The 72,089-nt window shown below is 40.3% G+C and overlaps 4 long non-coding RNA genes across 5 annotated transcripts; all 4 read left to right on the forward strand.

The window, feature by feature from the left end:
* The first annotated feature begins 12,316 nt into the window (after window positions 1-12,316).
* Window positions 12,317-13,186, forward strand: LOC150039900 (uncharacterized). Its single transcript, XR_016534183.1, has 3 exons — window positions 12,317-12,418; window positions 12,617-12,712; window positions 12,999-13,186. It is a non-coding gene; the product is annotated as an uncharacterized LOC150039900 (long non-coding RNA).
* A 152-nt stretch (window positions 13,187-13,338) lies between these two features.
* LOC150039901 (uncharacterized) lies at window positions 13,339-17,620 on the forward strand. Its single transcript, XR_016534178.1, has 3 exons — window positions 13,339-13,538; window positions 14,402-14,603; window positions 16,723-17,620. It is a non-coding gene; the product is annotated as an uncharacterized LOC150039901 (long non-coding RNA).
* Window positions 17,621-31,570: 13,950 nt separating this feature from the next.
* LOC150039902 (uncharacterized) lies at window positions 31,571-35,686 on the forward strand. 2 transcript variants are annotated; one of them, XR_016534186.1, is made up of 3 exons: window positions 31,571-31,727; window positions 33,718-33,771; window positions 34,991-35,686. It is a non-coding gene; the product is annotated as an uncharacterized LOC150039902 (long non-coding RNA). The 2 variants fall into 2 exon arrangements; XR_016534185.1 differs by lacking the exon at window positions 34,991-35,686 and adding an exon at window positions 34,524-34,556.
* A 3,434-nt stretch (window positions 35,687-39,120) lies between these two features.
* On the forward strand, window positions 39,121-47,762 carry LOC150039903 (uncharacterized). The gene is made up of 4 exons (XR_016534177.1): window positions 39,121-39,177; window positions 40,268-40,321; window positions 46,258-46,311; window positions 47,728-47,762. It is a non-coding gene; the product is annotated as an uncharacterized LOC150039903 (long non-coding RNA).
* The last annotated feature ends 24,327 nt before the right edge of the window (window positions 47,763-72,089 follow it).

Raw genomic sequence — 72,089 nt, forward strand, 5'->3', positions numbered from 1 at the left:
GACACTTCTGGAGATGTTGTTACTGGACCCAACAGGTGACATGGGGAGGTTCAGGGCAGTGAGAGTCTGGGGAGCTGAACATATGGAAATTTCCTGGTCATTAACGGCTCTCCTCTCCGTGTGTGTGTGTGTGTGTGTGTATGTGTGTGTGTGTGTGTGTGTACTTGTGTGTATGTGTGGTTAATAATTCTTTAAGTAATTCACCTGACCCTATGTTTGCCTATTCCATGTGCCTTTTTTTTAGCATAGAGCTATTAAGTATGCTTTGTCAATAATCACGTGCATGCATACTAAATGAATGACAAACAAAAATCAGAGATGTGTACTCATATTCGTTGACTCTCTGGCTAATCCACACTCGTGTAAACATGTGATGACACACTAATCAGGAGGAAACATAAGGAGTATGCTTGGTCTCAAAAGGGAAGGCCAGGGGAAAGTCATCCTAAGGGAACACAAACATTGCCAGGGGTAAGTTCTTTTGGCTAGAGTCCCCTCAGCTTTCCTGTCTCAGGTTAGTACTATACTGCATGAGACACACGTTCCTATGGCACTTGGTGGATACTTGGACATGTAACTCTCACAGAATTTCCACCTCAGGCTGCCTTTGAATCTCCTTGAGATCTCAGACTCCATAGTAGCTAGAGTGCAGGCATAAGCCGCTGTCACTGAGCCTGTTTCTTTCTTTTTTTTAAAATTAATTTATTTATTATACATTCATTCATTTACTTACTTATCCTGACACCCAAAGTATGTATTTTTTATATTTTTATTGTAATTAATAAAAGGGTTACAAGATATTTGCCAGATAGAAGGTGCATTAATTTACATACATTGATACCCTTTCACATGTCTAAGTACCCACTACCCTCCCCCCCGCCCCGTCTTGGTTTTCTCCCTTTCTCTATCAAATTTCAAATAACCAAATACAAATAAATTCAATATGTCAGAAAACAAAGTGAGATACTGTAACAATATGAGATGCCCAAGGGACAGCAAAGGAGATGAGAGACAACATAGTACATTAAGGACAACAATCATTCATTATATGAGCCTCTTTCTTTCATCTTAGAAAAGGAATGAATCAAAGCAGGGCAGGACAGATGACTTTTGGATTGTTTGTTTGCTTGTTTTTGTTATGCATTGAACCCGAGACCTTATTCTTAAGATAGACAACCCCATGAGCCTGTAAACCTTAATCACTGTTCTTTTTTCAATAACTGGACTCCTCATTAGTACATTGTTGAGTATGGAGGATATTCAATGGGATAGGGGTACCTTGCTCCAATCCTCCTTATGAATGGTGGTTATCCCATAGGCATGTGGTTCAAGAGACCCGAGGTCACCCACCCACACAGGACTGCAGCCTCTCAGAAAATGTCACTGGAATTGCAGAGAATATACACTGGACCTACAACACATGGTATTCCATTTAAATGCACAGGGTGGGGAATGTGGCCTAGGGGTAGAATGCTTGCCAGGCATGCACAAATCCTTAGGTTCAACTCCACAGTACAACAGAAACAGGAAAACCTGCAAAGAGGTGCTGAGAAACAAGAGGTAGAGCCTTGGCCAGAATCTCTAGGAAACACTAAACCCCAAATAACTACTCCAGAAAAGCAGGCAGTGACCCTGTGGCTCAAACGCTAGAGCTCTAAACATAGGAAAAAATAAAGTTTAAGGACAGCTCCCAAGCATGTATTTAAAGATATCCAGACTGATAAAAGAAAAAAATTATATTTGGCAATTCAGTCTAGGCTTCTGACACTTACATATATCCATAGAAGAGAGAGATGCACAAATATATAAGTATATATAAGTGTGTGTGTGTGTGTGTGTGTGTGTGAGTGTGTGTGTGCTCAAGAAACTCAAGGGTATGATGTAACATAGTGGAGATAGAAAGCAGCTGCTCTATGTAGTCGAGAGTTCCAGTATCCCTAGATCTAATGACTCTCCTCAGTGTGTAGGCCCTTCCACTGTTAAAGAAGCTTCATTCTTGTACAGATGTTCCATGTCTTATGATGTCCTGTAATTCTGACTTCTATGCAGTCCAATAATTGCTAGAAAAGTGATTTCACTGCAGAAAATGGACAAACATATTTCTGAATTCAAATAATGCCAATGGGGCTAATAGGCCTCAAAGGAGTATGTCACCAGATGACCATGAAACTCACATTCAAGAAGCTGCACACAGAACATTCTCCAACAATGATCCACTGCCAGGATACACAAATAGCCTAAAAGAATACCAAACATGCACATCATTGCTCATATCTGGCTGAATGTGGGGTTTGTATGAGGTTACACCATAAAATAGACTTCTGATTCAAACCAGTGGAAAGAGACAATGAAGGACACTGCATATTAATGAAGGGAATGATCTAAGGGGAAAACACCCAAGAAGAGGTAAATAAACATTGATGCACAAACCAATGAATCAACTATGTACACTTTATTTTATTTTTATTTTTTTTGCCAGTCCTGGGCTTGAGCTCAGGGCCTGAGCACTGGTCCTTGGACTTTCTCAAGGCTGGAGTTCTGCCACTTGAGCCTCAGCACCACTTCTGGCTTTTTTTTCTATGTATGTGGTACCGAGTAATCGAACCCGGGTCCTCCTGCATGCTAGGCAAGCACTCAACCACTAGGCCAAACTCCCGGCCCATCAACTATGTACACTTTAAAACAGTGTCTTAAGGCTAACCAAAGATGATGGCTCCGTTCAACAATAGATGTTAACAATCTACTCTCAGCAAAATAAAGATAACCCAACTAAATCATCTGTGAAGACCAGGCTGAAACATATGAGAAAACAATTACCCAATATACTTATCAGTTTGCCATATATATATAAATACATAGCTATATACTGATGTATACATGGGTTAAACAATAGGTATATATATGTACTCAGAAACATATCTCTATGAAAGACACTATAGAAAAACATATTTTTCTTGTGGGGTTTTGCTGATTCTGTTTTCTTATTTCTTTCTGTACATTTGTTTTCATGTGTATCTTGGGTAGGAACATAGAACTCAGGACAGAAGTGTGAAAATGTCCATTAGTGATGTTCAATAGACATTGTATTGAAAGACATCTACACAAGTCACATGTAGAAACAGAAGCAGGAAACTGATAGTTTGCGGAAGGATTGACACTGGAGAAAAGGAAAAGAACTCAACACATGTCCTATGTAACTAACCATTCTACGCATCTGTGAAAATAATGTAACTTCTTTACATAGTGATAAAAAATACAGTGAGAGCCTGGTTGGTGCTGGTGGGAGGCTGAGATCAGAGGATCACGGTGCCTGTGCAGAAAAGTCCCCATGAAATGTTCCTGCCACATAGCCACTGAAAACTCCACAAGTAGACATGGGGCTTGAAGCTGCAGTACTCTAGCTTTGAGCAAAAAGAGCTCTAGAACAACGTCCAGGTCCTGAGTACAAATTCCTAAAGACAGGAAGGGAAAGGTTGGAGACCTTGATAATGCTCAGGTGCTCATGGGATCCAAGCTATGTGACCGCAGCTGGGAGAGACTGCAGGCTACATGGGTCCTCTGCAAGCTGGCTGCCTGCAGGAAGGAGGGGCCCAGTCCTCCACCTCACTCCTGAGGGCAGATGTCCATTCAGTCTCTCAGGCCCCTGCCAAACTCTCTAGGAATAAGTGGGAGAATGTGGGGGGAGCGATGAAGGCACCAGGAAGACAGCAGAAGCACACGTGTGTCCAGGAGCAGGTAGGAAAGAGGTCCCTGTGGCTGGAGAGACATGACAGAACACACTTCCCAGACCAGGAAATGGCCACACAGGTCCATACTGAAATACAGTGTTCCCCAAACCCACTCTTGACAGCCACAAAATGAGGACGTCAAACTTCCCTTGGCCCACACTCACGCATGCTCTACCCAGGTGTCAGTCCTCCAGTCCCAGTAAGGAAGGGGTTGTGCCCTGTGTAGACAACAACTGTGTATCAGGGACAGAGCACCTTGGCCTGAGCCTCAGTGATTTTCTACTTGAAGCATGGCAACTGGTGAGACTTGACCCTGAAGCCTGACCACTGGGGAGTCCATAGCATCTCTCAGAAATCTTCATCTTAAGGTTCCCCTTTCATGTCTTAGAAGACAAGTGAAGAGCAGAGTGGGACTTGAGAGAAAAGGGGTTTAAGTTTGGGTCCCATGAGGCTGAGAACCCAATTGTGTCTCCTCCAGGGTGGTGTCAACTCCACTCAGGTCTACCCCAGGACCATAGAATTGAGGTGCTGGGGCAACACTGGACAGCTGTATCCTGCTCAGAGCCAGCACATGGATAGAGAAGGGGACCTTTGGAGAGAGAGTGTCAGAAGGAAGAGGTCAATTGAAGGGACCTCCACAGATGACCTCACTGCCTCACAATGGAACTTAGGACCTTGGTATCCTGGCACCCACAGTCAACACAAGGCCCACACCACTCACTTGTGTGGCTAGCAGACGTTCAGGAGATGTTTGCCAGTTTTTCCTGAAATGGGAGAGGCTCAGGCCTCATGGAAGAGTGCAGAGGGTGCCTGGCACACGTGTGTCCAAACAAGGCCAGTCCTGGCAGTGAGAACTTCTGGATCATTGGACCCCACAGGTGACATGAGGAGCCCCAGGCCAGTAAGTGGCTGGAAAGCTCACCACATCTAAGTCTCCAGTCATTACCAGCTCACCATTTCCTCTGTCTATTTGTCTGTGTGTGTGTGTGTGAGAGAGAGAGAGAGAGAGAGAGAGAGAGAGAGAGAGAGAGCAAGAGAGAGAGACAGAGACAGAGACAGAGACAGAGACAGAGACAGAGACAGAGAGAGGCAGACAAACAGACAGACACAGACACAGAGAGAGGCATACAGACAGAAAGACATGGAGACAGAAGGACTGACAGAGTGACAAGAGAGTAAGACAGAGAGACAGGAAATGAGATACAGAGACAGAGACAGCAAGACATACATAGAGAGAATAGGAACTTATTTTAATGTAATTCCCTGGACTGTATGTCAGAGTCCTCTTTGGTTCCCTAGTTTCAGCTTAAACTATTCCCCTGGTCCCACTCCAGGATGAAGTTCCAAGCCAGGATGAGGGCTGTAGGGCAGGCACCCTGCCGCAGCTGGTGGAACACTTGGTGCCTGCCCAGCTGACCGGGGAACACTTCTTCATCCCCACCTTCCTCTCCACTTACCGAAAATTCACCAGCACCGAACACGTCCTGGACCTGCTCTTCCAAACGTGAGTACCAACTGCAAGGGCAGTGGACTCTTTTTCTCCACGGGACCCTGGGAATGACCTGCACAACTCTCAGGGCTACTGTGATCCTGTGGAGTGGGGGTGGGCAGAGAAGCATCTTAAGCTATGCCAGGGCCATGGGAAATGCCTTGTGTGCTCCCTAGTAGTGTAGGCTCAGCCCTGTGACCTTCTTCTTCAGGACACAGCTTTCTGATTCCAAGCTCTGAGCCCTCAGACAAAGCAGACTTTCCCTGTTTGGAGAATGGTTCCTCAACTACATGTAGACAGAGCAGGGATAGCTGAAGGCAGAGTGAGAGACCCTTGGCCCACAGGATTCTCAACGGAGAAAAGGCTTGTGCCTTTCCATTGCATAGAGGTTGAAGCCCCTACGAGTCTGGACATGTTTGTAGGGAGAAAGCACAAATAAGCCGCACTGTTGCAAGCTGGATAAAACACAGGAAGAGACAGCCAGTAACTGTCCAATTCCTCCACAGGTTCAGTAGAGATGAGGCCTTCAAGGACTCCTCTACACAGGATGAAATCCTGCCTTTCTCCAGCCAGGATGGCATGCCACAGGACAAACTCAGAAAGTGTGTGGACTTTGGTCGCAAAGGAGGGCATCTGTGTGCAGAGTGGAGCCAGGTTTGAGTGTAGCGTGGTGGGCAAGCTCAGGATCCCAGAGATCTTGACGTTCTCACCACAGGGTTGAAGTGTGGCATATGTATGCAGGAGGAGGCTGACCCATGACCGGGAGTGCTGTTGGGATCACTGATGGAGGCTTCAACTCAGAGCTGAGCCCTGTGCCAACCCATCCTCTCCAAAGCCCCTGATGCCCAACCTTGCCTGTCCTCACCATGGCCTCGCAAACAGGATTAGAGCATTGATGTCATGTTTTAGGACTTCTACTGACCCTAGGAAGGCTGGCAGAGTAGAAGGCCTGGCTGGGTCACCAAGAGAACAGTGAGGTGGGGAGATACCCATGTGTGGCTCTTGGAACGGAGTCAATAGAGTCCCCAGTGGATGTGAACCAGCAGCCAGTTCATGCCAGGCATACAACAGACCCCATGGAGACTCCATGCAGTGGGGAGGGATTGGAGAGCTGCAGGAGTATGGGGAACTCCCTGGAGAGGGCAGAGTTGCTCATCCCATGACTGGGTGCTGGCTCCCTGGAATTCCCTTCAATCCCTCCTTGGTTCCTGAGGACTGTCACTACCTCCACCACCAAAGAAGCTTGGCTTGGGGAGATACTGATGTCCATGTTACAAATGAGTGCTGAGAGTGTCTGGGGTAGCCGCTGGTCAGGTTTCTGACTCTGCTGCCCACCATCTTCCCCTAGTGCCATCTCTTCTATCCTGGACATGTGGCTGGACGAGTACGGGGAGGACTTTTGCCAGCCAGCACACTTTGCCTGCCTCAAGCAGTTGCTGGCTCACCTGAAGAGGCACATGACTGGATCACACGTGGAGAGCCGTGCACAACTGCTCCTGGCTCAGATGGAGGCCCAAGAGCCAAGCCAGACACAGCCTGATGGTGTGGAAACTGGGTGGGAAGACAGAAGAAAGAGGCGGGATGAATGTGGGCCATAACAGGGTGGAAAGGCTCCAATATAGGCCTTCTGCCATGAAGAAGAAAGACACTGGAACATAGAGATTGTGCAAAGAAGTTGAAAATGTGGATGTATAGAGGGATCCAGGTTGGGAAGTCAAAGGGAAGAGGGTCTTTATTCTCTTATCAAAGACTCAGGACAAATCCTCCATGGAGAGGGCCTTGTCTTCTCCTGTATCTCTAGCATTAGCCCAGTGTTTGTCTAAGTATAAGAAGACGGCAGCATTGAGCTCCAAGCTCTGGCATGCAGCCTAATTGCAGGAACATTACCAGGATTAGACCAACACCCAAAGTCAGCCTTGACTCTACTGTACCACGAGATGGGAGCAGCAGCATCAGATGTGGGTGGCAGCCATGTCTTCCCGGGACTCTGAGGCTATGTCACATGCAGTGCCAGCCTCCTTTGCTCTGCTGACTGGGAGCCAGTTTGAAACTTGGCCTCATGGCAGACTCCCAAGGAAGCCTGGAATCCATATCTTGGGGAGCAACAAGCTAGGACCTGGTCCACAGCTTGGGTGGGATCCCTTAATATATGGAGAATCGAAACAGGACCCGGCACGCTTTCCTCACAGGATCTTCCTGTCCTTCTTCAGGGAGCACAGGGGAGGGACTGAACAAGGAGAAGAATGAGGTCTTAGATTTCCCTCCCCTGTTGGTGGCTGAGCAGCTCACCAGGATGGACTCGGTGAGGCCCTGGGCAGGGAAGGGTGGACGAGGTTTCCTTCTGTGCATGGCTGTCTTCTCATCCTTCTCCTTCCCCTAGAGCCCAAGCTTTCATCCAGCCTGATCTTCACCTTGGATCACGCTTCCTAGCATCACTCTCTTAAGTGCAAACACTAAAGTGTACATGAGACCTCTGTGTCCCAGGAGCTATGCGTGGAGAGATGCAGCCAGAATCGCAGCTCCTCCGCATTTGGCAGGGACCACAGGAGCCCAAGCAATTATGAGGATTCTGGTGTGTGTGCCAGAGCCTAGTGCAGAAAACAGAAAGTTCTTCAGAAGCAGCCTCTGTGGATATGCACCATAGGACAGGCGTGGGGTGACTTGGGGAGAGCAGAAATTCAGCCTAGGCCAAGGAGGAAGAGTCACATTGCACAGCAGACCCTGACATTAGGTAGGGACACTCAGGTGCCCTCCAGGGTTGCGAAGCAGCATGATATCCCTACAAAGCCATGCCAAGCCTCAGAGACCCCTACACAGCCCGAGTTCTCAGCCCAACTACGGGACCCAATCTGGGGCTGGGCACTGTGCTGTGGGCCAGGCAATGAGACACTCCTTCCTTTGGCAGGAGCTGTTCCTGAAGGTGGTGCCCCACCACTGCCTGCATTCTGCCATTTCCCAGAAGGACAGACATGACATGGAGAACTTGGCCCCCACCATCCGGGCCACCTTCACACAGTTCGACCAGGTGTTCTCCTGCGTGCTCACCACCTGCTTAGGGGGCCACAGCATGCAGCCCTGCTCCAGGGCAAGGGTGCTAGAGCATTGGATCTCGGTGGCCATGGTAAGACACAGCTGCTGCCTAGAGACTCTCCCTTCAGGGTCTAATGTTCTAAGGTGTGCCAATGTGCTCAGAGCCCTGTGTGGACTTCAGGGCCTCCTGCCCAGGGCCATCTTGTCTGGACTCCCACATACCACACATGCAATGGTGCTCACTCCTTCCTCACACTCAGGACTCAGGGGCAACTTCACCCAGGCCTGGTCAGCCAACTCTCCCCCCAGAAACCCTGTAAGCAGCTCCCCAGTATCCTTGTACTAACCCTGGCTTAGCCCAGCCAGCAAGGCATCAGGTGGCAGCAGTAGCATGCAGTCTCACACCCCCTTCCCATGCAGGAATGCAGAGTCCTCAGGAACTTCTCCTCCCTCCATGCCATCCTCTCTGCTCTGCACAGCAGCGCCATCCAGCGCCTGGACAGCACATGGCAAGAGGTCTCCAGGTGGGTCCCTCTCTCCACAGAAGCTGTGCACACACAGGGACTAGCCAGCTTCAACACCAGCCCCACAGCCAAGCCGGTATGACCTGGGCTGCTAGCCAGGAAAACAGGGACAGTGCCTGCATTATGCCTGTTCATGCACCGGCAAATGTTCAGTTCAATGTCTCACTGAAGCTGGACAGAGACCCAGAGGAGCTGTCCAGGGTTCCTGTGGTAATTCTAAATTTCTGTCCAATTGAAATCTGAGCAAAGTTGTCTAATAGAACTGGGCTGGACTCCATTGGGACAGGAAGGAGAAATTTCTTCCAGCTCCTGGGTCCTTGGGAGCTTCATGCAATCATTTGAAAACCTCCTGTTCAGGCAACTTGCAGGCCTGGCTCTAAAACAAAACCAAGCCTGTCTCCCTTCTATCTCACTTTACCATTTGTCACTTCTCTCTGTCCCTCCTACAGAGACAGCATGCAGACATACCAGAAACTGTCAGAGATCGTTTCTCCTTCATGCTCTTTTTTTTTTTTGCCAGTCCTGGGCTTGAGCTCAGGGCTTGAGCACTGTCCTTGGACTTTCTCAAGGCTAGGGCTCTACCACTTGAGCCTCAGCACCACTTCTGGCTTTTTGCTATGTATGTGGGGTACCGAGGAATTGAACCCGGGTCTTCATGCATGCTAGGCAAGCACTTTAACCACTAGGCCAAACTCCCGGCCCCCTCCTTCATGCTCTTACTTCCAGACCAAAGTGCTACTCTTTCAGGTAGAGAGAAAGGGGTCAGAAAAAACAGGGCTAAGAAGGCAAAAGTGGGATCCAGTTGCAAAAAGAAATGCTTTCCCGTTTTTTTTTCTCTCCATTCTGGATCTTGAATTCAGGGCATGGCTGTTGTCCACAGTTTTTAATACTCAGTGCCCTTCATTTTCAGTCACAAGCCCACTCCATGTTTGGAGTTGATTGTAATTCACAGACTCAGTGACTGTGGTTTGAACTGGGATCCTCCGATCTCAGGCTCTTGAGTACCTGGTATGTAAGTCAGCTGCACTGCTCAGGAGTGAGTTGCTCTGCCAGGGGATATTTCACAGGTGTCCTTGGAGCCAAACAGACATAGCACACACTTGGTTTGAATCTTAACATTCAGACCGAGGATTTCTACCTGAAGGAACTGGGTCTCTCCGTGCTCTCCCTAGAGCAGATGCTGCTCACCGCCATACAAACACAGAGAAGGACTAGACAGGGGAACTGAAGGTGGCTGGGGGTTTTCTTGACAAGGGAGGCCAGGCACTGCTCACTCAGCCCTGAAATCTCAGCTGGACATGACTGCGAGCCCAAACCTTGAGACTCAACCATGAAACCTCCCAAGTGAACTAGTCGCTCAGATAGAGTCACCCACACAAATCAAGAAAGGAAAAGATCTATCGATCTCTACATTCCAACATACTGAGCTCCTTCACACACGATTCCAGAAGCCTCAGTGGGAAGGGATACAGATTGCACTCCTCAATGCCTTGACCCGCTTATCCACTACAGTATATCTGGGGAACTCCCCCACCCAGATGCATAGAGAAAGATTTCTGTCAGGGCACACACACATAGGGAAGAGCTTTGTGGGACAGAAGCTTTCTCATGATTCAGAGCCCCTCCCCTAGGTGAGGAAATCCAGAACTTTTTTTTAGGAAGGTAGCTGAAAGTCCATAATCCTCTCCCTCCTGGACTCTTCTACCCTCCGGCCCATGACAATTATGGGAGCACTCACTGACTGGACCCTGCTCACAGAGTTAGAGTGTCTCTTCTATGATTGCCTACAGTGAAGTGGACAGGCCACCATCCCTTCCTATTCCTCGGTCCCCTCCTGTCACCTATGAAGACTGAGGAATTTGGATGATTGATGAGACAATGAGGAGAAACAAATTTCCAGGAGTCCAGAGAAGGCATTGGCACAGAGACTCAGGGCAGCACCAACAGTGGGAGAAACTACTGGATCCCACAGCGCTAAGAGGAATGTCATTTATTTGCAGAGTTTGCAGATGAGGAAGCAGGCAGAGAGAGGCCAGTTCACAGCATGGCATCCCACAGATCTGCTGAGGCAGAGACTTAACCAGAACAAAGCAGCAGGTGGCACTAGCTTTGGCACCATCCATGCTCAGGTCAGGGACAAAGGTTGAGAGGACACATGTCTCAGGAGTTCTGCTCTCCATTGTGACAGGAGCCTGGTGACTTTGCCCCCAAGGAGAAGAAGGCCAAGAGAGGCCAGAGGCAGGCTGAGGACATGGTGAGTGACTGTGTCCTGAACGCACCAAGAGTGCCTGTAAGAGAAGAGAAGAGAGGTCTGCTTGCTCATGTTACCTCTTCTTCCCCTGCCTCAAATAACTCCATACACATGGGATTTGATTCTTATAATCCCTTGTCCTGAGTGGCTGCCAGAGACAAAGGAGGAGTAGAAGCCCGAGCATGGCAAAGCCTGTGTGGCAGGTGGCCTTCAGAGGCTCCCTAACTTGGGGAGGTGTCAATGCCACCCTTATACTGTTTATTATCCCAAGTGCAGAGAAGGGGCTCTAACACATTGGCCAGAAGGTCCTCAGGTGACTCTGATAAGAAAGGCCCTGTGAGGATGGAGGGTGTCTGGGGAAGCCTGCAATGGGGTCCTAGGCCATGGCACATCAACCCATCCAATTCCACAGGTTCACATCAAGGGCACTGTGCCCTACCTGAAAACTTTCCTGGGAGACTTCCGAATGATCGACACGGCCTTTAGGGACTTCCTGGATGTGAGTAGTCTGGGCATCACTGAGCTGCTGGGGTTGGGACAGAAAGTCTCCTGCTGTGTGCTGAGTTCTGGCACAGTGAAGGGTTTCTTAAGATATCACTGCATCCATCTTAAGAAGGGACATCCAGAGCTGCTGGGACAGGGAGCTAGGGCACATAGCACAGCTGGGACTCAAGTTCCTCTGGGCACAGTGGGCAGTTGGGATTAGTGGAAAACAAAGGACAGGCCAAGCAGGCACTTGTGAGTCCGGCTCAGCTGAGCCCTCAGTCTCCCCATGTCCTCAGAAGTTTTGGACAAGATGATTCCAGAACCTCTTTGGAGATGTGTCCAGGTCCCATCTAGGACTTGGTTCACAGGCACATGTAGATGCCCTCTGTCCCATGGAAGAGGACCAGCCCCTGACAGGGAGGACTGAAGGGAGGAAGGGTGGGGTTCTCCTCACATTGTTCTCTGCCTTCTAGGAGGGAGTCATCCATTTTGAGAAATTGAGAAAGGTGAGTTTCAGGTGCCCTCCTGGCTGGATGGGGACCAGCAGCAGAGTCAGCTTCAGTCACCATGACCGGTAGGGAAATTTGGTTCAGAGTGCAGATCTTTCATGATGACAGGGTGGGAATGTGAAGTGGGAGAGGAGAGCTTCCTGTGAATGAGTGTGGACACAGTTATGAGAGCCACAGCACCCTGATGCACTGAGGCTTCCCAGAGCAAAGCCTGGTGAATGGTCATCCTCTGGGCATCACAGCGCAGCCCTCCACTCTCCTCATGCTCTCCCTGGCCAGGAATATGCAATCATGGAGCAACTGAAGCAGCTACATGCAAGCTGCAGCTATGAACACATCACCCCAGAGGAGAAATTTCTAGGTTGGTTCAGGGGCCTGGAGCGGCTCAGCGAGGAGGCCAGGTGAGCTGGGAGGCACTAGGACAGGGAGAGTGGCCTGTCACTGGGATGTGGTGCCAGCCTGAGTGTCACATGTCTGGACTTGAGGACTTACACTCCCTAGGGCCAGTGACCAGGTGGGTGGTAGGCTTTGAATTCTAAGCAGACGCTGGGAGGTCCCAAGCTTCAATTTGGTCTACTCACCTCACACCCCTTGCCTAGCTATGACCTGTCATGTACACTGGAGCCCCCGGGACAGAATGACACTGCAAGCCCTCCGACCAAGAAGCGCTTCAGCATCTGGATGGCCTGGAAGCAGTAAGGACCTTGCCAGTGATGGGCAAGGGCCAGGGAAGATGATGGGATGCTTGTGGGAATGAGACATTTCCATTGAGAAGCCAGGTGTGGCACTCAGTTCTCTGGGGTGTCTGCCCCTCTGCTCATACTGAGTTCTGGCTCTGTGATTCATCCATCACATAAGGGAATGGGAAAATGTTAACTGACCCAGATCATGGAGTGGAGATTCAGGTCTCCAGTGTTTGAGGTCTAGGGTCTGTGTGTGTCCTGAGAGAAGTTCCTTCAGTAAGCTGACCCCTCTCTAAAGTCACCAGACCCAGAGTGCTGCAATTAGTACCAGTGGCAGCTCCCAGTTGAAGTGGATGGACCAGGACAAGGGTGGCCCTGAGATGAGCAGCACAAACAGCGCTGCAATGCAGTCAGACAGCAATGTGCAGTCAGCTCCCTCCTCCAGCTCCTACCCAGAGCTCATCAGGAGCATCTCACAAACATCCTCAGGAGACCCAAAAAAGGTGACTTCCTGTCTTGCCCATAGTCCTGCTTTCCAGTGCCTGAGAGGAAAGCCCTAGACCTGGTTGGAAACCTGGACTTCTCCTGATGTTGCTGGCATCCACAGGTCCAGGGATCCTCCTCCCGGTTCACTGGGGTGACCAGCTTGGCCTCTGCCAGCCAATCCTCACCCACAGACACCAGCACAATGGACACCAATTCAGCCAACACTCACAGCGGCACCTCAGGGCAGAGTAGTGACAGCTCATCTGTGCCTCCCCATCTCAGGCTGGGAGACTCGTGTGTTATCAGGGTGGTGCTGCCTGTGGAAAACAGACGTCTATGCAAAAGCATTGAGGTGAGTTGGGCGGCTGCATTTCCTTCTGCTCTTCTGACCTAAAAAAGAGGGAGGGAAAATTATGCCCAGTCTCCAGGCTAGAATAGATCCTCAGGCAGGGTCAGTGAGGAGGACTGAGAGGAAGAATGCGGACAAAGATTGGGGAAATCCTAGGCTCTGGAGGGCATAGTTTAGATACTTCACTTTCCCCAGGAAACAACCTAAAGGCTGGTGTTTGATCACAAGATTAGTAGTGAATGAACACGATTGCCAGTTGAGACTGTTTACTGTCTCACAGACAATCCTCGCACATTACTTAGTAGGCTCTTCTGACAATCACATCTGGGTTGGAGGACAGCGAGACATAGGGATCCTATGTTCTGGGAAGATGAGGAATATCAAAGGCAGGGTGCTGCAGATGATGGAGCTAAAAGATCTGCTCACAAGTAAACTCCTCACAGGAGAGAGAGATGTCTGCTCTTCTAGCTACTCAACTGGCAGGTGACATTCAGAGCCCCTCCTTCCTCATGCTGGGTCTGGTGTCTGCATCTGGTTCAGTCCTCTCACCAATAGGAATGAGAACAGGTGTCATGAGCACTCATCTGGGGAGGCAACGACTTCCTCTCTCCTGGACTCTCAGTGTTAGGGGAGTTGATCAAGGCTCCACGGGGTGTTGTCAATCACTGCATCTTCCAACTCACCCCAGACCTGGCTAGGAGCAGGCACTGGGCACTTGGCTGGCTCCTCCCTTGCCTGCGGTTTCTGGAGTTTATTGTGTATTCCACTAAATCTCAGGGGCCCAAACCTGGAAAGCAGATCCAGGAAGAGCTGGTAAACTCTAAGAATACTAAATAACCAACTTCAATGCATGGACTCCTCTTCAGGAAGGAAGATTTGAAACACACCCATGACACCAATGGCATTTCTCATGTTTAACACTGAGATGGTTCCACAGAAGCCCTGGATACTGACTTCACGGAGGGATCCCTGGGACCCAGTCCTCAGGGCCTGTTTCCTGATCCAACCCAGGTGACCAACCAGGAGAAGACCCGAGACGTCATCATGAAAGCTATCAAGAAATTCCAGGTGCGTGGATACAAGCCAGAAGACTTAGAGCTGGTGCAGATCATCACTCAGGATCAAAATGAGTCCTAAACCAATAGCTAGGACAGGCAAATAAGTAGGTGGGCAGGGACCCAGGAGTTTGGATTGGTGGTAGAGAGCTCGTCTAGAATGCAAGAACACCAGGGTTCGATTCCTTGGAAATATATACATAGGTAAAAAAAAAAGCCAGAAGTGGTTCTGTTAGAACTCTAGCCTTCAGAAAGCCCCAAGACAGTACTCAGGCCCTGACTTCAAGCCTCTAGGTCTAGCAAAAAAAAGAAGTATGGCAGGAGAGAGTGTCCTCACCCACCAACCCCTCCATCAGGGTATGGCAGCATAAGGGCAGCCTTAGACCCCAGGCCCAAGCCAGCCCTGGTTGCTGCACAGCTATTGCCCTCATGGACATGCTTGTTCTTGCCCTGGCTGAGGAGGAAGTAGCCAGTGCAGAGACCATCTGTGAGGACCAGAGAGAATACAGCTCATAGGACAGAATGGCTGGCTTGCTCACCAGAACGGACTTTGTCATTCTCCAATGTGAACACATGGCTTGAGAAAATACCTGACACTTGAGTGTCACTCAGTTGTAAAGTGTGTGCCGAGAGTTCCTGAGACCCTTGCATTGTTACCACACCATTAAAACTATGCCTTCAAACACCACTTACCCTATATCATGGACTAATGCAAGCCCTGAAAGAGCTATTGAGAACTCATGGGCAACTTCCCAATATTCTCTACTTATGTGTTTTTCTTCCAAATGGGTTAGAAGCCAGGTGCCTAGGACTCAGCCTACAAACCCAGTTCATTAGGAGGCTCAACTGAGGCACTAGGTTGGAGGCCAGCCTGGGTTAGAAGTCTGTGATTCTCTTTGTTCTTATCAACCACAGTAAAGCAGGAAAAATCATATGGCGCCAGTGGCACAACACTTATCTTGAACAAACAGGTGAGGGGGAGAACCGAGTCACTGAGTTAGATAAGTGAACCAAAAGTTGACTTACTCATAAAAGATATAAGTTGAAAAGCTAGACAAAAGTTTAGGTAGATGAGACAGAGACAGAGAGACAGGAATAGGGACAGAGACTGAAGTAGGAAAAGAGACAGGGACAGGCTGGGAATTTGGCTTAGTGTTAGAGTCCTTGCCTTGCATGCACTTGAAGTAGCAAAAGAGACAGGGACAGGCTGGGAATTTGGCTTAGTGTTAGAGTCCTTGCCTAGCATGCACTAAGACCCGAGTTTGATTCCTCAGTACCACATATACATACAAAAAAGCCAGAAATGGTGCTGAGGCTCAAGTGATAGAGCTCTAGCCTTCAGAAAGCACAAGGACAGTGGTCAGGCCCTGAGTTCAAGGGCCAGGACCGGCAAGAAAAATGAGACAGAGACAGACTCACAGATGGTAAGAGGAGTCAGACTCAGGTAAGACTCATGTATACCAGGAACACAAATGGTAATGAGCCACAGTGGTGTTGCTGTCTTGTCTTTGCAATGAGGTGCAGAATCTGTCCAGTTCTTTGTGGAGTTGACCAGCACTGATTACTGATTACAAGTTCAATGCAGGATGCGTTCTGAATTCCTTCCTACCTCTGTTACCATTCCCACTATGCTGGCAGCATGGGGTTTTCCCTCTCACAGCATGGGGTTTTCCTCTCACAAAGAGTGCAGGACAAAAGAGACTGGGGAGAAATTAAAGGCCAAAGGCAGGACTTGCAGTCTACTTGGGGCACATGGTCTTAGAGGACCCTGGAACTCACTGCAAGAAGCCTGAGTTAGGCCTTGCTTTTTGTGGTACTGAGGGTCCATGTTTGTAGGACAATCTTGGGAGAGCTGGTTTGCACATTGCAAAGCCTGTTGTATCTGTGATGCTGATATGGCAGCAGTGAGGTCAGAAGGGGATTAGCTTGTGCCTCCTTCACCCTGACCTGGCAGGACCTGAAGTCCAAAGTCCTCTGAGAAAGGAGTTTTCATCAGTTCTTTCGCATGCAGGAATCAGAGATTGGAGGCATTCGGGGTCCTAACCTACAATTGATCTCTAAGTGCATGGGAATGGTAGTGGTCTCAGCCCCAGTTTGGACAGCTAAGAAGGCTTGTGTCCCTCTTCCACTAGAGCTGAGGATTCCTGATGATGCCAACATTTTCTATGCCTTGAAGACTATGGACGTCTACCATGTGGTGCTGCGGAAGTACACCTTCCCCCGGAGGACACCTGCCAAGCAGAGATCTAGCTTCAGCCTCTTCCACAGGAAGAGGAGGGGAAGCAAGGCTTAAGGAGAGCTCCACGTGCGCATGCCTCCCTGGGTCCTACTGACCATGATGACTTGAGTGGCCCTGGCCACCCTGCACCTTCTTTTACTCCAGCCCAGGATACCCACACTCCACCTACAAAACCACCCTGCTGTGCCCAGGCTACTTGCATTAGCCAAACTCCCCTCCCCTCCTTGGACTCCCTGAGTGCCTAGGGCACCCTGTGCCATCACAGGACAACTGTACCCACCACACTATCACCTGACATTTTGGACTCTACTACAGGTCACCACCACTTGTGCACTTGGCTCTTCCACTCCCAAAATCGTAGTTCTGTTCTTCAAAGATTCACCAAAGGACAATTCCCCACCCTCAGCCTTTCTAATCTTTGTTAGGCTACACCAAAATCCAAGCCTCTGCCATAAGGCTTGATTGAGACTCACCAAGTGATGGAAACCACACACTGCAGAGCTGTGGTGTTGTGGAAAACACCTCTGCTAGAACTTATTCTTACATACACATGCAGACTCAGTGGCCCATTGTCCGTGTACATTTCACAGAGCAGTACCACAGACATTGGAGACCACTGAAGGTTGGAATTTCAGGAAGCATGGGCCCTTGCTCGGTACATGATTTATTTGCAATGAACATTTGTGTATATGCCAGAAAGTAAAATACTAATGGGACTGGAGGGGTTTTTCAGAAAGATAAGTTAGATTTGAATGTTCACATTTAATTAAAGTTCTTGTTTTTCTCTGCTCTGGTCCTTGTGCTTTTCTTCTTTTATCTCTATTTTACAGAGACAGTCTTCCATCTGACAGGATGCCTATGACTTTATGTATGAATAGGGAAGGCTGCCACCCTCAGTACTTGAGTGAAGGGAAGGGCCTGCCCCCCACCCCCTCCACTAAGGAAGAAGTCAACTCTGTTTCACTACAGTGGGGGCTGCCTTAACATGGTTCCCAATTAGTGGGACTGGAGTTTGCAGGTGATCTCATAGATGGTGGAATATACTCTGAAAACTGATTGTCTTTGAAAAGAATATTTGTAAGTCAAAGTAGCAGACTGGGAAGTTGCATGGCTGAGTGTTTACAAGGAAAACAGGCATTATCCTTGAGAGTGTTCTCTTGTCTTTCCCTTTCTCTCCCTCAGCATTATCTCTCCATCGTATGGTTTTGTATGGCTTTAATTGGAAGATGATGATGAGAAAAGTTGGTGGACATTAAGAAAGAGTTCACAGAAGGTCAAATAAAGAAAGATAAACTATTCAAGGAGCTATAATCTAATAGCTCCGGGTATCTCTATTACTCCCCACAGAATTGCAAGTGACTTTGATCTTCACAAATATTTGTCATTGCAGACCACTTTCTAAAAGAAAACAAAAGTATTCAAGGTTGTCCCCACTGTTGGGATTCTAAAATAGATCAAATGGAAAATTGTATTTCACTTTTATGTTTGACCTAAGCTCAGAAATGATGTTTAAGAGTAAGTCATGAGTACCAACTTGTCTGCTTCATGGAGTGAAAGAATTTCCATTTCTTGGAAGGCTAATCTTTATATTAGCTCCTTCTGCAGAAAGTATTAAAATAGATCAATTTCAAACGGTATCCTCAAGTACAACAGAGTGAAGTCTATGAGATAGAAGGTAATTGAACCAAACACCAATTTGGGAAGTTCTTTCCACATTAACCTGTGGCCCGCTGATTTCTCTTCTTTGTCCTAATCCTGGGGTTAGAACTCAGGACCTGGGAGATATCTGTGAGCTTTTTGGCTCAAGGTTACTATTCTCCCTCTTGAGCCATAGCTTCACTTCTGGCTATTTTTGCTGGTTAATTGGAAATGAGAGTCTCATGAAGTTTCCTTCCTGGGCTAGCTTCAAACTGCTATCCTTCTATCTCAACCTCTCAAGTAATTAGAATTGCCACTGCCCCCAGCCTAACTGGATGGATTGATTCTGGATGAAGACTGGTGTAAAAATAAATCATGAAAGGATGTGAGGGCAACTTCAGTGTGACCTGTCACTGCCTTGATTAGCAGGTCTGATTTGGCACATTTGGCTGGATAGGTATGTATCCCCTTCCCCCCTTATCACTCCAGGTGCTTCAGGTACATCCACAAATAAAGTACCTCATGGTAGGTCTGCTACAGTGTTTCCAAAGACAATTAGAGCCCCAGGAACTTGGCTAATCCATGGACTGATCACTTCTTTAATTTTTCGAATATGATGGCATTACTGTGAGGCCACGGTATATGTGAGAAGAGCCTTCCTGAGGGAGTGCGTCACCAGCCATCAATTTCTCCTGAGGTTGAGATCTGAGGATCATGATTCAAAGCCAACCCACATGAGAAAGTCCATAAGACTCATCTACCACCAGAAAACTGGAATCAGAGCTGTGGTTCAAAGTGATAGAGCACAAGTCTTGAGCAAAAGAGCTCAGGACAGTGCCCAGACCCTGAGTTCAAGCCCAACAACGAGACCCAAAACACACACAGACACAGACACACACACACACACGCAGGCAGGCATGCACACACACATGCACACAGAAAAACTTGCTTCTAGGGTAGGTTGAGGGAGGCTCTTCCTGTAAGATAGAGGTCTAAACTGTATAGCACATGCAGCTGAAGGAGCATGGGCTCTGCCCAGAGAAGGGCTCACTGACCTGTCCTTAATGATTCAAAGCCTCCCTGAATCCCCCCAATCGAATTCCTTGTATACTTGTACCACATTTGGAAGGTACTAGGTGTCCTATAAGCTCAGTAATTGTCTTAACTTTGATCTGTTCGTCTGGAGAGGTGGGAGGAGAAAGACAGATGTTCTCATCATTAAAGCTACCCAGTGATACTTTGTTCTTCAAAACAGATCTTCCTCTACCAGATCACTGAAGAGTCTTTGCACGTCATTAGATTGCTATCTTTGGTTGAGAAGAAATACTGTGGTGTGTGGATGTAGAAACTGCAGATGGGCTAACCAGGAAGCATGAAGCAGATGGGGCTAAGATCCAGCAGAGGCTCCTTGTTCTCTACAAGCTGGGTCGTGATGCATTGTGACAGGAACTCAGGCCCAGGTGCTGGTACCCCTAGGTAATAGTGCTGGCATTTCTTGAGGTGGCGGGGGCCATCTGTCTGTGGATGATTTGGGTGGCATATTTGGACAAGTAGCAAAGTGGGAGCTTGGATGATGAGAAATAGATGGTTGGTGAAATGAAGCTTTCACTTGGGAACCCAAAACCTTAATTTCTTAAACCTTGAGCCACATACACTGCTTGAACTGTATGCTTTTCTGGTAGATTTTTACTGAAGCTTATGGTACTGAAATTGAACTTAGTCACATTGCCTACTGTACTAGAAACCTGAAAATCTGCAGCTGACTTGAATTCTTTTTCCTATCATTTAGAAGACTTTTTCTTTTTTTTGCCAGGCCTGGGGCTTGAACTGAGATCTGAGGATTGCAGTTTGAAATTAATCTCTGCAAGCAAGTAAATGAGACTTTTTAGTTTTTGTGCTAGTGCAGGGGCTTGAACTCATGGCCTACTCTCTGCATCTGAGCTTCTTTTGCTCAAGGCTAACACTTTACCATTTGAACCACAGCACCACTTCTGGCTTCTTTTGAATATTGTATTGGAGAGAAGAGTGGCATAGACTTTTCTGCCCTAATTGGGTTTGAACTGTGAGCCTATAGATTAGTAAACTAATCAGGAAGCCTACAGAGTGGGAGAAGATCTTCACCAACCAAACAACGGACAAAGGCCTCATATCTAAAATATATCAACAACTCAAAAAATTCAATCACTCCAAAACTAACCTCCAAAGTAACAACCATCCCATTAAAAAATGGGCCAAAGACTTAAAGAGAGTCTTCTCTGAAGAAGAAACAAAAATGGCCTATAGACACATGAAGAAATGTTCAACATCTCTGGTCATAAAAGAAATGCAAATCAAAACAACTCTAAGATTCCACCTCACTCCAGCTAGAATGGCCAGGATCAGGAAAACGAATGACAACAGATGCTGGAGGGGATGTGGCCAGGAGGGATCACTACTACACTGTTGGTGGGAGTGCAAACTCGTTCAACCACTATGGAAAGCAGTGTGGCAGTGCCTAAAAAGGATAAACATAGAACTCCCCTATGACCCAGCAATTCCACTACTTGGCATTTACCCAACCACCCAGAAACAAGGACATACTAAACCCACTAGCACAACAATGTTCATTGCAGCACTATTCACCATAGCAAAGATATGGAACCAACCTAGATGTCCCTCAGTTGATGAGTGGATCAAGAAGTTGTGGTATTTGTACACAATGGAATTCTATGCTGCTGTCAGAAAGAATGACATCGCCCCATTTGTTAGGAAATGGAAAGACTTAGAACAAATCATATTAAGTGAAGTAAGCCAGACTCAAAGGAACTTAGGCTCAATGGTTTCCCTCATTTGTCATAATCAGTAGAAACCTTGGGCTCTACTAGCAGAGATTTGCAATAGAGCAAAATATTGATACATAAGAACATGTAATGTGAAGCTAATTGAAAGGACCTCCAGGATAGTGAAACAAAAGCCATATAATGAATGATTGTTGTCCTTAATGTACTATGTTGTCTCTCATCTCCTTTGCAGTCCCTTGGTTATCTCATATTGGTATAGTATCTCACTTTGTCATCTGATATATTGAATTTATTTGTATTTGGATATTTGAAATTTGATAGGGAAGGGGGGAAATCCAAGACGGGTGGGGGGTGTGGGGGGGGAGGGAAATGGGTACCAAGACATGTGAAAGGGTATCAATGTATGTGAATTAATGCACCTTCTATCTGGCAAATATCATGTAACCCTTTTACTAATTACAATAAAAAAATTTTAAAAAAAGAGAAAGACACTGAGATAGCCTGCGAAAATCATAGTCTGAGTATTAAAAAGTAATGAAGATAAAATGCTTTTTCTTCTAATTTATACAAGACAATGTTCAGGGCAGGACATATGATTATTTTGTTTGCAGGTAGGCTAAAGTTCCTGGTGATCCAGCAGCATGATCAACAGGAGCAGAACTCAAAGACACACCTGAGCTTGGAAAATGGGTGAAAATAAAGTGCACCTGTTAGAACTGTTTGTTTCATCTTCTTTAATAATATAGGCTCAAAATATTGAAGTCCTTCCCGATGGCATTAGTAATTAATGTATGCTTTGGTTTAAATACTGTATTATGGCCTTACTTATTATATGCCAGGCATTATTGCCTGAAAAGAATATTAGATCCTGGCTAGGAGTATGGCCTGCTGGTAGAGTGCTTGCCTACCATGCACAAAGACCTGGGTTCGATTTTTCGGTACCACATACAAAGAAAATATTTAGGCACAGTGCCTCACAACTGTAATCCTAACTACACAGGAGGCTGAGTTCTGAGGATCAGGGTTCCATTACTTTACATTTCAGTCAACACCCTTTTAATATCAACTCCTGAAAGCACAGTGTTTTCTTACAATAAGACAAAATGCATCAAAATCCTTAAGACATTAATATTTCTAAATTAAATAAATTTATATATGCATATATAAACTACATATGAAAGAGTAGAAAATATTACAAAGCAACCTATAATTATCCAGCAACACTCAATTTTCTAATCTTAAGCTATTCAGTCTTGTACAGGAGATTCTCATCAACAGTATAAGGAAAGAGGCAAAGTATACATATGTTTTTAAAGAAAAGATATAAGCAGTCTTTAAAAGCAATCTAAGATGTCTATGAAGAGCAAATAAATTTAAGTGAATTTGCATGGGCTTCATTATATAATATTAGAATAAAAATAACATTTACTTCTTTATACTCACAAGAAATAATCAAGTTATAGATTCTGAAATATGGTAGTTGAATAAATAATAAAATATATGCAGTATATAATATGATACACATGTTAAAATCTGTTAAAGATTCCTTAGAATCTTAAAGGGAAACTGAAATATAAGGAGAAATAACCCATGTTCAAATGTTCAATGTTATAATCGTGACAAGCAGTTAATTTTCATCAGGTTTATCTACACTTACGTTGCAATTTCTATACTTCTACATAGAAATAAGCAAACATATTTCACATTTTATGTAGGAATTGAAAGGATATAGATTAAAAAGGTTTTTGCAAAAATAACCAAAATATATTTATACACAGTGGAATTCTATGCTGCTGTCAGAAAGAATGACATCACCCCATTTGTTAGGAAATGGAAAGACTTAGAAAAGATCATATTAAGTGAAGTAAGTGAGACTCAAAGGAACATAGGCTCAATGGTTTCCCTCATTTGTCATAATCAGTAGAAACCTTGGGCTCTCCTAGCAGAGATTTACAATAGAACAAAACCTAGATACATAAGGCCATATAGAATGATGCTAAATGAAAGGACCTCCAGGATATAGAAGCAAAAGCCATATAATGAGTGATTGTTGTCCTTAATGTACTATGTTATCTCTCATCTCTTTTGCTGTCCCTTGGTTATCTCATATTACAGTATTTCCCATTGTTAACTGATATATTGTACATATGCGTATTTGGTTATTTTAAGTCAGATAGGGAAGGGAGGAAAACAAGATGAGAGGCGGGGGAAGGGGGAGGGAAATGGGGACCAAGACATGAGAAAGGGTATCAATGTATGTGAAGTAATACACCTTCTATCTGGTGAATATAATGTAACCTTCTATTAATTACAATAAAATATATGAAAAAAAAAGAATTCTTTTTTTCCTAATTTAGTGTGGTGGCCAAAAGAAATTTAGTGTTTTGTTGTAAGATTCAGCAGGTTAAACATTCTGGTGACTCCGTTGTTTCTAGTTAGAGGATAAGACAAGTTAAAGGTGGTCTCTCTGTCTGTTTGTCTGTGTGTCTGTCTGTGTGTGTGTCTGTTTGTCTCGCTCTCTCTCTCTCTCTTTCTCCCACACTGTCTCTCTCTGTCTCTGTCTCTGTCTCTGTCTGTCTGTCTGTCTGCCTGTCTGTCTCTGTCTGTCTGTCTGTCTGTCTGTCTGTCTGTCTGTCTGTCTGTCTGTCTCTCTCTCTCTCTCTCTCTCTCTCTCTCTCTCTCTCTCTCTTTCTCTCAATGAATGAGTAAAGGCTGATCATTAGGGGCTTTTTAATTTGTTATGTATTTTCCTAAAATGCTTTACTGATAAGGTGCGTTTTTTGCCCCAATCAAAAATTTGCCCAATTATGTGATGGATGTCTATCTCAAGCGATGATGATGATGATGATGAAAAGACCAGCAAATCTCTTCACGCCCATGTTCATCCTTGATGTGTCTCATTCCATTGCTGTGAGAAGGAGGCTGGCTAAAATAGAATGACTTACCTAGGTTTTCAGATGTTCATGGGAGACGTGACAGTTGAAGAAAGCTCCCTCATAGCATTTGTGATTTATTTAGTGAATGAGAAGTCTTTTACCATCAAGTCAGGGTTGGAATTTTATGTGAAAGGCAAATATTACTAAATAGCCAAAACATGTCTGTGTGTTAGTTTCCACATATATTCTGTAGTTTAAGGTGAATAACTCATGAACTACCAATCCTATTATGAATCAGAGAGGCTGGACAGACAGAGGAAGCAAGGAAGGGAGAGAGGAAGCAGAAATGTAGATGAATGATCAGCTCAATTTCCTTCATAGCAAGGGAAACGGAACATCAGGAAACCCACGAAAACAGTGTAAACAGTGCTTTAGAGTCATAGGAAAAGAACTCCTTGTGAATCTTACATAAGTTTTTATTTAGCACAGGTAATCATTTCATTGGAGGGAGAGGCCTCATTTCTAGGAAATACCCCCTTACATATGTAGTATATGTAGTGTTCATTTTCTGGGTATTATAGCAATTTGGGAAGAAAAAGTCTCTTTAGGAACTTCCATAGTATTTGACTGTGCATAATTTAATGGTTCATGTTCATAATGAGGAGCAGAATACACATACATTGACAGACGAGAGCCATTTGTTGTCAGATACTCAAATGTAGACAGATTTGTGTAGAAAGCTGTACAGAGACTAAGTACCATGTTTGTGGGAACCCTTTGGAAGGTCAGGGAAGTGAAATTTTTCTGTGCCATTCCGTGTTTTCACAAATTGGGTAAAGAATTGAGGCTCCTTTAAGGAGAGGGAATTCTCAATGTCCTGGTGAACAATGAAGTGTTCTCTGTTTCTGGCCTGCCACCCATTGGTCCAATCTGAGAGTAAGTCAGTAAAGACATCTAGGATTACTGAAGGTAATGAGGGAATAGAAGGAACAGAGGAAGCAGAATATTAGCTATGATCTCAGGTTGAGTTCCCTTGAAGAGTATTGTATTGAAATTCGTACAAGATGTCAAGAGGTACTATGGTAGGGGTACTGGGAAAAATTCTTCTACCTTGCATGAAACCGGTCCATATTTAATTTCCTGAACAGATTCAACTGTATTTCTGTGGTAAAATAAAAATACTGCTTTTCATTTGGTTCTGGTCTCTTAGTTCACACCGGAGTACCAGAGCAAAGAGCTACAGGGAACAGAGGAGCTGGAGATGGAGCTGTAGCTCAAGTGGCAGAACCTGTTCCTAGGATGAACGCAGTTATGGTTTTAGTACCGAGCCCACAGAAAAAGTTTGATTTCCTCTACAGTTTCCAACTCAATTTTCTGTGTCTTTTTTTTTTTTTACTTACATTTTAGGGATGACACAACCTTAACCGCCATTGCGGTTTGTGACTCGAGCATTAACATTTGGTGAGTTATCTGTCATCTGAATGTAAATTCATTTGTGGTGTGAGTTTAGTACACAGTCTATATAACAGCTGATCGTTGTCTTCATTATTCCTCCTCCTGTATTGAAACTAAATAGAAAATGACAGCATCTGGCAGCAGATACTTGGTCATGGTCTACTGTGAATTCAAACATAGCAACCGTATCTTTCTTTACTTATTCTCTACCTTATTTACTTATTGCCTACATGCAACTTTTACTGAGCCAATGGAGGTAAGAATCACAGTCAGGCACAGTGAGGTGGTTTCCGTGTTTCTGAGGTGAAAGAGCTGGTGGGCCTCTTTCATTCTCCAGAAATCTGATACTTGGACAGGCCCACTGACAGTTATGATGAGAGTCCAGCTTCTAGGCTGTTGTTCCTTGTCCTTTGGTGAGAAGCAGTTAAGAATACAGCCAAGTATGTGAAAAGAAGGAGGGAGAAGAGCAGACTTAGAAAGCTGAAAATCAGATTGTATAGTGGATTGATTTCTTCTGAAGTGAGTTACACGTACAAATGAACTAACACATACCAATAAACTGTGTGTTAGGTTTACTAAGAGAGAAAAATTATTTGACCATGCATAAAAGCTTTCTTTTGTAGAGGTAAAAATATAAGTTCCTGCATACGAATTTCCTTTCTAGGGAAAAAATGGAAATACCTTGTTCCTTTAGCTAAATATGTAAAAGTTTCAATTTCTTCAAATTTGTCAGTGTTAGATTAACTTACTACCTTGAGTAAAAAAGTAAAACTATGATTGCACATGGTATTTGACTGTATATAATTGAATTCTCTTTAGCTTGGATAAGAATGACCCAACAGAATTTGGGACAGAAGAATTCAAGCAAAGGTCAGATATCTATAAATAGAAAAACATACATAAATATATATGTTATGAAACAGACTGATCATTTCTGGGTAGTTTCCAAATATTGTCAGTGTACCTTCTGTCTGTCATATTACTCCTTTTCATTTTGATGAGTAATTGAGAAATGAGTTGCACAAAATGTTTTGCTATTTTAGGTAGCAGTGAAGGAATACTCCTAAACCCCCCACTCACATTGCCAGTGTATAAGATCCTACTACAACTGGTTGTGTTCCTTTGGTTAGGTGGCAATGACATACAATCCTTTGCATTTATTTCGTGCCATAACAGTTTCTTCACAGGTGAAGAAATACAAGTGTCAGATCAAAGTGACTACAAGTTTGTTCGGGCCTTTCCATATTTTATTGGCTATGTCCAGTTCTTTGATGGGTATACTCTTTCTCTATATCTATTCTTTTCATTGTGAACTTCATGCCAACTTTTCAAAACTGTGGTTCTAAGGTTTGTGACACTGTGAATACTTTATGGACACCATTTATATTGTATAGACAGATGACTCCACGGCGTTATGACAAGCTCCTTACTGCTCACACCTGTGAATACAGGGTTTGTGAATAAATTTATGTTTGCAATGAAAGAGCTAGGAGACTAAGAGAGAGAGTGTGTGTCCACACGTGTGCGGTAGTGGGGCTCCAAATCAGGTTTCCAGGATTAATCTGTTTTCTTGCTTATCATTGGGCCTCTGCTTCTTGATCCACACATGAAGTGCACCCTTTTGTTGATTCCGTGGAGATGTACTTCTGCAGAAAGGAATACCCTGGATGGCTTTCTATTGCTATCCTGTCTTATTTGCCCCGTCTGTAAACCAAAGGTCTGCACATCTATCTAAAATTCTGTTGAAAGCCTAATGGGAAGGGTCATTGATCAGGCAAGCCTAGGCATGAAGGATCAACATGCCATGATCATGGGAGTAGCAAGGACAGTGCTCTGAGTTCTGACCTCAGGAAAAGAAGGGTTGACAGAGACAGAAGACCTAGACACATAGTACATTTGACAGACCACCTGTGTAGAAAAACAAGGCCACAGTTTTCAAATCGAGTAATGTTAGAACATTGTATCATTTCCTCCCACATTTTCCCATTTAATTTTTTTATGTTTTGATATGTCCACAACAAGGACAGCAACTTAACAACTGTTATTGTTCCTTCAAATGAAGACATAAGTAGTGTGCGAGCTGATTTTTTTTTTTTGGTCGTGACAAGGTATAGAGGGGTTACACTTACATTCGTCAGGTAATAGGAAAATTACTTGTCACAAACTGATTCCTCTTTTTCATGTTTTTCCCCATTTCTTTTCCCCACCCCCTCCCAATCATCTTGTCTTCCCTCCTTTCCTTTCCTATTTCAAATAACCAAATAAGAATATATACAATATACCAGATAATAAAGTCAGATACAGTCCCAATAGGAAATTAACCATAAAGAGGAAAAGGGAAAACAGAAATAACATAGTACCTTGAAAACAACAATCACACAAAATAAAGCTCTTGGTTCCATTTTTAAAGTTCCTTTCATTTAGTGTAAATTGATTTTTTTGTCATCAAGTGAGAAATCAGAATTGGACAGTGGTCACTTTTGAGGATACAGAGGACTACCTATGAATATCATATGTAATCCAGATGTGTTTTGAAACTAAGCAGGATATGAAGAGCAGATCAAAAGAGAGTGGTTAATGGAGTGCTGTGATGTCAAGAACTAGCACCTAGAATCCCTAGGTGCCTGTCAGCTACTCACAATGAGCCAAGGTCGCAGGGAATCCTTTTCTGAAACAAAAAGGTACTCTCATTTGTCTGTAGTTCCCAGGAGGTAAGACACTGATAAAACACCAGCACAATGCAAGGGACATTTCACAATCCCTCTACCCACACTGGCAACGCCTTATCTCTGACTACTATTCCATCTTACACATCTGGAATATCAGCTTTACTACCACATCAAAGTTAGTGTGTTTTGCAATAGTATCAATTTTTTCCCATTTCCTTTAAGTAAGTTAAACTTTCTTTCTTGGTTTATCAGTCCTCTGATTGATCAATTACTTATCAGTTAACTTTCATATCTAATATAATCTCTAATACCTTTAGTATTTTTGTAGCTCTATGTCCTTAAATAAGATACACTGCTGCTGTCATTCTGGCCACTCAGCAGGCAGAGATCTGAGGATCACAGTTCAAAACCAGCCCTGGCCTGTGAGACTCTGTGAGTCTCTTACCTCCAATTAACCACTAGCCAAACCATAAGTGGTGCTGTGACTCTAGGGACAGGGTAGTAGTAGTCTTGAGCTGAAGAGCTCACGGAAAGAGCCGAGGCCTAGTGTTGAAGCCACATGAATTGAAAAAAGTAAGATACACTTTTGATTTCAATTTTGTTTTTCGATTTCTTCAGACTAGGTTAGTAGCTCAGCATCTGATCTTCTGATAGAATATATATTCTTCAGCTAAAAGATGAAATGTTTTCAAGTGTCTTCTAAACAAATTTGGACTGTAGTAAACTTTGATATTTTTTGATTGATATTTTTTGTCTAACTGATCTTTCCTTACTAGCAATGGATAGAATGCATCTAATGTCATTCAAGTGTATGTCTCCTTGAAGAGTTCATGCTGTTGGTTTTATAGAAGAGCAGTTTCCTGCACTATATACCTATATTGTTACAATGACTATTCATGGTTGTTGTTTTTTTGTCCGTCCTGGGGCTTGAACTCAAGGCCTGGGCAATGTGCTTGGACTTTCTCAAGGCTAGAGCTCTTCCATTTAAACCATAACACCATTTCTGGATTTTTTCTATGTACATGGTACAGAGGAATCGAAACTGAGTCTTCCTGCATGCTTGGCCAGCACTCTACCAGTAGGCTAACCTCCCTTCCCCCGCTTTTAATACACTTATTTGAAATAGAGAAGAGGAGGGGGAAAACAAGATGGGGTTTCTATTTTTGTTAGTTTTATATATTTTAACCTGAGTTCTCCATAAAGAAAGTCTAGAGACAAGAACTTATGACTAATTTCCTTCTTTGGGAATAACACCTCAGAAAAGCAGAAATCAGGAGATATCTATGCTGCCATGGTTGTTTATTTGATATAGTTCACAAAATTTCCTGCCAGTCTTGATACTTTTCCACTGTTTACTGTGCTGTTATTTTAACTGTGTAACAAGAATTTTCTGTCATTGCTTACATTTGATTGTTTTCCAGAAATAAATTCCTCCATTCCATACTCACTCATGAAATGCGAGTTTAGTGGGCAGTGTATCATTGAGTCAAGGTTAAATTCATTATATTTAAACCATTAAAACCATTGGCATCTTTCATTAAAGAGAATAGTCCGTATCACCCAAATTCTGCTTGATCATAAGGGACATATTGCTCACATTTCTTTTTCTTTACTGTATCCTTGTTTCTTTCCTCCTTTGTTTTTTGGAGAAAGTGTAGAGAAAGTTTTATTCTCTTCTTCTTTGTGTATCTGGCCTATCAATTTACTCTTTACTACTGGCAGTAGTTAACTTAATGAGCAACAGGAAGCATATGGTTAAAAGATTTAATAATCAGTAAAATCTGTGTGGGTGCAGAATTTACACTCTAACTTTCCAAGTGATACATGCCTTCATGTGCATATATGGTAATACTAAGAAACTGTTGTTAAGTGAGGGACAGTTCCACTATTAGTAATCATTAACAACATACTTTCATTCGAATCAAACTGATGACCTAGCTTCATTTATCTACTGATTTTAATTACTTATATGTATACTGAAGTATGAAGTATCAGCGTTATAGCAGTAGAGAAAAATGATCACTTCATGTATAAAGTAGGTAGCTATTTGACTGAAAATGTAGAGTATAGTTGTGCCTTATGACGAGACTTTCTTATCCTGGAAGAAGTGTCTATAGAATGTTATGTGGGATCTAGCACTGAAATGTGAGTTCAAATCTAGGAAGACTCTCTGAATATATATATATATATATACACATATATATATATACACATATTTCTAAAGGCAGCATGAAGGAAAGAAATATATTTGTGCGTACACCAACAGATGTCAAAATGTGAAATAAGAAGTATGGGAAGCAACTAAGACACAGGCATGACAGCCCAGCTACTGAGAGACAAATGTACATCTTTCTTCCTTCTTTATAACAACTAGGGTAAGGGAGGAACAGGTCATGAGGAGAATTTCTTCTAGTCATTATGTCAGCTACACTTCACAAGATGTTACAAATGCAGTCAACCAAAGGATAGAATCCTTTCTGGAACAAAGCAGTGGCATTCTAAATAGGAATATCGGCAGGAAACCCTATGAGATTCTTATCCAGTTTACTTCCCGAAAGCCAGAAGTATGGCTCAAGTGGTAGAGTATTCATCTTAATAGAGAAAGCTAAAGTAGAACACCCAGGCCCTAAGAGGAAACCCAATAGTACCTGCAGAGAAACATAATAAGAAAGAGAAAGAAGGAAGTCCACCTCCCTAGCAGAGACAGTCACATGCTTGATGTGAATGGATGGAAAGAGATATTCCAATATGGCACCCAAAAGGAAGCAAATGTAAATGTACTCCTATCTGGCAAAGAAAACTTGAAAGTATTACAACATGAAAGTCATTTCATTTTGCTAAAGACACTGTAATGATTAACAACAAAAGGCAACTAATCCTCAATGCACCCAATTTGACACAACAGACATCGCTGAACATAAATGAGTTGATGGATCCCAACCATGTTAGATCCTTTCCAAAGAATCCGCAAGAAACCAGATTTAACTGAAGACTCAGAGCCAAAGGTAGCACATATCTGCAGAATATTCCATCCAGCAGTCCCAGAATAAGTATCATCCAGGCAACCCCAAGCTTTCCCCAAAGGAAATAATATTTAGAGCATAGAGGCAGCATTATTCTCTTTTTTCCTTTTCCTTTCTCTAATACTCCTCCGTAGTAATTCTTCAAAGAGGTTTCTTGGCAGAGTCTAAAGGAAGTCTTAACAGGACATGTAAGAAAAGATAATATTACCATGTGCTATCATACTATGGTGGAATTCAACTAGAAATAGACATGGAAGTAAACAATAGAAGAAATTAAAATACATAGAAATGGAACAAAAATCTGAATATTTAATGGGTTATGGAAGAAAGAAAGGAGGGACATGTAATCAAATGTAGAAAATCATTGGAGCCTCTGACTATATATTTTGGTTTCATTCTTTAGCGATATTTTATCTGATACCTCAACTGAACTTGACAAAGGAACCAACAATGAAGGGTAAGGTCTAAATAAACATACAATGTCACCCATGTGTATTTATGCATATTTACATGTATGTAAGTACAGTCATCCATGAAAGGACAGTCACAGAAAAGAAAGTAATTGAGATTAGGGATCCGTAAGTGTAGATGACAATTGAAGGTCTTTGATATTTTTCTAATTTACTTTGGCCATAATATCAGTAGTTCCTTTCTAAAATGTTAGCTATTTATAAGAAGAAATATCAAGAATGTTTCTTGTTCCTAATCTATTTTAATGGCCAGAAACAATTTAATGTTTTGCTGTAAGATTTAGCAGGTTAAGAAACTTCTTTCTATTGAATTTGTTTTCTCTAGCTAGAGGATGGTTATCTCCCTCTCCCTCTCTCTCTTCCTCCCTCTCTCCCTCCCCCCGTTCCTCCAGAATGAATGAGTAAAGGCTGGTCATTACTGGGTTTTAATTTGATATGTATTATCCAAAAATGCCTTACTTCTAAGTTCACGTTAAGGCCTAAACAAAAATTGACACAGTTATGTGCTGGATGTCTATTTCAGGAGATGGTGATGAAAAGACCAGAGAATCTTTTCATGCCGTATTCATCCCTGATGTGTCTCCTTCAATTGCTGTGGGAAGGAGACTGGTTAAAATATAATGACTAGGATATCAGATGTTCATGGGAGACGTGACAGCTGAAGACACCTCCCTTATACCATTTGTGATTTATTTAGGGGATGAGAAGGCTTTTACCATCAAGTGAGGGTTAGAATTTTATGTGAATGTGAAATACTACTAAATAGTAAAAGCATGTCTGTGCGATCATTCCAACATATATTCTGGATATTAATGCGAATAACTCATGAAATACAAATCCTTTTTATCACTCAGAGAGGCTGGATGGATAGAGAACAATAGTGCCAGCATGGAGGGAAGAGAGAAAGCAGAAATGTAGGTGGTAGATCAGCTTGATTAATTCCATAGCAAGGGAAATGGAAGATAAGGAAACCCATAAAAACAGTGCTACCAGTGGTTTAGGAAAAGAATATTTCAGTCTTGCATAAGTGGTTGTTTAGCACAGGTGAACATTTCATTGACGTGAGAGGCCATATTTTTAGGAAAGCACACGAAATACCCCCTTGCATATACAGTATATGTAGAGTTAGTTTTCAGGCAGTTATAGCTATTTGGGGAGAAAAAATAGGTTTTGGAATTCTCACAGTATTTGACTGTGTGCAATTTAATTATTGATGTTGATAATAACTAGCAGGATGCACATGGATGCACACAAGACAGCCCTAAGTGGTCAGATACCCAAATGTCGACAGACTTGTGTAGAAAGCTGTACAGAGACTAAGCACCATATTTGTGGGAACCATTTGGAAGGTCAGGGAAGTGCAATTTTTTGTGCCATTCTTTCTTTTTGCAAATTGGGTGAAGGATTGAGACTCCAGAGGAGAGGGAGTTCTCTCTGTCCTGGTTAGCAGTGGAGAGTTCTCTGCTTCTGGCCTGCCACCCATTGGTACTCTCTGCAAGTAAGTCAGTAAAGACATCCACGATTGTTGAAAATAAGAAGGGAATAGAAGGAACAGAGGAAGCAGAATATTGGCTGTGACCTCCGGGTTGAGCTCCCTTGAATTGCATTGCATTGAAAGTCATACAAGATGGCATTAGGTACTGCGGTAGGGGGAACAATTCTTCTATCTTGTGTGAAAACTTTACTTTTCTAAGTTCCATGTTTAAGTTCCTGAAGAGATTCAAATCCATTCTATTGTAAAATGGAAATACTGCTTTTCATTTAAGTACAGGTCTCCTACTTCACACCATAGTACCAGAGCAAATAGCTAGAGGGAACAGAAGAGCTGGAGATGGCGATGTAGCTCAAGTGGCAGAGCATGTTCCTCAGATGAACACAGTTATGGTTTTAGTACACAGCCTTGTAGAAACAGTTTGATTTCTTCTAAATGTTCCAACTGATTTTCTGTGGCTGATTTTCTATTATTTTATTTTTTAGAGATGACACAGCATTAACTGCCATTGCAGTTTGTGACCCAAGCATTAACATTTGGTGAGTTGAATTTTCTGTCATCTGAGTGTAAATTCACTTCTAGGGTGAGGTTAGTACCCAATCTATATGACAGCTGATCAGTGTCCTCATGTATCCTTCTCTTGTATTGAAACTAAATTGAAAATGATAGCGTCAGGCAGCAGATACTTGGTCATGGTATACTGTGAAGTAAAACATAGTAACCGTATCCTTATTTACCTATTCTCTACCTTATTTACCTATTTCCTACATGCAACTTGTACTGAGACAATGGAGGAGAGAGTCCCAGTCAGGAACAATGAGGTGGTCTCAGTGTTTCTGAGGTGAAAATGTTGGTGGGCCTCTTTCCTTCTCTAGAAATCTGGTACTTAGTAGACAGGCTCATTTTCAGGTATGATGAGAGTCCAGCTTTTAGGCTGTAGTTTCTTGTCTTTTGGTGAGAAGCAGTTAAGAAATCAGCCAAGTTAGTGACAGGAAGGAGAGAGAAGAGCAGACTTAGAAAGCTGAAAATCAGATTGTATAATGGATTGAGTTCTTCTGAAGTGAGTTGCATGTACAATTAAACTACACGATAACAATAATCAGTGTGTTAGGTTTAGTAAGAGAGGAAAATTCTTTGACCGTGCATAAAAGCTTTCTTTTGAAGTGATAAATATGTAAAAGTTTCCATTTCTACAAATTTGTTAGTGTTAGGTTAACTTACTACCTTAAGTAAAAAAGTAAAACTATGATTGCACTTGGTATTTGACTGTATATAATTTAATGCTCTTTAGCTTGGATAAAAATGATCCAGCAGAATTTGGGACAGAAGAATTCAAGCAAAGGTCAGATATAGACATATAGGTCAACGTGTATAAGTATATGTTAGGAAACATATTGATCATTTCTGGGAAATTTCCAAGTATTGTCAGTGTATCTTCTGTCTGTCATATTATTCCTTTTTCATTTTGATGAATAAATGAGAAATGAGTTGCACAAAAGTGTTTTGCTATTGTAGGGAGCAGTGTATTAGGTTTACTAAGAGAGAAAAATTCTTTGACCATGCATAAAAGATTTCTTTTGAAATGATAAAATGTAACTCCCCTACCCCAAATAAAATTCCTTTGTTCATTTAGCTAAATATGTAAAAGTTTTGATTTCTACAAATTTGTTAGTCTTAGATTAACTTACTACACTGAGTGAAAACATAAAACTATGATTGCACATGGTATTTGATTATCTATAATTTAATTCTCTTTAGCTTGGATAAAAATGACCCACCAGATCTTGGGACGGAAGAATTCAAGCAAAGGTCAGATATCTACAAGTAGATAAACATACATAAATATAAATGTTATGAAACAGATTGATCATTTCTGGGTAGTTTCCAAATATTGTCAGTGTACCTTCTGTCTGTCAGATTGCCCCTTTTCCATTTTGATGAGTAAATGAGAAATGAGTTGCACAAAAGTGTTTTGCTATTGTAGGGAGCAGTGAAGGGAAACGCCTAAAACCCCCCACATTGCCAGTGTATGAGATCCTACTACAACTGGTTGTGTTCCTTTGGTCTGATGGCAAAGACACAGAATCCTATGCATTTATTTCCTGCCATAACAATTTCTTCACAGGTGAAGAAATACAAGTGTCAGATCGAAGTGGCTACATGTTTGTTCGGTCCTTTCCATATTCTGTTGGCTATGTGCAGTTCTTTGATGGTTATAGACTTTCTGTAGGCCTAGATCTTAAATTATACATATTATTTTCATTGTGCATTAATGCCAACTTTTCAAAACTGTTGTTGTAAGGTTTGTGACAGTGCGAGTACTTTATGGGCACCATTTCGATTGGATAGACAGATGGCTCCACAGCGTTATGTCAAGCTCCTTACTGCTCACATCTGTGAATACAGGGTTTGTGAATAAATTTATGTTTACAATGAAAGAGGTAGGAGACAGAGAGAGAGAGAGATCTATCATGTCCACACGTGTGTGGCAGAGTGGCAATATTCTGATACTATGGCTCCAGGAATATTTTACTTTCTTGTTTATCACTGTGTCTTTTCTTCCTCATTCACACATGCAATGCATTTTGCTCATTCAGTGGAGATGGACTTCTGCCAGAAGGAATACTCTGGCAGGCTTCATATTGCTATCCTCTGCTGTTCACTCCACTGTAGACAGAATCACACCTGTGAACCCAAGTCTACACATCCATCTACCATTCTGGTGAAATCCTAAGGGGAAGTGTCATTGAACAGGCAAGACTGAGGTAGGAGGGATCACCATGCCATCACTACAGGAGTTGCAAGGACAGGGCTCTGAGTTCAGAGTTCAGTACTGGAGAGAAGTTTGGCAGAGACAGAGGAGATATAGGCATAGTACATTTGACAGAGCATCTGTGTAGCATGCACAAGCTATAGTTTTCTAACCTAATATTGTTATAAATACAACATTCCTTCCCACATTGTCCTACTTAGTTTTTATATGTTTCAATTGGTCCACAGCAAAGACAGCAACTTAACCACGGTTGTTGTTCATTCAAACGAAGACATCAGTACTGCGTGAGTTAATTTTTTTTTATTTTGGGGATCATGTATAGAGTGCTTACACTTATTTTCCCCAGATAGTAGGTGAATTTCTTCTCACACATTGATAGGCCTGTTTATGTTTTCATCCCATTTCCCTTCCCCTAGACCTTTCCAATCAACTTGCTTTATCCCCTCCCTCTCCTATTTCAAATAAACATATGTAATATTCCAGGTAACTTTTCAGATACAATAACAATATGAGATTAACAATTAAGGGGGAAAAGGAAAAGAGAAATAACATACTACATTAAGAACAACAATCACACAAGTTAAAGCTCTTGTTTCTGTATTCTAGAGTTTTTTTTCATTTACTGTAAGTTGATTCATTTTTCATCTAATTGATAAATCGTTTTGGAAAATGATGGCTTTTCAGAGCACAGAGGACTGCCTGTTCATATCACACAAAATCATGACATGTTTTCAAACTAAGTAGAAAATGATAGAGCAGATCAAAAGACAGTGGTTCTCGGTGTGCTGTGAAGACAAATCCTAGCACCCAAAACCCTTAGATTAGCATTTCTCATTATAGGCCCAAATTGTCACCATACCATGAGCAAAGGAGTAGCAAGGACAGGGCTCTGGGGTGAGATCTCAGTACTGGCAGGAGTAGCAGGGACAAAAATGGTAGAGATGAAGCTCTGTTGGCAGCATTTTTGTGTTGCATTCATAAGACCTTAGTTTCCTAACTTAGTGTTCTGGAAAAAAATGCATGATTAATTCCCACATTTTCCCAGTTAATTATTGTGTGTTTTTAATATGTCCACAGTGAGGATAGTGGCTTAAGAGCTGTTATAGTTCATTCCAATGAAGACATCAGTAGTTGGTGAGTTGATTTTTTTTGTCATCTAAGTGATAACTCGTTTTGCACAATGATATCTTCAGGGTACACAAGCACTGCTATCAATACTGAATGTAATCATGATGTGTTTTGAAACTCAATAGAAATGATAGAACCTGTCCAAAGACACTCGCTCATGGTGTGCTATGAAGGCAACGACTAGCACCCAAATTCTTAGATTATCACGGTGCCTGTCAGCTACTCCGAGTGTGGCAAGGGACCTGGGAATCCTTTGCTGAAACCAAAAAGTAGGCCTAGCACCAGTAGCTAAGAGGTGATCCTTCCTTCTTTTGAATGCTTAAACCCTGAAAGGCCCACATTCATACTGAGGGGGAGCCTTACTTCTAGACTGCGTTTTCTTATTCCTATCTGAAGAGCAGGAGCAGCAGCAGGGAATATTAGATGATAATTAGATGATATGTAAGTCTTGAGTTCTTCTGAAGTGAGTTGAATGTGAACAAGAAGTCATTATCTATTAGAGTAGGTAGATTTGTTGGGTTATGGTATACTTTTCTTTCTCCCTCTCTCTCACTTTTTATTTTTTATTTTTTATTTTGGTAATCCATTGGCTTGAACTGGGTGCTGTCCCTAAGTTCTTCAGCTCAAGGCTATTAGTGCTCTACCGCTTGTGCCACAGCGCCACCTTGGGTTTTCTGGTCGTAAATTGGACATAAGAGTCATGGATTTTCATGGCTGGGTTGGCTTTGAAACATGGTGCTCAGATCTCAGCCCCTGAGAGATTTGTGGATCACTTTCTTTTCTAATACCATTGAAGCGTTGGAGAAAGACTCAGTCATGACAATATGCTTCAAGTACATTGTTAACATTAGTAACATATTCCTCTAGAAAACATGACGTTTCCAACTTGTGAGTCTGTAATTGATTGGACCAAAGGAGCAGATCCTATGTGCAGAAAAGTAAAAGAAACAAAAATAGAGGCTACTGAGTCTGCACAGAACTGCATGTATAAGATCAAGATCATGCATGCATCCCTGATAGTTCAGAGCCCTGACATTGTGAAATTAGTGTCTACAGTGGCACTGTGTCTTGCTCTGCCACCATGCAAGACTTGTTCTTATCCAAGTCTGTTACACACTGAAAAGGCTCGACCTCGTGCCACACATAATATTAGAGCAAGGGAGATATTTATAATGATGGCAATAAAAAGTTGGCACAAGGAGTGGAGAACCTGGAACTTAACTAGGAAGAAAGAGGAAATTTGGACTGAGAAAACAGAGGGCCATTAGGGAGAAAACACAAAAAGCTAAGAGCACTGCTTTCACTTAGTTGTAAGTCATGAACATAAAGATTTTGTTCTATCTAATTGTCTCAGATTAAATTTTTCCCTTCCCCTAATACTCACACTTATTTGCATGGAAAAGTGGTTGATAAGTTTCAAAGTGATGGATTGACATGGGAATAAATGTTCAATAGAGGGACTACACAAAAGTTCCTTGCTCCAACAGTCACTCTGATGATTTCCCCAGCATGTGAATGGAGGACACTGAAGTTTTCAGATCAGAAATGAGTCTGTAGCTACTTTTTCTCATCTAACTGTAGTTACTTGGAAAAACTGGAGGTTTTGATTAGATGTGAGGAAGGTCATGGATAGTCGACGAGCCTGCCTTTCCCTTAGTGATTTCAGGCCAAATTTCTTTGGTGGCTTGGTGAGTAATGTGGTTGTTTTCTCTTTTGGAGATGACCTTGCACCTGTCCTCCTTAATGACACACTGAACTAGAAACACACTCACTCCCAGAATGCCAGTCATGCTGTCATTTTTGTGTCATCAAGTGTATTTCTTCATGGTCTGAAACTGTAAGGTTGCATTTATTTCAAATCAACGTGAGAAGAGAACCAGTTATAGGGAAAACAGTGCATGAATGTAGGACCTGCATCAGAATTTGACCCAGAATTTGAACTCTTCCGTATTCATGTGATATGTGACCATAGGTGTTTTTGTTACTTTTGCACAACTGCACATGATCCTTGTCCAGCACCTGATGATGGCAATGTGACAGAAAGGTAAGATACAAACCAAGACAAGTGTAGAGGTGGAAGTTTATGTTCATATTATATATATATGTACAGACACATGTACTCATAAGTATGCACATACACATGGCTGGAGCTGAGCACTTGGACACAAAGAAACACCAGCACCATGAAAGGACTGGTGGCAGGCGTGATGCAGCGCATGGCAGAAAGTAAAGATCCTGTGTTGGAACACCAGTGCTGCTAGGAAAATGAAAGAAGCATACATCAGGAAGGGTCAGCCTGTCACACATGCCTCTCACATGGCTGTGTGGTGAGTGGAAGTTGGATGTGATCTCATTTCGAAGCCTGCTTGGGAAGGCACTTATCTCAAGCCGTATCATTTTTATTCTAATTAAATGGTGACCAAATTCACTTATCTTCTGATTTTAGCTACTAATATGTATGGTGTCATATGAAGTAGCAATATGACACGAGCAGTGAAAATCGATTGGTTCATATGTAATCAGTTTTTTGACCAAAAATTTATGCTAAAGAAAGAATCCTTTGTGGAGCAAAGTCGAGGATCACACATAAGCTCTTCTTTAACCAGTCCTAGGTCATCTTGTGAGCCTGTCTGCCTAATTCCACATTATGGTGAGATTTTTATGAATATGACGATGGCATTTTGTCATCAGAGTCATGTAGTTTGTTTTCTCTTCAGATTGTATAAATCTTTCACTTTTTAATAAAGATACTTTTATAACACTATTTTCTGAGGTCCTCGTTGCTAGCCTATAAAGTCCTATTGTAGTAAAAATAAGAAGTTCAACAATACATCTTTCGGCATTTTGCTGCTGTTGTTAATCCATGGTCTCAAGGTACTCTGAGCTCTCCTGGAATGATCTTTCTTCTCCTGCGTTCAGTGTGCATTGATTACAGGCATGCAGAACTATAACCAGGTTGAAATCTTCTGTCTTCACAGGCCTGATATGATCAATTAGAATCATTTCCTAGAACAGATGACATGGTAGATTGCTACGTGTAAAGTTTAGAAGATCAGCTTGCTAGTTAAACATTAATTATAACTAACTTGACCCAAACTGACATGGTTTCTTTTGCATTCCTTTTTATTCTTTAGCAAAACTGAAGGAGAAACCAAAAGAGTACCTACAAGTGGATTACCATTTAAAATGTAAGATAGAAAGTACAGTGTGTGTGTGTGTGTGTGTGTGTGTGTGTGTGTGTGTGTGTGTGTGTGTAAAGAAGCAAACACGGAGATCACTGTATTGGCATCCAAGTGTCCATAGATTTCTTTCAACACTGTTCTTAAAGTCTTCTCACAATTAAGATTTTTTTAAAGAATTATTCTTTATTTTTCAAAGAATTTTATTTTGAAAAGGTATACAGACTTGTTTATTTGCCTCATATTTAGAACAAAAAGAGCCAGGGCCCCACCCACTGATGCTGGCTGAGATGGAAGTGTAGCATTCCTGCCATTCTTACTGGCCCACAGCAATGGGAGAAAAGCCTGCTGTCAGGAGCAATAGCTCCTTAGTGTTCTGAGGCATGTAGTGGCATAGGCTTTCTCATGTTTTCTGGGGTTCTGTGTCTTCACACTTGGTTATTTTTAAATTAGCTGCACTGCTCCAGAAGCAATCAGAGGAACAATACTGGATCAAGTGTTGGGAGTCCTCATCCAATCCATCTGCTCATCTGATTCGGGTTCTACCAAAGTATTTTATTGCTGTTCTTTTACTCTCAGAAACACATATGAGTCTGGATCTAGTTTGGTAACTGCCCTTTAGAGGTCCACCTTCTGTAAGTTGGGAGGCATGTGCTTTAAGGTGACATTTTTAAGATAAATGTCCTTGTGAGCCATGTGCCCTTTGGTGAAGGGAAATTCCTCTGGAGAAAGGCTGCAAGGTTCCCCTTCAGGATCCTGTCTTCTCCTTCTCTAGAATGTGAGGGAAAATCTTCTCTATCATTGTGAGTCAATACTGCAAGCAGCTGCTAAGGACATAACGGATTCTCTCCATCTCCATTTGACGTATACTAACCTTCAGATTTCCCTTTTTGGCTCTTTTGAGATTTTCTTCCATGTGATCCAGCTGTTCTGTGATGCATTCTACAATTTCACACTTGCTTTCCAGAAGTTCAGGAGCAAAGTTTGCATCCTCCAGGCCTGCCCCAGCCTTTCCATGAGCTCTCCAAGAGTTAGCACCACCTCCTCACTGAGTCTTGCCCTATGAAATCCAGTTCCTCTGTCATCTTCTCTGAAACCAGGAACCTCACCTCCCGCCATCCAACTCCCGCACTCCTGCACCAAGATTTTGTTTTTAACTTTAGACTCTAGATATATTTATGGCTATTTTCCCCACATATTTATATATCTTAGTTTACTCTAGAAGATGACAAGACAGCTTTCCCCCAGTAAAACCCTGTCCTAGGTAAATTTGGTTTACTTATGTAGCAAGAGGATAACATTAAACATGGAAGCTTTAATTTGTGGCACTGAATGATGGCCTAAACAGGGCACCCTTCAGAAGGCACAATTAATGACCCACCTAGCTTTTCAGCAATACAAGCATGTTGAGGTCTTCCAGCCCATTTGCTTGACATTCGTGCTTTATGCCTTGAAGCTTCTTTGTAATGGCATGGAGTTCACACAGATCATTTGACTTTTTTTGCTCCCACAAAAATATCAACTCTTTTAGAATTTGTGGTTTCAAAGCTTGCATCATACAAAGCATAGTGACAACCTGTTTCAAGAAGCACTCCCCCAAAACGCTTGAAAGGATCAGTTATGGTAACACCAACATCTCCATCCAAAATTACTTTGCCTTCTTCAACAATGATGTAAGTTTTGTCTGCAATGAGACAAAAAAGGACAACCTTCTTCCTTTTCTTGCTTTATTCTGGTGTGGAGAATTTTTAAACTTCCATGTCATAGAAAATGTGACACACTTCAGCATCTTGCACTCTAGAGGCCATCTTGGCTGGGTGGTCACAGGGACTGGAAGGGCCGGGAAGGGAGACGGCCAGTGTCTAGACTTCAGAGCATTTTCCTCACTGAAGTGGGACAGGCTATTCCTCTGTCTTTGGTTTGAGATAGGATATGTGTAGCAAGTCATTTAAGTGTCTAGCATGGGCAAGTTCTTGGGTCCAATCCCCATTACAATGCAAGAGAAAGACAATTGGACAAAGGGAAGACATAAAGGATGAAGACACAGAAGAAAAAGAGTAGGGGGAGAAAGTGGCAGGAAGAGGAGAAGAAGGGGGAGGAGGGAAGGGGGGAGTGATTTTCTTATTGAGGGAATCATCATTCCTACATTTGTCACTTAGATACTTCATGTGGACTCTCTCAGGGAGATTAAAGTTCTCTTAAGTTTTACAAAGCAGTAGTGATTTAATTATTTTATTTGGAGGTAATAGGATGTAGGAGGCTCCACTGTTTTCTGAAGACTCTTTAGCAGAAAACAATGAAACTAAAATCCTAGAAGTATTCATTATCCTGCCAGAGTGCTTCTGCTATGGTGCTTCTATCAAGTGAAGTGAGGGCCACAATTCTAATCCCAAGGATCAAGGTCCTGCCTCAGGACTATGGTTTCTGAATCCTGTCTGAGACAGAAGCTTCAAGATGATGCTGAAGAATGGATGAGATGAAGGAATCAGCAAACTGGGTGGATTGAGGGCATTTACACCTCCAAACTGCAGCTGATTGAAAAGACAAATCAATGTTGTCACTGACATTTGATTTGATTGTGAATGCCACAGCTCAAGTCTTGAGTCATCTCACTTCACAGTTAATATATTTCATTAAAAAATTATCAAGTATCACTGCGTGCCATTGGCTGACCCCTGCAATCCTAGCTATTCAGGAGGACTGCAGTTCAAAGTCACCAAAGCACAAAACTCCAGGAGACTCTAATTAATCATCAGAAAACTGGAAGTGCAGCTATGGCTCCACGAGCATAGCACAAGCTTTGAGCTGAAGACTTCTGGGAGAGCAGCCAAGCCCTGAGTATAAGACTCTGGACCAACGCCCACCGCATTCTCCCCAAAAATCAAGTATCAAGCCAGGTGAAGAAAAAAGAAAGAAAGAAAAAAGACAGACAGAGAGAGACAGATAGAGACAGACAGAGAGACAGAGACAGAAAGATGGGGAAAGGGAGGGAAGAAGGAAGGATGGAAGGAAGGGAGTGAAACTAAGAAAGAAAGGAAATAAAAGAAAAAAATAAACAACTGGTCTGAGTGGGTGGTCTACTATTAGATTGCCTATCTAGCACACAGGAAACCCTAGGTTTGATTCCCAGGTACTACATGCACATAAAAAAACTCAGAAGTGCTGCTATAGTGGTAGGTTGTGGTAGAGGGATAGATTGCAACAGCTCAAGGACAGTGCCCACACCCTGAGTTCAAGACCCAGGACTAGAAGGACAAAACCAACTAAACAAAGCAAAACAGCCGAAAAACTCAAGGTTCAGTGTTTCATCTCTGTGAAGACATATCAAGACTTTATAGGGCTGTGAGAGAAGCTCCATCAGGAATGATGAAGGAAGTTGTGAAGGCCTGGGGCACCCACCTAACATAGAGACAACACTACCTGAGAGGGAAGAGCACTTGTAGGATTCTTAGCTTCACTGAACTTTCTGAAGTCACCGCTGCTTCCTGCCTACCACTACCTCATGCTGTTCCAAATGCAATTGTCTTTATGTAGCCACCCCAAGAAGAGTCTTATATCTAAACAAATGATAAATTCCAGGAGACAGGAGACTCACCGAAGAATTCTCCATGTGTGTGTTTTTATACATATATATATATATATATATATTGGCACGGCTTTGCTGAAATTATGGAATCATATATACTATGTACCTCATGAATACTATACACCTGGTACTTTTTACCTCAGTCAAGGTAGACGACACAGATTCTGGGCAATGGTGTCTCATGCCTGTAATGGTCAGTACTGTTGAGATCTCATGAAGACCATGGTTCAAAGACAGCATAGGCAGGAAATGTATGAGATTGTGGTTTCCATTTAACTTGCAAAAAGCTGAAAGTATGGCTCAAGTGGTAGAGTACCAGAATTGATAGAGAAACCTAAGGAAGAGCAACCAATCCCTAAGATGAAGCCCTAGTAGTTCCAGCACAAAAATATCCCCAAAAGAAGTTCATCTCCTTAGCAAAGACAAGTACACGTTGAAGTGAAAGGATGGAAAAAGGTATTCCCAGAATGGAGCTGAAAAGGAAGAAAATGAAAATGTATTTCTATGTAACAAAGAAAACTTGAAAATAATACAAGATGAAAGTGACTTCATGTGGCTAAGATACTGAAATGATTAGCAACAAAAAGGCAGCTAAGCCTCAATGCACCCAATTTCACACAACAGACACCGTTGCACATAAATGAGGAGATGGATCCCAACCATGTTAGATCCTCTCCATAGAATCCGCAACCGATTCAACCGATGACATATAGCCAATGGAAGCACATATCTGCCTAATCGTCCACTCAACAGTCACAGAATAAGTATCATCCCAGCACTCCCCAAGCTTTCTCCAAAGGAAATAACATTTACAGCACAAAGGCAGAATTGTTCTTTTCCTTCTCTATTACAATGTAATTATACAAACGGTTTTCTTTGTAGAGTATAAAGGAAGTCTTAATAGATACACATAAGAAATGATTGGGGGAGCTCTGTTTAGTCTTTTGAAGAAATGCCATACTACTTTCCATAATGGTTGAAGGAATTTGAACTCCCACCAACAGTGGAGTAATGATCCCTCCTGTCCACATCCTCTCCAGCATCTGCTGTTATTAGATTTCTCAATCACGGCCATTCTAACTGTAGTGAAGTGGAACCTTAGAGTTGTTTTGATTTGCATTTCTTTTCTGGCCAGAGATGTCGAACATTTCTTCATGTGTCCATAGGCCATTCATATTTCTTCTTCAGAGAAGACTCTTAAGTCTTTAGTTCATCTGTTTACTAGATGGTTGTTTCTTTGGAGATTAGTTTTGAAGTGATTCATTTTTTTTTGAGCTGTTGATACATTTTAGATATGAGGCCTTTGTCTGTTGTATGGTTAGTGAAGATCTTCTCCCACTCTGTAGGTTGTCTAGTTAATTTTCTAGCTATGTCCTTTGCCATACAGAAGCTCTGCAGTTTAACGCAGTCCTACTTATCTAGACATAGAGCTTCCACTACTTGGCATCTACCCAATCGTCCAGAAACAAGGACATAGTAAAGCCACTAGCACAGCGATGTTCATTGCAGCACTATTTACCATAGCAAAAAATGGAACCAACCCAGATGCCCCTCAGTTGATGAGTGGATCAACAAGATGTGGTATTTATACACAATGGAATTCTATGCTGCTGTCAGGAAGAACAACATCGCCCCATTTGGAAGGAAATGGAAACACTTAGAAAAAAATCATATTAAGTGAAGTAAGTCAGACTCAAAGGAACATAGGCTCTATGGTGTCCCTCATTTGTCATAATCAGTAGAAACCTTGAGCTCCCCTAGCAGAGATATAGAATAGAACAAAACCTAGATACATAAGTCCATGTGGTATGACACTAAATGAAAGGACCTCCAGGATATAGAAACAAAAGCCATATAATGAGTGATTGTTGTCCTTTATGTACTGTTATCTCTCATCTCTTTTGCTGTCCCTTGGTTATCTCATATTGTTACAGTATTTCACCTTGTTATCTGATATATTGTATATACGTATATTAGGTTATTTGAAAACAGATAGGGAAGGGGGGAAAACAAGATAATGTTCCGGGGGGAGAGGAGGGAAATGGGGACCAAGACATGAGAAAGGGTATCAATGTATGTGAAGTGATGCACCTTCAATCTGGTGAATATAATGTAACCCTTCCATTAATTACAAAAAATATATGGGAAAAAAGAAATGATTGTATTACTGCATGCTATCATCCCATGATGGAATTCCAGTAGAAATAGACAGCTAGATAAACTACAGAATATATTGAAATACATAGAAGTAGAACAAAACATTTTTGAACGGTTGGTTGATGGTTATTGGAGAAATATGGGGGGATATGTAATCAAGTCTAGAAGATACCTGACAATGTGCTTTGTTTTCATCCTGTAGCGATATCTTGTCTGATACCACAACAAAACGTGATGAACTTAACAACAATGAAGGGTATGTTCTGAACATATATGCACCACTCACCTAGGTATGCTTATAGATATTAACATGAATGTAGGTACAGACACACATGTAAGTATAGTCAAAGAAAGGAAAGTGATTTAGATTAGAGAACTTTCTTGGAAGTATTGATGACAATACAGGATTTTTGATATTTTTCTAAGATGCATTGGATGTAATATCTGCAGCTACCTTTCTCAAACCTTAGCTGTCTTAAGAAGAAATATCAAGAATTCTTCTTATTCCTAATGTATTGTGGTGGCCAAAGCCAATTCAGTGTTTTGATGGAAGCCCCAGCAGGATAAGAAACTACTCTGCAGGTGCTCCATTATCTCCAGCTAGAGGATACAACACCAGCATTGATCCTCCTCCCCCTACACCACCACCACCTCCTCCTCCTCCTCCTCTTCCTCCTTCTTCTTCCTCTTTCTCTCTCTCTCTTTCCCTCCCTCCCTCCCTCCCTTCCTACCTCCCTCCCTCCCTCCCGCCTCTCTTTCTCCCCCCTCCCTCCCTCCCCCCTCTCTCTCTCCCTCCCTCCCTCCCTCCCTCCCCCCTCTCTGTCTCTCTCTGTCTCTCTCTGTCTCTCTCTCTGTCTCTCTCTCTCTCTGTCTCTCTCTCTCTCTCTCTCTCTCTCTGTCTCTCTCTCTCTGTCTCTCTCTCTCTCTCTCTGTCTCTCTCTCTCTCTCTCTCTCTCTCTCTCTCTCTCTCTCTCTCAGAATGAGAAAAGACTAGTCCTTAGGGAAGTTTTAATTTGAAATATGTTTTCCTATAATGGCTCACCTCCAAGGTGTATTTCAAGCCTTAAACAAAATTCTGCCCAGATGTCTATATCAAGAGATGATGATGATGAAGACATGAGAATCTTTTTGGGCCTGTGTTTATCCCGATGTATCTCATTTCATTGCTCTGGGAATTGGGTTGGCCAATATATAATGACTTGACTAGCTTTCCAGTTGTTCATGGAGAACTGACAGCTGAGGACAGGCCCCTCATATTGTATGTGCTTTATTTAGTGGATGAAAAGTCTTTTACCATCAAGTCAGGGGTATAATTTTATGTGAAAGGTAAATATGACACTAAAGATTCAAAACTTGGTGTATGGTATATGTATGTTTGTTTCCTCATATATTCTGGATGTGAAGGTGAAAAACTCATGAAACATAAATGTAAATATTTTAGTTGTTTATTAAAAGCATTTCATTATAAAACTGGTGTAGAATATCCCTTTAAATTGATATTATACAGGACTTTGGTTTTGGTTAATCTTGTACAATGCATGTACTTTTGTTTGGATTTGCACCAAAGTTTCGGTTCCTAAGACCAACAGATTACTATTTTCCTAAAAAGGTAAAAAAGCCATATCAAGAGAGACAAAATGTGACTGATTTTATTTTTATTCACATTTTACAGCAACCACATGAAGAAAATTGCAAATAAAATTCTACTGTTTCTATCATTCAGGTGGGTAAGACTGTAGAAATACAAGCAATGAAGTATGTATATAAAATATAACATCAATATTTGAAGTGAAAAGAATCTAAGAAAGTCCAAACTGAGCAACAAGAGTTTCTACTGCTAAGATGTTGAAAAATAACCTGTGTGTGCCTTCATACTATAATCGAATTGATCTTGGAAAATTGTCTTAAGCTGGTCTTATAACTCAGAAAAAAATGGCATTTAAGCAAGTCAATGTAATGACATATGGCTATGTGTTTTTCTACTCATGAAAGTAAGTAAATATAAGTTGGGTGCTGGTGGCTCACATCTCTAATCCTTGCTGAAAGCTGAGGATTACCACTGGAAGCCAGCTTGGACAGGAAAGTTCTTGAGATTCTTATCTCAAATAAATGACCCAGAAAAAGCCAGAAGTGGCATTTTGGCTCAAGTGAGTTTGCTAGTCTTGAGCAAAAGCAGCTCAGGGACAGCACCTAGAGTACAAGGCTCAGGAATGGAAAAGGAAGAAGGAAAGACAGAAATTCTGGAAGAATGAGAGTAGGGGTATGAGGGAGAGGGAGAGGGAGATTGCGAGGGGGAGGGTGTGGGAGAGGGAGAGGGAGTGCAAGGAAGGAAGGAGGGAAGCAAGGAAGGAAGGAAAGTAGGAAAGAAGGAAAGAGGGAAAAGTATGGAGGGAGTGAGGAAAGAAGGAAAGCAAAAATAAAGGAAAGAATAACAACGATGTGTTAAACTTTTGAAAGTATAGGTTGTATTCTAATAACTCCCTTATTTATGTGATTCCTCCATTCTGGAAACACGTTCCTTAGGCTTCCACTCTACATATGAGAATAATTTTATACTGTGCCTTAGAGTCCATAAAAATTACTAGTATTTTCATTTGAGTTTCAGTTTTAAAGACTTTCAAATCTTCTCAATTCATCGTCATAACGACATAAACGATACAATCAACCAATGGGTAGTTCGTTTAAAATATGTGACAGAAAGGCTTCAAAGCACTTAGAGTTCAATTCCATAAATATGTATGGAATTGAATTCTTTTTCATGTGTCCATAGCTGCGCAAGGAGTACCCCCAAATAAATAATCATATACATGTTAAAATCCTCAATAAAAATCTTAGGATCTAAGTGGGCATTAGTCGTTTTAGGGCCTCATGCTTCCTGGACAGGCATTTTACTGACTGAACTAGACTTCTAGCCCTTCCTACTTTCTTATTTCTGAGATAAAGTTTGGCTTTTTGCTCTGACTGACCTGGACTTCAGTAGGAAGACTGAAGTTGCCTTATTGACCTGGCTGGGACAAGAGGCTCACATCATCACGCCTAGCTTGTCTTGTTGAAGTGGGTTTGTGGAATTTCTTTGCTGGGGCTGGCCTTGACCTGGTATCCTCCTCAGTCTCATGAGTAGCTAATATCATAGCTATGAACCACCGCACACAGGCAGGTAGTCCTTCAAGCGCTTAGGTCAGTTATGCCTTCACTGAGCTTTAACTATTACAGTCTGACAAAGATTCAGATTGATGACTTTTAATGTGCTAAAAGAAACTGATAGATTCATCTTCAGAATTTATCAATATTTAAAGAGTTTTTACTGACAGACTAGTCATTTCATTTCCATTTTTGTTCTAGCTTGCAGTTATTGTGTGGTTTCTACATACCCTCCAGTATACTGTTTAGGAGGGAATGTTGTTCACTATTCAGTGCTTTTATTGGATAAAAAACTGAACAATGTTTTTAGATAGGAATGCACTAATTCTTCATACCACTGGCCACTATAATCTTAAATAATGTCTTTTTAGCATCTGACATATAGTTTTAGGAATTGTTGAAATGTGGTGCCAAACTCTCATTGTCTTTATTTATTTTAGGATTTTGGCAATACTACTGATTTTTGTCGATCTTGGTCTAATGGTAACGGATATTATAGTTACGACAAGCAAACTACATATTCCATTAGAGTACAGAACAATTTCCCTTATGATTGCTGTATTTTTCCTTTTGGATGTTGTTCTACAAGTATTTGTGACAGGGTAAGTTTTATTCTCTCTGAAGCCTAAATCTGAAGAACCCTACTGAGACTTGCTCCTCCACCAAGTAGCTCAGGCTCACTATTTCCCTTAACTGTGCGCTTGAAACTCCCATTTATCTCCTTGATTTACATAAAATAACATTTATTTGCCAGTCCTGGTGCTTGAACTCAGGGCCTGAGCGCTGTCCTTGGACATTTCTCAAGGCTAAAGAACTACCACTTGAGCTACAGCACCACTCCCAGTGTTTTTCTATATATGTGGTGCCAAGGAATTGCACCAGGGTCTTGGTGCATGATAGCAAACATTCTACTAGGACAAACTCCCAGCCAAATTTTTTTCAGGATACTAAATTAATTAGAAGATCAATCCAAACAAATGTGTGCCTCTTGAAAAGCATTCTTGAAGCCAAGGCCCAAACCCAGATTTTCATTGAGTAGCTTTAATTAGTTTTATATTGCTTGAGACACTCTCATGGAGTAGTTGAGAAAAGCCTTTGAACAGATAAAGCTTAAAGGGATTTACCAAAAGGGACCAGGTAATTAATATGTCAATGTGTATGTTAAGAAGGAGAAGTATGAGTGCCAGGAGTCTGTCTTAATGGTGGAATGCCTGCCAAGCATGCAGAAAGACCCAAGTTCAATTCAATTCCTTGGTTCCACATATAGAAAAAGCCAGATGTGGTGCTGTGGCACATGTAGTAATAAACGGAGGAGAATATACACTTAATCTTCACTTCTTCTGATAGAGATTTCATAATGCCACAGACCAACAACTAGCAATATATAAAAGCAAAAAGTACTATGTACAAATTTGCTAAGGGTGGGGGGGTGATAATTTATACATAAAACTAAAGCCTGAAGAAAAATAATAAATAAAGAAAATTATATTCATAATATATTAATTGAAAATTTATCTGGAAGTAGTGGCTCAAGTTTGCATTTTAAGCTTGGTTTCAAATTCCAGTATTACAAGAAACATTTCTAATGTTTACAAGTAGCAGAAAGTTTAAAAGTAGTATTATCTATCACAACCAGAAAAGTAAAAGGAAATATTAAGTGTCTTACAGCACCATGATTTTAGAGTAGAATCTCATTGGTTTTTCAGTAAGCTTAACTAGCATGATGTGTTATTATGGGAATTGAGGAAAATTTTGTGCTGGTGATTGAAAAAGGGTTTTTTATCAGTGTTAATGTATAAATGAAAGTACTCTGGCATAAGAAATTTATGAATACATTTGTAATATGACAGAGTTGGGGAAGATATCTTAACTAAAATAATGATACATGTGTAGAGATAGGATGATAAGTTTGTGATTGAGGATACTTAGCTAGGTAGATAGATAGATAGATAGATAGATAGATAGATAGATAGATAGATAGATAAATAATTGATAGAGTTATGACAGTAAAAACTGGTAGAGTAAAAATGTTAGAGCCAGGTCAGACACAATGGCGCAGTAATCCTAGCTACTCAGGAGGGTGAGATCTGAGGATCTTGGTTCAAAGCCAGCCTGGGGAATAAAGACCTTGAGATTCTTATCTCCAATTCACTTCTAGAAAACTGGAAGTGGGGCTGTGTCTCAAGGGTAGGATGGTAGCCTTGAGCTGAAGAGCACAGGAACAATACCAGGCCAGGAGTACAAGCCCCATGAGCCACAAAAAAAAAGAAAAGAAAAGAAAGAAAAAAGATAAACAACTTAGAGATAAAGAGTGATAGAGATCACAAATAATCTTATAGGAAACGAGTAAAAATTGCATCTGTGAAGGCTAAGTCTTAGTACTGATTTATCATGAGAAAATAATAGAAGGAGAGGCACTGTGGCTGAAAAGAGAGGTAAACTGCTGATACTAGCTTCTATCTGTAACACTTCCCCACTCCAGAGCTGTAGTGTTTTGGGAGAGGTGATGGAAACTAGAAGTTGGAACAGGACAAATTTCAAATGCAGTCATTATGGGCTGGCCATTGAAGGGATCTTTAACATGGACTCTCTCTCTCTCTCTCTCTCTCTCTCTCTCTCTCTCTCTCTCTCTCTCTCTCTCTCTCTCTCTCTCCCTCTCCCTCTCTCTCTCTCTCTCTCTCTCTCTCTCTCTCCCTCTCCTATTCCTCTCCCTCTTCTCTCTCTTTTCTCTTCTTTCCTCCCTCTTGTTTTCTGTGAGAGGAACAGCTTTGTTCCAACAACTTCTCTAGGACATTGCTTTCCCTTAATTACCTTGAAACAATGGAAGTAGGTAAATATGCACAGTAGTCTCCAAAACTGTGAGCCAAATAAATCTTTCCTATTTCAAGTTGATTTCTCAGGTATTTTGTTACAGCAATATAGAATGACTAACACAGATCTCTCTCTCTCTCTATGTATATATATATGTATGTATATATATTCTGGTTAGTAGCAAATATTTTAGATTAAGATGCAGAGTCACAGGTAATAATTCAATGTCTTACATCAAGTCAATGGATTATACATTTGAGATTAGAATTGATGTTATTTAATCTGTGACTCTTTATAATATAAAATTATGGAGTAACGAATGGTTCCACAATAATGTTAATTAAGACATTTATCCATAAACTTAACCTTGAAAGAGTGATCATATAATATTTTTCAAGCACTACACATATTTACATATATGGACTGGTATATTAGTTATTGAATGTGTAACAGGAGACTTCTTGTAATGATTGCCCTGTAGGTAATTTGTATGTTTTAAACATTATAGAATTTTGCGGCTGTTTATTTCATATACGATATTTACTGATTTTTTAATTTTTGAATAGTGTTAACCCAGAAATAAAAATACCTTCCCTCATTTTTCCATAAAATGAAAAATTAAGATATATTTTCAGTAGCAATTTCTATGGCGAACAAAAATCTTTTTTTTTTTCAATGATCATGTCACTTTTCTACTTTGGGGTATGTTGTTCTTTTCAAGATCCAAGAAGTGGTAAAGTGCAAATAACACAAGAGGAGGAATTTTGAGAGAAATGTCAAGAAGAATAGGGGCAGAGAAAAATAAGAAAATTACCTCTCTCATATTACTTCAGCTTATGGAAAGTTTAAAAGGGAAATATATTGCAACCAGTTACATGTAAAAGACAAGTTAAAAAGCAAATAAAACCTTTATCACATGATAAAGCTAACTGAAATTAAGTATAGATGCATTTCTTTCCATTTCACATGAAATTTTTATGCCTCTGTTTCTTACAAAGCACCTATTATGCTAAAACACCATAGTACCTCTTATGCTAAATACAAATTTAATGTAGGTTGATTAATATTATAGCTATATGTTTGCCTATTTATTAACCTAAATATTCTACAATATTTTGTATTTTGTACATATTAACCACAAAAGTTATAAAAACTGTGACTGGAATGTAGATAGAGATACAAATTATGCATCTAAGGAAGGAGTCTAGGTAGGCCCATACATTCAAGAAACAAGAATTATTTTTTGTTATTTTACTGTATGGTAGGTGGAACAATTCAACAAATGCATCTACTTCTCTGTTAAGCAAATACAACTGCATCTATTTTACATGTTTCAAAAATACATTTTCTTTGACTTAATTCCTATACTGTACCTTAGAAACCCAATAAATCTATACAGTTCAAAGTACTACACAGGAAACTCCATCCATGCATAAAGTGCTTTTGGGTGGCAAATACCCCACCATCCACATATTACATCAAGGAAATAGGAGAAGCAAAAGCATCACCAGCTGAGGCTAATATGGAAGGTGTCTTATAGAAGTTTTCTTTCAAATGGCACTTTGGAGAACTGATATTTGAAAGAAATAAAGGAAAATTTTAATTCCTATGAAGAGATCCCATTTTGTCTGGAGTCTGTGTGCACCCTACTGCAATTTAAGGATGATTCTAGCTTTTACATTCAAAGCCTAACTAGTACCAGTACATTTAATTTATATCCTAACTGACTAAATTAATTGCCATACTTTGCCAGGTTCAAAAAGATTTTCCTTTTACTTATCTGTCAAGCAAAAATCTTAACCTGCTGTAGGTATTCCTACTTTTCTTTGTAAAGAGGGATAAAAATGTGCAATTAACTTCAGACATTTTCTTAGAAAGCTCATATTCTACTGGGCAATTTCAAGGCAGCAATCGCTTGATGATATATTTCTTCTTATCTGACTTTTAGCTCCTGAAAACATTATTGGTGCTTTTCAAGTCTGTAAGTGGAAAGACATGTCTCTGTTAGAAAGACTATTAATGTAGGCTCTGAGTAGAAAGGTTATTAATGTTCAAGGAATTGGAGCTGTTCATGAACCAGTTCAGAAACTCATCCTACAATTGAGATAGCCCCACCGATTTTGAGTTAATCGAAAGTGCTATATCAAAGTTTAGAGAGCTGCTTAAGAACAAGAGTGAACCAAAGTCATTCCAGAAAGTTCCCAGAAGAATCATATAAAAAGAAAATGTACATTTGTTGGAAGTCTTAAATGCTTTATGTTTTCTATTAGAAGCCTTTACATTCTGGTATTTTTTAAATAAAGGTTTACTTAAACATATTTAACATTGAAGATATTAAAGTATTTGCATTTGAGTGGTCAGTAATTAAAGAAATATTTACTGATTTACTTGACATGATAATGACACTGAATTTTCATTACCTAAGTGGATACTTCAAAACAATCTTCCCCATGACTCTGAAAAGACTCAATTCTAGCAAAATCATTCTACTTGTCTAATTATGATGTCAAAAGGGAACATGTAGTATTCATCTTAGGTGTAGAGTAGGACTTTAAATAAAACTATCAAAATTTTTGTGATCTTTCCTCTCTGTCCTCAGAGGCAAAGGCCACATATGGGTAGCTCAGCTGCCATTATGGGCTCAAGGAAAGATTTGAGTTGTATCATCACAGGCTAGTTGGCACTATGTGCATGAAGGAATGTTCAGATGACTCCAATGTAAGTATTGGTATTGAACCTCTGTATTCAAATTCTCCATTTTGTCCTCAGATACATTATAGATAAATATCTCCACCTGATTGACACCATTCTTCCTAAATGCCAATCAATCACTTGGAAGCATAGCCCAGGAGTATTTTATGCCTTGAAATAAGAAAATCCGAAGTAGAATCATTCACAGCCTATATCAATGGCTCATTTGGATAACACTTCAAACATTATTACCGTCAGACAAATCTATTGGCATGGGCATCAAACTGGAATCAAGGAGAAGAATATATGTTTGTCTTGTCTTGTACAAAGTCATTTCCATTTGATTACAGACAGACATATTTAATCTAAATTATGTTTTGATACTTTGATTTTCTTTTATTTTTCATGTAGTTCTTTAGTTGAGCTCCATTTTGTTAAAAAATATAGTTTATTATTTGTAAGTAGTGATATAAAGGGCATTCAATTCAACATGTCAATTTACAAGAATAATAAATTTTTTATTAAAGAATATATTGACATTTATTTTTACATCATATTTCAAATGACACGTTTAACAAACAAGTATTCAAGAAGGGAATCTCTATATATAATCACTGGCACTTAGTTTTTAGAACATAATCAAAATTACGCTAAGGGTTTGTATATCATAGATACATATTAATCTATGTAATAAAACATTATGTCTAGTCATAGGTTTTTATGTCTATCTAGTTGTGTTTATATTTCCTATAGCATGTCCATAACATTGGATATGCAAATATTGAGTCCTTGTTCTTGTACTGTTTGGATCTAATAGCCACATATTAAGGATACCATGAGCCTTTTGTTCCTTTGGTCTTGACTTGTCTCACTCAACATAATTTGCTCTAGATTCATTCATATCCCTGCAAATGATGTTATTTTATCTTGTCTGTTGGCTATTTAGAATTCCATTTTATGTATGTATGTATGTATGTATATATATATATATCACATTTTCTGTATCCATTCATCTGCAGTAGGGCATCTGAATTGTTTCCATAGCCTGGCTATTGTGAATAGTGCAGAGATAAACATAGCTGAGCAGGTGTCCTTATCGTATCTTGGGTTATGATGTTCAGGGTTGATGCCCAGAAGTGGTATGGCGGAATGGTAGGGAAGGTCAATTTTCAGTTCTTTAAAAACCTCCACACTGTTTTCCAGAATGGCTGAACTAGTTTACAATCCCACCAGCAGTGCAGTAGGGTTCCTTTTTCTTCACAACCCCGCCAGCATCTGTCATTGTCTGAGTTCAAAATCTTGGCCATTCTTGTTGGGGTGAGGTGGTATCTTAGGATTGTTTTTATTTGCATTTCCTTTATGACCATGGATGATGAAGATTTTCTCATAAGCTTTTCTGTCATTTTAATGTCTTCTTTTGGTAAGTTTCTCTTTAGTTCCCTTGCCCATTTAGTGAATGGTTTGTTGGGTTTCGGGGTTATTAGTATCTTGAGTTCCCTGTAGATACTGGATGTTAAGCATTTGTCAGATGTATTATTGGTAAATATATTTTCCCAGTTGGTTGGCTGTCTCTATACTTTTGTGGCTATGCTTTTTTCTGTGCAGAAACGTTTTATTTTTAGGTAATCCTATTTATCGAGTCTCTCTCCAAAAAAGTTGTGACCCTGGGATTCTGTTCAGGAATCTTTTGCCTGTGCCTATGGGATCCAGTGTCTCTCCTATGCTATCATGTAGCAGCTTCATGGTTTCTGGTTGGATATTGAGTTCTTTGACCCACTTTGAGTTAATGATTGTGCATGGCAAAAGGCTAGGGTCATTTTTTAGTTTTCTACATGTGGCTGTCCAGTTTTGCCAGCATCAATAATTGGATAGACTGTGTTTGTTCCACTGTATATCTTTGGCTCCTTTGTCAAATACAAGTTGACTATAGCTATGTGATTCTATTTCTAGATCTGCTATTCTGTTCTATTGATCTTCTGGTCTATTTTTGTGCCAATACCATGCTGTTTTTGTTATTATGACTCTATAGTAGAGTTTGAAGTCTGGTATTGTAATACCACCAACATTGCTCTTTTTGCCTAGAATTTTTTTGGCTATTCTAGGTCTTTTCTTGTTCCACATGAACCTTTGGATTATATCTTCTATTTCAGTAAAGAACCTCTTTGAGATTTTGATGGGGATTGCATTGAATTTCTATAGCAATTTTGGCAGTATAGCCATTTTCACTATGTTGGTTCTCCCATGAGCATGGGATATCTTTCCATTTCCTATTGTGCTCTTTAATTTCTTTTGTTAGGCTTTTATAGCTTTCATTAAATAATTCCTTTACATGTTTGGTTCAGTTGATTCCTAAGTATTTTATTCTCTTGGGGGCTATTGTGAATGGGATCATTTTCTTCATTTGGCCTTGCATTTGTGTATTGTTGGTGTACAAGAAGGCTACTGGCTTTTGCAGTTTAATTTTTTATCCTGCCACTTTGCTAAAGTAGTTTGTTAATTCTAGGACTTTGGGAGTGGAGCTTATTGGGTCACTCAAGCAGAGGATCATGTCATTTGCGAATAGGGATAGTTTAATTTTTTTCCCTATGTGGATCTCTTTGATGTCCTTCTCTTGCCTTATTGCTCTGGCTAAGGGCTCCAACACTATATTGAAGAGAAGTGAAGAGAGTGGGCATCCCTGTCTAGTTCCTGTTTTTAAGGTAAATAGTTCCAGTCTTTCACCATTTAGTATAATACTGACTGTAGTTTTGTCATATATGGCTTTAATTATTTTAAGGAATGTACTTCTTATTCCTATTTTTTCTAGTGCTATCAACAAGAATGGGTATTGTATTTTGTCAAATGCCTTCTCTGTATCCAGAGAAATTATCATATGATTCTTATTCTTAGCTCTATTGATGTGATATATTGCATTGATTGATTTGTGAATGTTAAACCAGTCTTGCATCTGTGGGATCAAGCCTACTTGATTGTAGAGTATAATTTTTTAAATTTGTTTCTGGACTCTGTTTGCTAGTATTTTATTGAGGAGTTTTGTGTCTGTGTTCATTAGAGAGATAGGTCTGTAGTTTTCTTTTTTTGTTGGGTCTTTCCTTGGTTTGGGGATGAGAGTAATTTTACCTTCATAAAATGAGTTTGGTATTGTTCCTTCTGCTTCTATTTCTTGGAAGAGTTTCAAGAGTAAATGTGTTACTTCATCTTTAAACATCTTATAGAATTCTGCATTGAAAAAAAAACATCTGGACCTTAGCTCTTTTCTTCTCTGATCTGATCTGTAATCCAGGAGTTATTCAGAAGTGTGTTGTTCAGCTTCTAAGTGTTGGAATGTTTTTTGACTTTTACTGCATTGTTCAGAACTAGTCTGACTCCACTGTGATCAGATAGAATGCATGGGATTATATCAGTTCTCTTGTACCTGCTTAAGTTTTCTGTATGAACTATTATATGATCTACTTTGGAGTGTGTTGCGTGTGCTGCTGAGAAAAATATAAAAAGACTCTGTATACCTTTTAAGGCCAGCTGGCCTATGGTGTCGTTTAAGTCGATGGTGTCTTTGCTTAACTTTTGTTGAGTTGACCTGTCATTTGGTGAGAGTGGCGTAGTGATGTCTCCCACTATGATTGTGTTCAAGTCTATCTTGTTCTGTAATTCTAAGAGAGTTTTTTTGATGTATTTGGAGGCTCCCGTGTTGGGGGAGTAAATGTTTATAATTGTAATATTGAGGGTATGGATTGCATCCTTTACTAATATGCAGTGGCCGTCTTTATCTTTATGTACTGATTTTACTGAGAAGTTGATTTTGTCAGAGATTAAGATTTCTACTCCTGTTGCTTAATGCATCCATTTTTGCTTGAATTGTGGACAGTGAGCTGCTCATGTCTGCAGAGAGGGTAATAATCTTTACTTCCATTTCCCTTTTGTATTCGAGAAGCTCCTTGGTAATTTCCTGCTTATATTCCTGAAATTTTTTTTGTAACTCTGCTTTAAACTCTTTAGTCATGTCTACAATCATCTCCTTATTTCATGTCTCTTCAGGTGTCATTTCTTGGGATGGTGATATCTCTCTCGTCCCTTCACTCTTGTTTCCTTTTGGGCTTTGTGTGGGACTTTCATTATTTATATATGTCATAATTCATCATTGAGCTCTCCGGGGCATTGAAGACTGTTGTTGTAGGTTCACTCTTTGGTTGGTAGGTGGCAGTCTTGGTTTGGGACTGGTGGTTCTGGGAATCTGTGTATACATGTGGTTCTCAGCCAAATTAGTTCTGCTGCTCACTAGGTCAGAGTTTGCAGCTTTTACAGGTATTCTGCCTGTTCCTAGAGGCTGTGTGCCACTGCATGGCTAGCTCTCAGCCCAACCAGTGTCCCCACAGTGGGCTGTAGGATGGATTTGTGCACTTCAGTCTCAACTAGCCTATTGTATGGCTAGTTTTAATACCCTTTTCCCAGTAGTAAGGCCCAGCTGAGGGCCTGGGGTTTGGGAATTTCTGGTAGCTCTCAGCTAAACTAGTCTGAGTGGTTTCTACCCTGTTCCCAGGGAAGGGGCCCAGCTGAGGACCTAAGCTCTGAGGGCATAGCTGCACCTTTCTGGCTCTGGTTGGGTGAGCTTGGCCCCTGCTGGTCTGCCCTTCAGTTCACTGCTCTGTTTCAGTAGCTTTTGCAGAGAGTCTTTCTGTGACTCCATGGGGGGGGTCACCTTGGTGTTGTCTCTGCTGGAAGCTCCAAGCAGGAGGGCGCCCCACTTAGGTTTAGGTCAGTCAGATGCTGGCTCCCAGACTCACACACACCCCCATCCACTGTTGGAAGGCAGGGTCTCAATGCCCTTCAGTCTCAAATTCAGTGGCCTTGGAGAGGAGGCTTTTGGGCAGGTAGGACCAGGGCCACCTCTGTCCTCTTTGGGTCTTAGTGTCCACCTGCCTGTCAGTCTTCCAGTCAATGTCCTGGGGGAGAGGGCTGTTGGGGGAAGGGGCAAGATTCTGAATTCCTTGCCCCCCTGCACTTGCCAGTCTTTCTTGGGTGAGGTGCGAGGGTTCTGAGTTAAGTTCTGTAGTTGCCACTAGCTCTGCTTTCCCAATGGGTTTGGGAGAACCAGCTCCACTACTTAATGATGGGGTTTGGCTGTGAGATGCTCAGCGGTGTTGGAGCATTGTTCGCCTCCCCTCTGGTCTCTGCTGCCCTCTGTGCTGTCTGTGCCTGGTCTATGTGGGTTATTGTGTCTGGATTCAGCCACTTGCTGGAGTTCGTGACTTCCCAGGCCCAGCGCCCTCTGCTGAGGCTTTCTTGGCTTGGAGCTGTTGGCGAGGAGTGGGGGAGGGGTCCTCATATTTTGGATTCTTTGAGAATGTTGGTTATAAGCTTTTTTTGGATTTCTTTTCCGGTTTGTGTACTTCTCCATTACTTCTTGAATTTGTACTTGTGGGTTTATTAAGGTAATTGCCTCATGGGATTCCCTGGTTCTTTTTGTAGGAGAGAGGTAGACTCGGTCCCTATTGTCTCGGCGCCATCTTCCAACTCCAAGAATAATAAATTTTAATCAAATCACCCCTTCAATCTCTTCCATCAATCCCAACCTAACTTACCCCTCAAACTTTCTAGTTTACTAGCATTTGTATTGAATATTTTGACTGTATTCCCCCATACCCTCACTTCATGATAACACATTTTAAGTTCTACATTTAACCACACTTTTGCTAAGATAAATTTAAGTGCTGAATAATTCTCTTTTATTATATTCTGATGGACATATATCAGGTTTCAAATATTCTTTGCTTTGCATCAAAAGATTTGTTTGACGGTATTAAGTTTACCTTTGACTACACAACCATTTTTTTCCCCTTTAGTCACTATGGTATGTTTAAGGGGAATATTTATAACCTAATGTTTCATTTACATTTGTGTTCATATTAATGCCTATTTTTATGGATTACAGTAGATTAACATTTCATATTTGTTTAAATAAAAATATTTTACCAGACATCTGCAATACTATTCACCATAAGAGGGAAGAAAAAAGGTACAATTTCTTTTAGTCTAGTTATGGTCATGTTTCCAGATATGGCCATAGAAACTTGATTAAATATTTTGGAGCATTATTAAAAATATATTGTTGTTTTTTTTTCTTTTTTTAAAAATGGGCCATGGATTTGAACCCAGGGCCTGCGCTCTTTCCTTGAACTTTTGTGCTCAAGATCAGTGCTCCCTTACTTGAGCCAAAGCTCCATTTCTGAGTTTGGGATGATTAATCAGGTAAAAATCTCATGAACTTTCCTGCCCAGGCTGGTCGTGAATTGCAATCTTTAGATCTCTGTATCCTGAGTAGCTGGGATTACATGCTAGGAGTAGTAGCTTGCAGCCAACCTCACTAGCTAATATCTATCTGTCTGTTTGTTTTCCTGTCCATTTTTATGTAATTGTAAGTAGGGGTTCAATTTAACATGTCAGGTTGTGTGTACAATACATATAGATTAACAACAACACATCTTTCACTATTCTCCACACAGTCAATCTCTCCTGAACTAATCCATCTCTTCATTTTTCCTGGTTTTATTTGACATATGTATATTGAATATTGTATCTGAATTTGCCAACCATTTTCCCTCCCTTTGTCCGCTTCTCATCCTCTTAACTCCAACCTTGTAACACAACATACATTCCATATTTTTGATATTCATTTTGTTGAACTGTATGTAATTCAAAAGTTACATGATTGGAATCCTCCCTGTATAAAATCAATGAATTTGTGTGTATGCAAATATATATATGCATATGATCCTGTTTATCTATATTTGCCCATCTATTTAAATTATACATTTATAATTTAGATCTAACTTCAACATAAGAGAAAAATGTTTTTTAATTTGTATATACTTAGATATGTTGTAAATACGCACATAAAACAAATAATATCTAAATAAAACATACTTATATAATGTGGCCCAATTGTCCATTGAAAGACAACTATTCTATTTACATAACTTTGCTATGGTGAAATGTGTAATAGTGAACATGAACATGTGTCTTTCTTCTTTACTGTATCCTTATTTGTAATCTTTTAGATAGTGTTTGAGATGTGTATCATGGGTAGTTCTAGTCAAGTTTTTTGAGGAATCTCCTAACTACCTTTCTGTGTTTGCTCCATTTCTTTGAATCATTTAAGAAACATTTTTCAGTATCTCCTGGATTTCAGTTTATGTTATCCTGAAATATGCACATGAAACTTTTTTTGCTAGTCCAGTACTTAAGATAATAGATAAAATTGATGGGAAAATAGTGAGTTGTGTATCTTAAATTTGCAATGCAGCAAGAAGAGCAACGGACTAATAAGGCAATATAATATTAGATAGTAATTTGAAAGAGTGTGTGTGCATACATAGGTATGCACATCTGTTTCTCTTTCTCAACTGCAATTAAAAAGAACCATGTAATGTACGTACCTCTAAGGATACAATTTACAGCAGCTTCTCCTTAGACTTGCTGGTGGAGGCAAAAACAGCACACCCGCCTACTTTTCCTTCCTAACCAGCAATTATACACACTGTAATCTTCTCATGGAAGGTGTGAATATTTGATTTGCTAATTTTTTGCTTACTCCTTTAGATTTCCCTGATCTCATGTTTTCTCCCTAGTTTGTCCATATTATTACAGATATTTAGCTGCCCAATTCCTATGTAACAGAATTCAATGCAGAAGATTTTTTAAAAAGGCTGAGAAAATAAGCTATGTAGTTACTAAAACCCACCTTTGTCCTGCTGCTAATAAACACCAATATAGGCAACAAACTGATTTATTTTTTTTTCTTTTACTGTTGAATCAAGAAGTGAACTCTTTAAGGATATGCATTATTTTAGTGCCAAGAGCTTGCAAAATTGCGGTTTTGGTTTTTATCACATTAACATAATGCAAACAGCTAGCTGGATTAAAAATGAACTGTCATAGTCAAAAACGATTTAGAAAAGCAACATGATTACAAGACATTATAATGACTTGTTTCCTACATTAGCCAAAAATCGCTAAAATGTAGTCATTTTTAAGGAATATTATGTGAGTAAAATGGAAAGAGCCTGAGAAATATTCTTGGCTTCTGTTCATTACATTTCCATGTTATTAACAGTTGTTTCTAGTTAGAAGGCAAATATAAATTAGTTTATTCCGTTTGAGGGAACGATAACCTACTCTCCTAAACAACGAGCTCTAAAATAGTTTGTGAGTATACATACAAAATGACAAATCTAGGTGGCAAACACTGAACAGAATGCTTGAATTCATTATTGTAATTTTCCAATCTGAAAATAATTTTCTTTGTTCTATTCATTGAAAGGAAATAAATATAAGTATGATTTAAAAAACATCAAAAGCTATGTCTTTAATTACCATAATTTTTCTATGGAAAGAAAAATGTTCTTTACTCAACTGGAAGTATATATTGCAGTATATTCTAGGAATTTTAAACCATGAAAAATGCAGAATAAGAAAAAGTTTAAAGTATTATATACATGCCTATCATATGAAACTATTATACCATGCATGAGTAAAATACAGATACAGTATGAGGTGAAGTATAGAATGATTTAAAATAATCATGTTAGAGTCATGGTTCAGTCAGTAGAGCAGCAGCAAATGAATGAAAATCTCAGGTACTGAGTTCCAGTCCCAGTATAGAGAAAAAAAAACCATAAACAAAATATGAGCACATTGCTGATTAAAGGTAATAAGACAGGAGTAGGAGTGAAAAAGAAACACATGAACTAAGAAAAAAACCTCCTGTGTGATCAAAAATTCACTCCATAGCGGTGCATAATTGCAAGAATTTGACTAGTAGAAAAATTTGCTTCCTATGCTTATTATATTTGCAATTACATTTTAACAACAAAACAATACACATTGAGCATTAAAGAAATGAAGAAAATACACATTTCATAATGTGCCAGAGAACATAAGCATATAGAAAATAACATTTGTGGCACATGTGCAAAAATAGAGCAATGAAATTTGTTGAGATCAGAATAAGAATGGAGGGAAGAAAGAAGATTGGAAGGGGCAAGCCCGATTGAGGTATATTGTACATATAAATGGATATGTGAAAATGAAACTCCCTCCTACAAATTATGAGCAATAAGATATGCTGAACATCTCAAAACAAAAACTGTAAATTTAGAAGAGGTAACATTCACAGGATTCAGAAGAATCTCATGGAAGAGATGGAACTTAATGTGCAATTTGGGACACAGTTTGAATTTAAACAAGTGGTTCACTTGAATTTCTTATGATTCATCTTCATATGAACCCATATATATCAAATATGGTTGGTAAACAAAAGGCAAAATGAATTTTGTAGCTACTGAGATATAGATAGTCTACATGTGAATTTGACCAACTTTTTCTTTAGGGTTAAATACAAAACTACAGTTTGTTCTATCTTCTGTCTGATTAGTAATGCATAAGAATATGATATTAGGTGCAATATAAACTTAAAATTTAAAGATGTGATCTTATCACCATTCATACTGGAAAGTCTTTTATTAGAGGGTGAATGGAAATGTTCACTTTGCTCTTATTTAATATTGTTAAATGACAGTGAAATTAAAATTTAGGAAATAACCATGAGCTATATTTTTTCTAGAGAAACCTCATATATGAAAAACAGATTTTTTTCAAGTAGATCTATTCCATAGATGCCAGAAAAAAGTATTTATTTATAACTTAGAGTGTCAAAAATTAATGTTTGAAAATGTTGATAATGTTTTAATATTATTCAAAAGCCACATATGTTTTTTTTGAATTTTGAATGTACACAGGTCTGTCATTTACATCTTAACCAAACAGACAAAAGTAGAAAATACATAAAGAAGCATCAAAATGGTATTTTTTTCTGTTTTTGTTGGTTTTTTTTTTGTATGCACACAAAAACATATACAAGCCAGATGCAGATGACTCACGCCTGTAACCTCAGCTATTCAAAAGGCTGAGATCTGAGGAGTGCACAGTTCAGAGCCAGTTTGAGCATGAAAGCCTGTGAAACTCTTTCATTTACTTGTTTGTTTATTGCTAGCACTGGGCATTGAGCTCAGGGCCTGAACACTATCCTTCGTTTTTTTTCTAGGTTAGAGCTCTATCACATGAGCTACAACATCACTACCTAGGTATGTGGTACCTAGGTATCAAAACAGGTCTTCGTGAATGGTAGGCAAGCACTGTATCACGAGGCCAAATTCGACATCCTTTGTGTAACTCTCATTTCCGATAAACTACCAGAATTCCAGAAGAATAGCTGTAACTCAGTGTTCTAGTACTAGTCTTGAGTAAAAGATAGCTCCAAGGCACTGAATTCATCCCCTGGACTAGCGAACAAGAACAAGTACAACATCCTAATGGTTCTCAGTATTTCTGCCAAAGTGATTGTGCAGAAGTATGAACGTGCCCCAATAGCACCAGAATGAACACAGACTCCATTTGAAAGGGAGAAAAATATAAGGCTCCATACTGAAATGTCTATCCCTCACAACAGAAATGCCTGAGAATAAAGAATAAAAGGAAGGGGTGACATTTAATTATATTGTCAGGCTGACAGATATACAGAGAATTTACAGTTACATATGTAAGGTAATGAGTACATTTCTTTAGAAATCCCCTCCCATGTTTTTCTCCTACTTTTCCTCCCCAAAACACCCTTTACCCCAAGTTGTAAATTTCATTTGCAACATATTGTCTTGCCAATATAGCTATTATACTGGTTTGAACTTTGTCCATTTTATTTTTCCCTTTCCCTTCCCTAATTTAAATAAACATGTATACCAGATACTAAAATCACATACAGTGATGGAAGAAAATAAAACATAGAGTTAAAATATTAAAGAAAAAGAAATAACTTTCCATAGTGCATTAAAAATGACAATCACACAGAAAAACCTCTTGTTTCTATATCTTGGAGTTGATTTCCTTTACCATCATCTCATATGTTCATATGTTCATAACTATTGAGCTATTATGATTTTTTTTGCTGGGCAAATCCAAAATATATAGTAGTTATTACAAATGCGAGAAATCATGAAGCCTATGTTTCTTTGGGTGTGTCTTAGTTCATTTACTGTTTTTTTCCCCAAGTCTTTCCATTTCCTTATGAATATAGCTATGTCATCCTTGCTGAAGGCAATGTAGAATTCCATTGTGTATTTATGCCATATTTTCTTGATTCATTCATGTACTGAAGGGCATTGGGTTGGTTCCATATCTTAGCTATGGTAAGTAATGCTGCAATCAACTTGGTGATGCTACAGGAGGGGGATTGCTGTGTCATAGGAGAGCTCTATATTTAGTCCCTTGAGGATTCTCCACACTGCTTTCCCTGTGTAGTAGTGATCCCTTTTGGCCACATCCTTGTTAGCATGTTACTATTAGATTTCTTGATAACAATGCCCATTCTACCTGGGTTGAGGTGGAATGTCAAAGTTGTTTTCATTTGCATTTCATTTATAGCTGGAAATATTGAGCATTTCTTCATATGTCTATTGGCCAGTCTTTAGCTCTTTTTTTTTAACTGAGACAGTTTGAGTGTTTGTCTTGGGGGAATTTAATTTGAGTTCTAAGTATATTTTACAAGGAAGACCTTTGTCTGGCATATGGCTAGTGAAGATACTCTTCAGTGTTTATTCCATTTATCTCACTACCCATGACCTTTTCCATGCAGAAGCTCTGTAGTTTAATGCAGTACCATTTGTTCAAACTTTCTTTGATTTGTTGTCTTTCTGGGCTTTTATTAAGTAAGTTTCTACCTGTGTCAAGGAGCCCTACTGTATCTCCTGTTCCTTCCTGTAATATTTTGAAGGTATTCTTTTACCTCAGGGTCTTTGATGCATTTGGTGGAGGAAGATACAGAAGGACCTAACTTCACTTTCTACAGATGTGAAACCAATTCTTTCAGCACCATTTTTAAGATGCTGTCTTTATACCATTCATTCTTTTTGTTTCCTTATCTAAAATTAGGTGGAAATAGGTCTGTATGTTCATTTCTAGAGGTGATATTTTCTAAAAAGAAATGTATTCATTACATGACTTATGAAAATATAACCCCTTTGTACAACACCTTAATGCTAACAACACAATTATATTTTCTTAAAAATATAACGAGAGCTAAAAGTATAGTTAGTTAAACTGGGGATGGTCTGTAATCCTAGCTACACAGGAGGCTGAGATCTGAGGATCAATATTCAAAGGCAGCCTGGGCACAAAAGGACCTGAGACTTTTATTTGCAATTAATCTGTAGAAAACAGAAAGTAGGGAAGTAACTTTGAGCTGAAGAGCTCAGTGACAGTACCCATGTCCAGAGTTCAAACACCATGACCCACCAAAAAATATAGTTATCATTATTACACTGGCCTAAACTAAACAGAATTAAACAGTATGCAAGGGTAAAGTAACTGGAACTTTTTCACAATGTTTTAGCAAAGCCAGCTGGTATAGTCACTGTGGAAATCGTATCTATTGTTTCTTACAAATTTCAAAATATTTTTGTCGTTTGATCTGGTACTTCCAGTCTAACAACATACTCTCAAAGTAGTTTAAAAATATGACCACAAATACTTGCACATATTTTTTTTGAATCAACTTTAGCACAGGAGCCACCAACTTATAAATCATTGAAATACCCACCAACTGGTGAATAAATGAATTCAACTTGGGGCTTACCCTTGAATAAAATGAAAGTGGGAGGCACTACTAATAGAAGCATCAAAAGGGCTTACAGTTATTCTATGCTACAGAAGTTAGGTATACACGGCATCACATCATATGGCCATATTCCTATAAGACTTGTGATGTAAACATCAACATTAGTGAATGTAAATGGCTTGAGGCCATAGGGAAAGCAGATGAGGTAAAAGGAAGACATAACTTTCTGCCTGCTAGAAATATTTCTTAACTTGTGTTTTTTTTTGTTGTTGTTGTTGTTTTTGTTTTTTTTTTGCCAGTCCTGGCTTGAATTCCTTCAGCTTTCTCGAGACTAGAGCTCTGCCATTTGAGCCACAGCACCACTTTTGCCTTTTTCTAACCCAGTAATGGAACCCATGCTAGGCAAGCACTCGACCACTAGGCCAAACTCCTAGCCAAACTTGTTTTTGTTTTTAAATGCCAGGATGCATTGACAAACTTATCAATTAGTAATTTTATACGTGGTGACTTTTTAGAGTATGTGAAAGAAAACACTCGTAGACAAAACTAATTTAAAGAAAAAAAATTAAAAACCTAACTCAGTTTTTATGGCTATCTAGGCCTAAAATTATGATTCATCATCTTTTAAAGGCCTTATTTGATGTCTCTTTTTATTTTTAGGACTGTATTTTAATATTCTCCCTGAAGTATAATCCTGCTTCTTTTGCGTGCTATGTAAGATTGATTCCAAGTTTTTAAAAGTCTGGCTCATCAAAATTGTATTCAAGCTTCTCTACTAACAATCACAATCTACATATTTGAATATTTGAATCACCTCATTCAGCAAAGTTGCTACACTCCTTATTGCTATGTTGCACTACCTTGCCACTTAGCCATCTTTGTTCACTTTCAGTTCTATGTTGAGATGACCTCTACACACTCCCATGTCCTCCAGATGTTTACCAAACATTAGCTGTATGTCCAACAGATATATATTACCTCTATGCAGCTTTCTCTATTGCTATAGAACTGAATATCAAAAGCAACACTTTATGTTGTTAAAAATATCTTTACACTTTTAGTTTGATGGTAGACGTTTGAAATGCCTTTTGCTAGTAAGCACTGGCTCTTTTTTTGTGCCCACAATTTAACAGAAAGCAGATGAAAAGCTAAGCATCCCTGACTGAATTTTATATTTTCTTCTACAATCACCTTGGTCTACAGGAAGGGCAAGACTTATTGATGAAACCTTTATGATAAGGAACTGAGTACATCCATGACTATCATGAAAATAAATAGTAAGAGTTTAATGAAACAAACCATTCCCTAACTCAGTAGACCTGATGAAGTTACAAGCAAAGAAGGAATAGTCATCACTTAGGGACCAGATTATTTCCATGAATTATGACATTATGATGACAGCATTAATAATTTGTCTAAAATCCCTCAGAAAATAGAAGGAAGCTAGCAATCAGTTGGACCACATTTTGAACATAAGTGCTTAATTATACATACTTTTTTTGGTGACCGAATTCTTCCTGTAAATGTAAAGGATTACCTCAGTGAACTAAGGGCCTAAAATAGTTTGCTTTTTTCCAGGTGTGCACATGCTGTGTAACAAATCTCTGTTATTTGTCTTTAGTGTAAATTAATTGTGTAAGAGTGTGGTCGAATAATTTTCTGCATGTAATTTCATCTCTTTTATTCTTTCTAATCCCAGATTATTTTTATGACAATACTCAACAATACTCAACTCATATATATATATATATATATATATATATATATATATATATATGAGTTGAAAGTACTTTGATCTTATGGGCCACTCCACCTACACTTTCTTTTCATTCTACCCTTTATCCTAGATCTCTGAACTTCAACATGACTCTTCATTACATTGAGACACTTAGCTGGATTTGTAATGTTAGAATCCTAAAGGGACCTGGACCACTGGCCTATAACTCCAGTTAACAGTCCCCTTTTCTAAATAATTTTTGTACCTATTTAGCTCATGGACTCAATGTAATGTACAATTAGCTCCCATAGATATTGCCTGTCATTGTCACCCAAGTTATTTGCTATCATGTTTTCACTCATTCACTCCATTTAATTTTTGAACTATTTTTCAATGGACACATGTACTACTCTGGACATGTAAATGGAAAAATAAATAGCACAAGGTGTGCAATCAGGGAATAGCTAAGTACATAAATAGATTAAAATATTATTGATTACTGGAAATATAGTAACGAACTTTGTATCTGTATTTTTCATCTTATGCACAGTGTACTCATGGGTGCATCTGTGGGAGAAAGGCACAGTATAAGAGGAAAATGTGCGAGATCAGCGGAAGATGGCGGCAGTTCAGTGTGAGACATACTGAGCTCCTGCCAAGATTCATGCTCTGGCAGTGCAGGAGAGAGTTTTGTTTTGTTTCTTTTTGTTTTTTTTTTTTTTTTTGTTTTTACCAGAAATTGATCCTAAGTAAGCTTTAGCACTACAGAGATTTCAGGCAGAAAGGAAAAAAAAGGCAGAATACCGGCGGGAGAAAAGAGCATGGAGCCCTGCCAGCCCCGGAGTGGCGGGAGAGAAAAGGCTCTTCTGAATCAGAGCCCAGAGAGTGCCTCTTACCAGCGCAGACCCTCCAGCTGAAGACAGAGCCACACAGAGTCTGCGCAAGCCCAGAGCCGACATCTGGCAGCCCACGGACCTGCCGCTTCACAGATAATCCAGCAATTTGTGAGTACCTCTGAGGAGAAGTTTCCAGTTCTGCTCGCGGAACAGCATTGGGAGGGAGCCCCTCCCCTTCCAGCTGAGAGCAATGCCATCTTTACTGCTGGCAAGGACCCGGCCAAAGCAATTGAAGCCTGAGAGGTATTGTTGATGGCGCCATGTTTCTAACTGGCAAAGGATTTCCCAGAGATCCCTTAGCCAGAAATCCGGCCCCAGCGCTGCTGAAGTCCATCCCCCTGCACCTGCCACAGACCTGGTAAACAAAGCCAGCCACAGATCTTTCAGCTTTGTTTTACTAATCAAGCAATCTGATCCAAAAAACCGCAAAGCCAAATCACAAGAGAAAAAAGACTTTGTGAAGTGTTTAGATCCTGAGTTCAGTGGAGACATAAGTTTCCTATCCTCCCTCCCCACAAAAAAAATACTGAAGAGTATCCTTTTTTTCCCTTCTACCCCATTTTATTTGCATGTTTAGATGTTCTTATACTTCTCTTTGCCACTTAACCTACACCTTTTTTTCTAATGATATGATTCAATCCTTTTTTTGTTTCTCCTCTCTTTTCCCGCAATCCTGGTGTGACTGTGGTTGTTCCTAGAAACACAGTGACAGCTCTGGGTACAGTCTGAATAAAAATGATATCCATATTGATACAGTCACCTGCTTTTAAACTCCTGGTTCTCAACTCTAGTATCTCTTCGGTAAGAACTGAGAACAGGGAGGAATACTCCCTGACCTGTTTTTGTTTTGTTTTGTTTTGTTTTGTTTCTGTCTTTGTTTTTGTTATAGTTTTTTTTGTGTGTGTGTATGTGTTCTGTTTCAGTTCTTGTTGTTTTGTTTATTTTTTTCGTTTTTAAAATTGGTATAATTGAAATCTCCTATATCTACCTCCCTCTTCTCTCTATATATTCTTATTACGCTTCTTATTTTCAAAGTTTTATCTAAGTTCATCTAAACTTTGTATTCAAATACTCTACCTGTCTATCACCTTAGGTCAGTTATCCTTGCATGATAACTTTTCTTCATTATTATAATAATCTTACATTCCTGTATTATTCTTTTCCTACCTACCTTGTCATCTTTCATATTATTTTTCTATCTCTAGTCCTCTGTTCATCCTTCAATTCTTATAATGCATGAATCTACATTTGATGGTTGTTGAGCAACGCTGTGTATCTAGGTGTTCAATTATACTCTAAGTCCAGAGGGACTTAAATATAATAGAGTTTGGATTGAGGGGTTTATTGTTTTGGTCATAAATTGGTCATCAGTGATTGTATTACATTTGTCTGTAAGTGCACAAAAAGAAAGAAAGAGTGATAGTGCCAATCTAAAAGAACGAACATCAATTGTCTGCCAACTAGAAAGGTCTAGCTTGGTAATATCTAAAAAATTATAATCTTGTTTAGTATTAATCTTGCCCCATTTTCAAATGGGCAGAACAAGAAACTCAAGAAAAATGTCAAATCAAGTAATGGCATCTCCGACCCAACATAAACAGGCAATGGAACAGTCAGTGGCAAATCTAGAGGAGAGCCTTCCAAGTGCTATACAAATGCAATTGAGAAACATCATTAATGAAAAGTGTGAAAACATAAAGAAAGAGATAAGGTAGTAAGCCATAGCTAAACAAGAGGAAACCATAAACAAGGTGATATGTGAAAAAGAGGAAGCCATAAAGGAGGCCATAATAAAGGTTTTTCAAAGAAAAATGGACGAATTCATAGAATCCACAAACAAAAAGGTGACCGAACTCCAACAAATGTCCAAAGAGAATAAAGCTGCTGAGCTAACCAGTCAAATGGAAATCAAGGAGCTAAAGAAATCCATACATGATCTAAAACAAGAGATGCAAGGCATCAAAAATGAGCAATTAGAGGCAAGGGAGATGAAGAATAAAGTAGATAGCTTTGATAGCAAGTTAGACAATGCAGAAGAGAGAATTTCCGAGTTTGAAGAACATTTAATAGTTATAGAGAAAGAACAGAAAATGAGTCAATTCAAATCTAGGAAA

This window comes from Megascapheus bottae, unplaced genomic scaffold (genome assembly GCF_031878675.1).
Source record: "Megascapheus bottae isolate mThoBot1 unplaced genomic scaffold, mThoBot2.hap1 HAP1_SCAFFOLD_81, whole genome shotgun sequence".
In the NCBI taxonomy this organism is placed as follows: Eukaryota; Metazoa; Chordata; class Mammalia; order Rodentia; family Geomyidae; genus Megascapheus; species Megascapheus bottae.